We start from the raw sequence: 71,931 nt of genomic DNA on the forward strand, positions 1-71,931 counted from the left end.
TATATATATATATAAAGAAACTACTATTCATTCAATTTGAATTTTTATTTTTTATTTTTTTATTTTTTTTATTTTTATTTTAATATAGTTTAAAACTTCAACTGTACTCCATAATTTGAATGGGTAATTTTTTTTATATTTTTGTTTTTTATTATAGATAATTATAAGATATTTATATTTATATTTATTAAATCAAATAGAGTAACTAATTAATTCAAAATTTAAAATTCAAAATATTTTTTAGTTAGAAAAGTAGTTTATTTTGTCTTAATAATGCTATTTGGCTTTTTATAATTATGCCACTTGGCTTAATGAGATTGCTTTTTCTTCTACTTTTAATTATAGATAGATGCTCAGAATTATTTTATTATTTAAAATTATCAATAATATTCTTGAGTATTATTTTGATAGTTTATTCTATTTCTTAAGTTAATTTACAGTATAATTAGCCTCACACTATCTCTATTTTCCTCTCTTTGTATATTATTGTGCATTTTATGATATTGTAAATTGCTTTTTTCAGATCGTATTTTACTATAACTCAAAGAGTGATATATTTTATTCTAAATTTTAAGGACTAATACTTCAAGTATCTGCATGATTAGTAGATCTAATTCAGCCGCTCCTTCAATTTTCTATCAAGCTCTAACTTTTTTCTATCCCATTCGCTACTTCAATGTACCAATTCTTTGACCTTTAATTCCCACTTCTTTCTTAACCGTATATAATTATTTTACTTTTCTATCTCTCTCTCTCTCTCTCTCTCTCTCTCTCTCTTATATATATATATATTAGGAAGAAACCACTATTCATTCAATTTGAATTTTTAGTTTTTTATTTTAAAATAGTTTTAAAACTTCAGCTTGAAAGTACTCCATAATTTGAATGGGCAATTTTTTTTATATTTTTGTTTTTTATTATAGATAATTATAAGATATTTATATTTATTAAATCAAATAGAGTAACCAATTAATTCAAAATTTAAAATTCAAAATATTTTTTAATTAGAAAGGTAGTTTATTTTGTCTTAACAATGCTATTTAATTTTTTGTAGTTATGCCACTTGACTTAATGAGATTGCCTTTTCTTCTACTTTTAATTATAGATAGAAGATAAGGTGATTGTTGGAAGTATGTGTTCAGAAAGATGCATAGACTGGTTTTAAAGACTTTTATGGTATTATAAGTACTTTTTAGTTTTCATACACGAATATACACAATCAGAACAAACATAGTGGTGCTAAATTCCGCAAGGACAAAAATTACTCTATCAAAGACATCAATGTTTTATCCACAAAAGTCTATTTTTCCTAAAACTTACATCATTCCAACTACAGCCTCAAGGTTTTTATGTATTGTGTGTGTGTGTGTGACGTTATACCTTAGTACGTATACCTATTTCACCTGTTAATCAATTTTTCGTCTCAGTACACAAAAATAAGTAGGCTCAAATAGTTTATTTTCTAGGATTATAGGTTAACAACAGTCTAATCATATTGTATGAGCAATATGAGAAACGAGGGAAGAATTATAATAAAGCTAGCTGGCCCATCAATGGATAAACCATTGTTTGAAAGTAATTACGTGTCTAAGCCACATAATATAATTAAAACAATTTCCACAAGTGAGTTTAGGTGACCAAAATTACTACGATAATAACAAGAATCACAAGTAAGCAGTTAAAAATTTGCTAAAACGCCCCTTCTGCTCCATATTCTACTTTGACACGCAATTGTAATTAAAATTTGCGTAAATTTTTTGACTATGACAATTGATTGAACGACTTTGAAATCTAGTAAGTACCATTAGAATATATAATTCCTAAGAATTTATCTATCAACATCCGAAATTAATTTAAAAAGGGAAAATAAAAATTCAGCGGCTTTCTTTGGAAGGGTCAAACTCGAAGGGAGACTTTTCGGGTTGAGAACTCTGATCATCCGCATCATCCGGGTCACGAGAAGGGTCAGATTTGTTCAAAGCGGCGCGAGCTTTCTCGAGCCATGGCTTGAATGCGAACTCTATGGCTAGCCAGCCAAAAGCTAGGGCACTGACTACCACTGCTGTTGATTTCAACGAACTTGTCTTCGCCATTGTTGATAGACTATATAGAAAAGGATTTGATTGCTTTTTCTGAGGTTTACAGACGAGGGTTTTAGGTCGTTATTCTCGAGAATAGTTATAAGGAGAGAGTAATCTTGGTTGCGTGGGCTTTAAGACAAGGAGGGTGGCTTACGGCCTAAGAAAAGAAAATTGGGCTCCATTAATTAGAGCCTCCAACTCCTATTCTGTCTCGTCCGATGTAAATCTTTAATCTGTACCACCTTACTGTGGGGGGGGGGGGGGGGTTATGGATATTCTCCTTCTAAGAGATATTACCGGATTACATTAATGCTTAATGCTTAACTTAAAACACTAATTTGTAGTAGAAATCCGCTAGTTGAACCGATCGTATAGTTTCACAATAACAGAACTATGTGAGTTAAAGTTTCATTCTTCCTTTTTTCGTTCCATAATTATGTATTTCTAAGGTTTTAAATTTGCTAAAAAAAATTGTATATTTATGAACAATGCATGGTACCACCCAGTAGCTGCATCCACTGAGAGCAAAATCTCACAAATTGTATCACAATGATAATGACAACAGTATAGATAAAATTATTCTTAGAGTATTTCTGCTTTCACCCAGTAGCTGCGCTTTGATCTTACATCTTATAACCCTTCTATGGACTAGCAGCATCCTTTTCAAGGAATTATCTATGACATTGACATAACATCAATTAACAATCTTTCCCCTTTAATACACACGCTAACAGAGGTTTGACAGCAGCACCTGATTAAAATGATAAATGATTCAAAGCTTAAACCTAGTTGAAAAAATGGACGCGAAGCTAAGATGGTTGAGTGACTCGACCAGGGGGGATCAAGACTGAATGCAGTAGAAAGAGCTACAAGTAACTACCACAGTTGCATTAGAATAACGCCTCTAAGTCTCATGTTAAGCGCTCAGAGACTACTACTTGCATGAGATCAATATACTTGCGCTGAAAACCTAATAGTAAATATCTTCATCCGTACAAACATGTTTACATAGACAACATCACAAAAAATTAGAAGAGCTAGAATGCATTTAGCGGCCTCGACCACGCCCACGTCCACGCCCGCGCCCACGTCCACGCCCCAAAGGTTTTCCTGAGGGAGGAGATTGGTAATTAAAAAGTCAGCGAAGGTATGTAACAACAAAGAAGAATGTCATGGAGCCAGAAAAGATGATAAAGGCTTTTAAATGCAGAATAAGATTATAATTATACCGGCAGTTGGCTTCTTAGGCTTGACCCTAGGTGTTTCTTCCACCAGCAGCGTCTCAAGATTCAAGCTGTCAGGGAGGATATAATAGCGGATGTTGTTACCCCTCACACTCAGGTGATCCAATGTCACTGGATTCTTTCCTTTTAGCGTAATTTTGACAGCTTTCAAGTGTGTGTTCATGCTGACATCCACACCTGTAAAATTCAAAAGTACCTTCAGCACCTCACTCTCAGCCATAACAAATCCGAAGATGTACTAATCGAATTGCCCAAGTAGCCACTGCTCTTAGCTAATAAGGCACGATATGCTTAGAAACAGTTTGTATACGCATATCAGACCTAGCAATATTCATCAACAGTCGTACACGACAAAGAAAGGTAAAGTGATCCACATACTGAGCAAGAGCAGAAAGCACAAAGGTCTTCTAGTACACCTTAAGAAAGCAACACAAACAGTTCGTAGCCTGCAGCAGAGAGTTCTCTACTATAGATATAGCCCTTGTCCCCCAAGTGTTGGTATTACCTCATGGTTCAGGTTCTCCTCTTCCTCCTCTGTAAATTGCATTCTATTCAAAGTAAATCCTGATTGAGAAAAAGAACTGTGTAGCCTATTCACATTGTTCCCATAGAGATTATGCAACCAAAGCAATCTGGATGTTACATAAAAAGTGACAGGGTAAATTCTTATAGTAGATGAGAAGCTGACTCAAGAAACTGCAACTTTCCACCTAGGATCTAGAGACGGCCAAGGAACCACATTTGGCTGGAGCTTACTTTCCTAAGTTAGAATAAGTGGAAGAGAACCGAACTCAAAGAACAAGATGACGTAACAAATTTCAACGACTAAATGAATCACACTACGCTACTAGAGTATTATTACAATTAGTTAGTCATTCAGACTTATAAAGACCCTCTTGTTCCTATTTAGTCTCCTTCAAACGATAAAACAGATAATTTCATTGAGGATAAAACTAGAAATGTGGAATTATTGCCTATCTTCCTTCTCCTATCATCCTATCAAAAGTTTAGATGGAAGAGGAAAAGAACCCTATATTCCCACATCCTGCTCCGAGTTACAAACTAACCTTCTGCTCCTTTCTCAATTCTCTGTATATTGTCCAAAAAAGACAGTGGTTTCGTTCCCAAGCTATTTCTTTCCCTCCAAATTCGATCAACTCTCCATCTTGAAACTGCTTCCCCCAACATTAGTGGAAACACCTAAAACAAGATATTACAGACAATCCTTATCCTCCTCGCTCTCTTTGCACATATACACCAATCACCATAAGTCTCCTCCTATTCTGCAAACATCAGCTTTAATAATTGCAGTCTGTGCTGCACATTAGGTGACTAGAGCAACTTTCTCTGGCCCCTTGGTGCTCTATATTGCCTTTCATGCTTCTGAATGTTGCCTACAGTCAGCTTCATACTGTAGGGGTTCATGATAAAACATCCTGATTCCTTCCAAACCACCCTATCCTTGTTTCCTTTATGCTAAATGTAAGAACACAGTCCATTATGCATTTTGAGCCTAGGTTTTGTACAACTTTAAAATTCGTCACTAGGGTCTAAAACTTGATTTTGTAGATACCTAACATCTCTCCCGTGTAGTGCCGATGTGGGATTTGCTTAAAATGTTACAAACTCTTTCCCTAAAGGCTTAGTGTCCTTGCTGAAGTTTGTCTCATCATTGCCATTGCCTAAGGTTGCACGTGGAGCACCTCTAATACAATATGTAGCAGCCCAGTCCACTAGTGCTAATATCCACCTTAGGTCTAGGCTCGTATGACTTGGTACCAAGGTCTAAGACTTGCTTTGGAAAATACTCAATACATGTGTTTTGCCGTTGTGAGATTTACTTAGGGTGTTGCATTGAAACTACATCTCGGTCCTTGGGGTTGCCAAATGCCACTTGCAATAAATCCCATAAAGGCACAACTTTAGCCTAACATAAAAAGTCAATTTAAGATTTAAAAGAAGGCACAATTTCATTTAAAAAATCCTAGACTAGACTAATCAGAGGGAAAAAGAATTTGACAAGCTGCTTTCGGGGTCAAGGAATAGAGCTTAATGCATCCGATAAAATAGTGATTCCTAGTCCAAAATTAATTCCACACTTTTCTTTTCTTCGCAAGGTTTGGTCCGTGAAAATGAGATCAGTTCGCAACTGCTAGTCAAAAAAGTGACAATGCATTTGCATAGCAAATACAACACGCTGACGGCTGACAACAGCATAAATAATACCAAATGCAACAGTGAAGAGTACTCTTTTAATATCACAACCTGCATACACGGAACAACTAGTAAGAAAAACTTTCATATCCGCTTATTAAGCTCACAGACTGACAGACTTCAGCTCATGGTCGTCTTCCAACCAAGCTTGGTAAACATCGGATTCCAGAAGGGGCACCCAGTACATGACATTACCATACTATAGATTACTTAATGCCAATTTGATGTACCTATCTAAACTTCATCTTCCAGGAGCCAAGTTCATGACAGGAGTATTATTGAATGCAATTTCTAAGTGACTGAGCCTAACACTTTAAGCTTGAGATTAGGAAAGAACTCAATGTTTGGAAAAGGTCAAGATTACTATTGGTCGACGCGTAACACATATTATTTATAATAAAATCATTCCACATCCAAGCACTTAGGTACAGAAGATACTGACATATCAAGAAAGGTATAAAAGATATTGCTGATTATCTTGAACGTGCTGTTTTTAATGATCGGATGAACTTGCACCAGTTTAATTCTGGTCCTCAGAAGATTCAGATTCATAGAATATTCTAGGGGAACAAGAAACTTGTGCACATCTAGAGCAATAAGGTGAAGATTACAGTACTCTGTATTCCACATGGAAAATAAGAAGTATTTATAACCCAACGTTTTACCTTCCAATATTGCATGTTGAATCATCTCATACTCATTCATGGGTAAGCACAGAACATCAATTCAACTCAAACCACTTAAGCATCACTTCATTCACATGTGTAGAATAAACATTATTTTCAGTGGTGTGCATATATTAATTCAACTGAAATCACTAGAAATTCCAAGAAGCGTTACTATGTACAGATCGTATAAAAGAAAAAGAAATATTATTACCTAGACACCTATTGGGCACCTCCGTAAATAAATACTACAATTAGCAATTGTATCTGAAAAGCCAATCGTATATGTCAGCTGCTAACATTGTCAAGTAACTAACGTATGGAAAGCATCAAATAAAACCCTAGTAACGAAATGAAAACCGTACAATAACTAAAACTTGAAAAAACGATGTCATTTAAGCTCAGTGGAGAGACTGAGAGGGATAAAAAAAAGAGATACCTGTAATAGTTCCATGAACAACGGTGCCGTTCTTGAGCTCAATGGAGACCGTCTCATTATTCAACTTCATTAGGAATCTGCACAGACATAAGTAAATTTAAATCCATAACTAAATTTGACGGAAAAATTAACTCCGTAGAACAAAATTCGAAGATTGAAATGTACCTCACTAGCTTCATTGTCGTCGACGAAGATGTACAGACGCTTAGGGTTTTACAGAAGCAGAGAGAAAATTGCTTTCTTTCCAATTGTGGGTTTTAGGGCACGTATATATCTGCAGGGGTTAAGCTTCGACACAATAAATACCGCTCTTCCCTATCTCAACGACGTCGTCCTCATTTTCCATGGGCTGTTATGCACTGCAAGGCCCAAATAGAGTTTTCCAAGGACGATTTCACAAATAGCCATTTAAAAGGAAAAATAACACAATATTTTAAATCCCAAAAATAATAGATGACAAAATATGTAGTTTTATATATATATATATATATATATATATATATATATATATGTGTGTGTGTGTGTGTGTGTGTGTGTGTGTGTGTGTGTGTGTATGTGTGTGTGTATATACATACACAAAATCAGTGTATATTTTTTTTATACTTGGGTTAAGTATTTTTGGTTGATCGATTAAATGTGTAACTTATAAGCAAATTCTGAAACTAATTGAAAATTAGCCATTTTATAATTAGTTGAACAAAAATATTCTTAAACTAAACCTTCTTCTTCTACGCTATAGCAATGACCGGGATGAGCTCGGAAATCTTTTCTTTTTTCTCCAATTTCAAGTTTTGACCATCTCAAATAAACTCCAAATTTCGTTCTTCAATTCAGTTAATAAAAAGCAATAATAGAATCTAAAACACAAAGAAGATACAAAGTACGTGGAGTAACAATGAATTTCATAAAATTATAGGCAACAAAATATATGTCACGATCATTGAACTTTGAGTTTAGGTGTAATCTACAAGTACCAACTTGACGGAAAGCTAAAGAGAAAGCGATATGTGAAATGAACCCATAAAGCATAGATACTAGTCTGAAAATCAACGTTTAGCGCATAAGAAAAAATATGAGTTAAAATGCTGAAATTTGAACTACATCCAGTTCAAACTCCAGGGAAAAATGTCAGAATTCACGAAAAAAATGCTAGAGTTCAGAAAAATATTGGAGTTTGAACTAATATAATTTTATGTCAAACTCCGAAAAAATCCTATTGGAATTTAAAAAAAGCGTTTGAGTTTGAACTAATATAATTTTATATCAAACTCCGAAAAAACTGTTGGAATTAAAATAAAATATTGGAGTTTGAACTAATATTAATATTTCAACCTCCAACATAACATTTTCATATTTTGATTGAGTTTTTTTCAAATTTTATTTCCGCATTGAAAATAATATTTTTATCTACTTTATAGATGTTGGCTATTTTTTCAATTACTAGGCCGAAATGTGGCCAAATTGTGCTATTTTTATAGATGCTAGATTTGTCCAGTATATTGTAGCTTCTACCTGTTTTTTCAGCTCAACCGAGCTCGTAAATCTCAAGGGATCCAATACAAATCTATAGAGATCGTCATAAACCAAAATCAATAAAGAATTTATAACATGAGAGTGGCTCTTCTAATGTGGAAAAAAAAGAGCCTTGAAATAAGAAAACTTGTGTTTGCGGTCCAAGGCAAAAAATAATAATAATCAATATTAACCATATTTACGAAATGCTATCAATATTGTCTCTTATTTTTTTCCTATTACAAAGTGACTAAGCTTCCTTCTTTGCTTCTCTTCTCTGTTTCTCGGCTAATTATTATGTAAACTACGACCAAATTGCTATGGCGATGGTCCTTTTCTAGATCAAGGATACCTCAATCAATCCCTCTATCTCTCTAATCTCATTTCTTCATATAATATACCAATTCATTGTGTTGGTTTTAGTACAAAAACTAGCCAAGTTAAGGATGAATCCACAATTGTAATTTAGCAGTTGCTACTATTTACGTTCACTTCCTATAATTCTCAACCTCGCCTTCTTATATGGCCCCTCCTAATTGTTCTAATAATTGTTCTAAAATAATGTAAACACTTATATGCTTATAGCATATGTTCTGAATGCATCTTTAACATTGTATGAGCACATTAGTATAGTTACACGATGTTTTCCTCAAATGTCTTGAAAGAGCGACGTAAGACTAAGCAATCGATATTTGTGCGGTTACTATCCGCCAATTAAAGTCCCCTCTGTACGCTAGATGGGACTGTTAGTGTCGTACGGGAAAACCGATGTCAAGAGTAATTGAGAGAACATAAAAGAGAATAAGAATGAAAGAAAGCTTGATTGCATTAATGAAAGTTATATAGAAAGACAACGTGGGGTCGAGGGGAAGAGACACAAATACAGAGAATTATTTGTTTGCTTGAAAGTTTGACTACTTCAATGCTTAAAAAATAAATCAAAATTACAATACTTGACATAAATAAGCTAGAGAATCATAATGAAAATACAGAAAGTAAAACTATTATATATTAACAATAAAAAGGACTTAGATTCTTACAAGGTAAAAGCATGTCAGTTTGCAACAACCTTGTCTTTAGCATCAGGGTCTGTGTGCGCACGCTGGCCGCAGGGCATGGGTCGATTGCGCTGACAATGGGCGCGCGCTAGGGAGCAGCCTCCCGGGGGGCGCTGTTGGCATCTGCCTACGGCTGGGCGCTGGCGAGGGCTATTGATGGGGGCGACATAGGCACATGCATGCTTGTCATTTGGCGTAAACCAAGGCCACAGGAACGTCCATGGTGCTAGGCATTGGGAGGCTCGTCAGGATGTCATGGGCACGTCCAAGGGGTCATGGACATGGCTGGAAAGCCGCTTATGACATTCTCCCCTACCTGAGTTGGCGACTCCTCGGTGCCTTACTTGCAACATAATCATCAATCAGGATCTTGTAGGCTTTGGGGTTTGTTCCACTCTCCCAAGTATTCTCCTATGTATCACAACCCTCCCATTTTACAAATAATTGTTAGTGATCTTTCCTTGAAGCATAAATCACTCGATCATCGAGAATAACTTCTGCACGTTTTTTTCCGATGAATTGGGGCCTCGAATATTGGGTATTGTGAGTTGGCTCTACGAAGAATCCTCTATATCTTCGTGAAAAGGTTTTAGAAGGCTGACATGGAAGATTGGATGAATCTTCCACTAGGCTGGGGTATCAACCCAATATGCAACTTTCCTAGTGTGATTCTCAATAGACAAGGGCCCAATGTACTTTTGCAATAAGCGAGGATCATGGACCCCTACAAACAAATATCATTTTGTGATTGTCACCATGACTTTGTCCCCCAATTGGTATTAAATAAGCGGCGATTTTGGTCAGCACACTTTTCATCCGCTTTTGGGCTTTCACAAGATAGCTCCGCGCTATCTCTAAATTTTGCTTTTATTCTTTCGAGAAGATAGAGGCTCGAGGAGATTTTGACATGTTTGGGGCATGCATAGTGTGTGGAGAAACGGTTAATGTCGGATAATAATTTCAAAAGTGCTTATGCTTATACTATAGTTCTTTTGTGAATTGAAACATAATTGAGCAGCATCCAGAAGATTAACCTAATTCTTCTGCAATCCGGTAACAAAATGGCGAAGATATTCCTCCAGCATGCCATCTAACCACTCCTTCTGGATATCAGACTGCGAATGGAAACTTGAATTGTGGCTCAACTTAGACCCTAGGCATTTAAAGAGCAGAGTTCAAAAGTTTCTACTGAAGCGAGAGTCGCTATCACTAACGATGTCTTTAGGCAGGCCCCAATATTTGACAACATGAGCGAAGAAGAGTTGAGTTGTATCTTCTATTGATATATATTTTGGGGATGCTTTAAATGTTTCGTATTTAAAAATCGATCTACCACAACCGAGATAGTTGTAAGATCTCCAACCTTGGTCAATCCGGTGATGAAATCCAATGACACGCTTTCCCAAGGTCTCTTTGGAACATGCAATGGCTCCAAAAGTCTTGTTTGTGTCAAGCGGTGAGACTTGTCTTTCTGGAATACTAGGCAAGTCTTCACATACTAAGGAACATCATCTGACGTTTTAGGCCAATAACAAGCACGACGCAATAACGCCATGGTACGTTCTTCACCTGGGTGGCCGACCCACAAAGTATCATGGCATTCCATCAGAAGAGTCATTTGCAGATCTGCTTCTTTAGGAACATAAAGTCGGTTCCCTTTCACCTTCAAAAACTCATATTCCATGTAGAACTAGCGAGTCTTACCATGTCCTACCAGTTCGACCAAATACTGTGCAGAGGGATCCTTGGTGAAAAGATCCTGTATCTGATATTTTATAGTGGTGGCCACTTCGCTCCCCCTTAAGATGGCGAGTAGGCATATCAATGTTAGGTTAACCCTCCGACTAAGCGCATCAACAACTTGGTTAGTCTTCCCACTCCAGTATTCCAAGTTGAAGTGGAATTTTGCTAGGAATTCCCGACACCTCGCATGTTGGCCATTCGGTTTTGGCTAGGTCATGAAATGACTAACAGGCATGTTGTATGTATTGACCACGCACGGGGTTCCCATCAGATAGTTCCTTTAAATGTGTAAGTAGTGGACGATAACCAATAATTTTTTTCGTGGGCGACGTAGAATCATTCTATATCCATCAACTTTCGGCTCTCGTACGCAACTGGATGCCCCTCTTGTAGCAAGACTCCGCCCAGAGCATAGTCAGACGCATCCGTTTGTACTTCGATCGGCTTGGCCAAATCAGGAAGAGCCAAGATGAGGCTACTAGACACAGTCGCTTTCAATGTGTTAAAGGCTTCCACCCATTTGGGACCACAATCCTAAGGCGTGAATTTATTTAGGAGTTATGTCAACGACACTGCAATGAGAGAGTAATTTTTCATAAATCACCGATAAAAGTTGCACAGGCCAAGAAACACTTTCAAGGTATGGATATCCTTAGGCGATGGCCAATATGTGACATCTTGAATCTTCTGTTGGTCCATCTTGATACGCCATTCCTCGATGACATGTCCTAGGAAGTCGATATGCTTTTGGGCGAAGGAGAACTTAGATAGCTTCACATATAATTCGTGCTCCCGCAATCGAGCTAGGACCTTCCGCATGTGCTCCAAGCGTTCCTCCAATATTTTATGATATACCATAATGTCATCCAAGTAGACCACTACAAATTCATCCATGTACTCTCTGAAGACTTGGTACATCAGAGTGCAAAATGTGGTAGGAGCATTGGTCAAGTCAAATAGCATGACCAGGAAGTCGTACTACCCATATCTTGTCACATATGTCGTCTTGTGTTCATCTCCCTCAGCAATCCAGACTTACTAGTAACTTATCTTCATTTCTATTTTGGTGAACGTTGTAGCACCACCCAATCTATTGAACAGGTCTGCCATTAGCGGGATATGGTACTTGTTCTTTAAGATGATCTTGTTTAGGGCCTGATAATCCACACAAAGTCGTAGGGCGCCATCATGTTTCTTTTGGAACAACACAAGGAACCTATAAGGGGACTTGGAGGGCACAATGATCCTCGTGTCCAGTATTTCCGTCAACTGTCTCCGAAGCTCGGTGAGTTCGAGTTGTGACATTTTGTAAGGCGCTAGAGCGCGTGGCTTCGCACCCGACACCAACACAATCTCACAGTCCATAGTTCGCATAGGCGGGAGCCGCTTTGGCATATCCCATGGTATGATGTCTTCAAACTCCTTTAGTTGCTCCTTCAAGGGTGCATGAATGGGACCCAAAAAACGTTCAATATCTTGAATACATAGGGTAGCCAGAAACGTAAGTTCATGTCTTTTGACTCCCTTCTTCAACTGTAGGGCCGAGATGTTCCCCGCGGCTATCTTTATGGTTGTGCATGGGATAATGCAGGGCTTGGCCCTGTTTGCTCCCATCATCAGTATCATGTTTGCATAAGGTAAAGAAATGGTATTGGTTTACCTCATGAATTCCAATCCAACTATCAGTTCAAAGTCATATATGATCACCACACTCAAGTTAAATTTTCCTTCATATAGACCCAGTTTCACCGACACTCCTTTTTCTATTCCGCACACTGGCCGAGGCGGTGAGTTGATAGCCTTGACATGACTTCTACCCTTTCCTATGACTAGAACAAGATTCTCTACCCGAGCTAAGGCTAGGTAATTGTGAGTAGCGCTTGTGTCTATTATCGCCCGAATGGGCTTGCCATTAACTTTCATTTCGACGAACATTAGGGTCTTCTCTTGGTTAAGAGGAGGCTCCTCATCCAACTTCATTTTCTTTTTCTTGGTGGTTGGTCATGTGTCCTTCTTTTTACATATGCCAGCACTGGTTCCCGCTAAGGCCTTAGAAATATAACAAACAAGTGCATTGAAGGCACCCATTGATTCTATCTGGTCAACATCGTCATTGTCGTCATCATCGTCATTTGTCCCATCATCAAATATTTGATGGGTATTCATTTGTGCCTCTGGGAATTCATTGTTCCAATACGGTCTGCCACAATAACGACATCCCGAAGAGGGATTCCTCTCCCGATCATTATTATAAGAAGCAATACTATTGCTGCTTGAGGAATGAGTCTTAGATTTGGTTGCACTTCGATATCCTCCACTTATGCTAGGGGCACCATTGCTAGGCCAGCCCCATTTGTATCCCCCTCGGACATATGGTTGGGGCTTATAATTCCGAGCTATCACTTGGTAGTCCCCAAGGCATTTCGCTGCTTAAATCGCCTTGGGTAAAGTATCTACCCTTTGTCTTGCAGCTCTATACGGGCTTAAGGTTTCAAACCTTCCAGGAATGTGAAGAGTTTGTCTTTTGTCTGCCATATCCAGTGTGTTCAACATAAGTGCGGAGAATTCGCGTATGTAAGCTCGGACTGACTTAGACCGGCGGAGCTCCCAGAACTTTCTTCGTGCATTGTACTCAACATTTTCAGGGAAGAACTATAAGTGTATGGCTATCTTCAGGTCTCCCCATGTCTCGAGTGTATCTTCACCATCTATGATGGCTTCGTATTTTACCCGCCACTAGAGTTTAGCGTCACCTTGAAGATACATGGCAACAATTGCTACCTTATTTGCTTCTTCTAGCTGCCCCACGACATCGAAGTACTGTTCGATGTCAAATATGAAGTTCTCCACTTATTTGGCATTCCGAGCCATATTGTAGGGCTTCAATTCAGGGATTTTGAGCTTTTGTGGCATGAGGGCGAGGTTTACAACACCATGATATGGTTTCCGCCTCCTCGGTGTAGGCCTTGTAATGCAACATTGACAATATTGAGATGACCAGCCAAATTGTCTATGGTTTATTACATGACAGTTAACTTGTCTACCTCTTGCGCCATTTATGCTAAATCCTCGGTCTTCTCATGTTAGAGCCCATCGGATTTACTAAAAAATTTGGCTGCCTCTGTGGCTGTCGTTTGCCAATCTTCTTTAGAGTCGCAACTGATGTTTGCAATGTCTCCTTCGGCTTGTCGCATCCTACGGTCCAAATCGTCCAACTTTTGCACTATGATGGTTCTTAGATCAGGAACCATACGTGCGATGGGTCGTAATACGTTAACCATATATTCAAGGACTGCAATGCGGTCCCCATGATTCACCATGGTCAGAAATGATGGCAATGGCAATGTGTTCCCTCGTCCGATGTCGAGCCTAGGCTATGATATCAATTGTTATGCGATGCCTTCCTGATATGTCTTGGAAGGGCGACGTAAGGCTAAGAAACCGATATCCGTACGGTTACTATATGCCAACTGGGGTCCCATCTGTACGTTAGATGAGACTGTTAATGCCATGCGGGAAAACTGATGTCAAGAGCAATCGAGAGAACATAAAAGAGAATGAGAATGAAAGAAATCTTGATTGCATTAATGAAAGCTATTACATAAAGACAACACATTGCCGAGGGGGAGAGACACCAATATAGAGAATTGTATGCTTACTGAAAGTTTGACTACTTGTTCACCCTTAATAATGCTTAAAAGAATAATCAAAGTTACAGGACTTGATATAAATAAGCTAGAGAATCATAATGGAAATACAGGAAGTAAAGAAACTCTATATATACAATAAAAGGACTTAGATTCCTACAAGGTAAAAACAGGTCCGTTGGAAGCAACCTTGTATTTAACATCAGGGTCTGCACGCGTGCCGCTGGCCGCAGGGCATGGGTCGATTGCACTAACAACGCGCGCGCTTTAGGGTGCAGCTTGCCGAGGGGAATTGTTGGCATTTGACTACGGCTGGGCATTGGCGAGGGCTATAGATGGGGTGACATAGGCACAATCGCTCTTTTTACTTGGCGCAACCAAGACCACATGACCGTCCATGTAGCTAGTCGTTGGGAGGCTCGCTAGGATGCCATGGGGCGCATCCAAGGGGTCATGGGCATGGCTAGAAAGCCGCTCGTGACAGTACATTTATAATGAAGTTTTCCAACATAATAAATAGTTTGTTAATAAAATAATGTTCATAAGCGGAAAATTAGAAAATAAAAAGTTAAAACTAAAAATGCAAAATACTCCGAGACCACAATTTGTCCTTAAGGAATTTAATCCCATTACTGTTGCCTAAGGTATATAGATTAGTTCTTTCTAGGATATAATGAAAAACTATTATGTAATAGCGGCAATGCATATTACATAATTTCGACGAACTCAAATGGCGGAGCAAATCACACAATGCATACTCCATTTGATTTTACAAATATGTAGAAACTTATTGAAAATTTGGTAGTAAAAAATCTATAATAATGTCTTTGTATTTATAAGCAATAAATAGATGAGACGAAGAAATGCAGTTTAAAAGGTACATCTTCCATTTTCTATTCATGCCCTTTAAAAAATACTCAACAGAGTTGTTGTAATTTACAATTCCATGATGGCTTCCACTTTCGATACTTGGTGGTGTCTACAAAAAATATCGAAGCATATTGTTGTCACGTTATTTTTATTTTTACTATTGAAAATTATTGAACCTCGCTTAAGCTTGAGTTTAAAAATTCGGGTTTCCGATACTGTAATTTATTTCGAATGAGTATTGTTGACATGCATTAAGTATATTTTAAGGAGTTTGAATCTTAATTTTGGGACGATTTGATAGAGATTTATGGTAGTTTGAATTGAAGTTTGAGTCAAATTCAAAGTAAATGAGGACCATGGAAGAAGTATGTATCCCCATGTGTATTCCTCGAGTGTCCCTTGTGTTTTTTTATATATCCCATGTATATTTGTGAAAATTCAGGTACACATATGTATGAAATATTTTCAAATATGAATTTTGACTCGCCTATTTGAAAGAAGTACTTTTTTCCTAAGTATTATATATTATTAGTAACTTTTTATTGGAAATTTTTTATTAAATGGCATTTTTTGGCTAAGTGATGGTACCTTCCTGATGGAGAGCGGTGAACATAAGAATAGCACTAACGAAAAAGTAGCACGATTTTGGCCAATACAATGATAAAATGGAATAGTAACAAGTGTTGAAGATAAATCCCAATGCAAAAAGTGACATACGAATGATAACAATTCATCAAATACTAGATGGATAGGCCCTTGCAAGCACGGGCCCAACATTTTATATATGAATGTCAAGATTCAAGCACAAGGAAAAATTATATATACTGAGACTGAAGTTGATACCAACATAGTTGATTGTATACAACCGCATAGTATATATGTGACCCAAGTAAAAAATAATATTGTATTAAAAAATATCTCTTTCTCCCTGGATTTAAACTTTAAGGGATCGTTTAGTTGATGAAATTAGGGATAATAATTTTTGAATTTGATGCGAGATTATTTTATTTCGTGTTTAGTTCAATTTTTGAATCTAAAATTAGCAATTTCTAGATTAATTGATACTACAATTATTCTATTATTCTATCTCACATTGAGAGTAGGATAGTAATCATGAAATTACTAATTTTGGATAAAATACTAAAATGGCAAATATGTCATTTTCCAATGCTCTTACCCAAAGTCCTTTATAAAATCCAAAGATAAAATTAGAACTAAAAATTTATTTCAACTTATCCTGTATACACTAATTATACATCTTTGTAGGTTCAAACAAGATCCAATTATTTTAACATTGACAAATACGTTATCTTATAACGATCCACATTAATCATTTATATGAACTTGCTTTATTCTTTCATGTTTAATTAGTTACTCAAAGCTTTGTTTTAAAAAATATTAATATTGTTTTACAATTATAAGACTCGACATAAAGGAAAAAAAGGGCAGTAAACCAAGGTCATAAGTTACTCCCAATACAAATTCAACGCCTTTTCTCCTGCAGACAATTTTATATCCCTTTCCCTCCCTTTGCAACAAAAACCAGTAAGGTCTGCAGTTGTCCTTGACGGCGGCGCATAGCCGGAGACTTTGGCATATGCTCCGTGAAAGGCGTTGATGGAAGTAGTAGAAGGAGAACAATTGAAGAAAAGGAAGCAATTTGGCGAATATTCAATGCACGTCTCTTCCTCTTCTACGCATAATAATTGGCGATCTCGCTATTATAAACCTCGCAAGTTTTTCGACCGTTATAGCCTACCTTCAGGTACTTGTTCTTAACTTTACTTGACGGTACTAATTAACATCTTAGATTTACGTTCATCTCACGTTTACCTTCGGAAAATTTTGTCAATTTTGTGTTAGTTACTATTTTAAGCACTCAGTGAACCCTCATTCCGATGACTAATTACCAGGTTTAATTATTACGATTAGGTTACTTAAAAACTACTGGAAATAGTGTGTTAGTGTAAATAACTAGAAAAGAAAGTAAATTTACATGTTACAGCTGGTTAAACTAAAGAGACTCGCCATACTGGACGAGCATAATTAGATATTGAAAATTGTCGTTTTATATACTCTGTCCTGTGCAACAAGGTTAACAACTTAAGCTCTATTTTGCTATAACTGATAAATTAAGATGCTCAATTCGGATGAACTCCCGATGCTTATGTTCTCTGCTTTTGATTCAAGTGCTGAAGACATATCCGTTCAGTTTATTTCTGATCACAATTAGTTTGTGTGTTAACCCTCAACTTAAAATTTGCAACTCTAAGTAAACTGTTACTGGTAGTTAGCTATGTACCTCTGAAAGTTTTTGACAGTATAGGTTTTTCTTTTCAATTATTGATGAAAATTTATCATGAAAGGAAGAAAGATCTACACGTGGTATTCATTGATCTAGAGAAAGTATATGATAGAGTAACAAGGTCCTGTGATGGGTGATGGAGAAGAAAGTAATTCATATTAAATACATATGCCATAAAGGACATATATGAAGGAGCTGTCACTAGCATGAGAACAATAGTAGGAGATACAGAGGAGTTTCTTATAACAGTAGATCTAAACCAGGGATTAGCATTGGGCTTCTATTTTGTTTGCCTTGTTATGGATGAATTAACCAACATAACACAAAACGAGGTCGATGATGTATATTTTTTGCTGATGATATTGTGCTAATTGACGAAATTAGCAGTGGTGTCAACCAAAAGCCTGAACTATGGAGAAACACTTTAGAGAATAAAGGTTATAAGTAGAAGTAAGACTGCATACATGCACAACAAGTTTCGTCAGCATGATACAATATTGTCAAAGGCGAAAAGCTCCGGAAAATGCTCCAGCTCTATCGGGCTTTAAGCGCAAAGCTCACTTTAAGTGTGGGCTTTAGTATATAAAGGCGCAATGAAGAAAAAAGATAAAAATACATATGTAGTTTAAGAATAAATAAATTCATTCATGATGTTTTCCTTAACAAGTAATACACGTTTTTGCCGATTATGTTGGTTGTTTAGTACCTCGATTCAAGATAGAAAACATGGGTAATGAGTGCCCACACCTTAGTGCCTTGCCTACAGGTGAAGCGCAACTTAAGTGAGGTGAAGCGCCCTCCTCTAGCTTTTCTGAGCTTCAGTTTTTAAGCGGTCTTAAATGAGCCTTTAATAACAATGCCATGATAAGAATTGAGGTGAGACTAAAGGGATTGCAAAAATACAAACAATTTAGATATCTAGGCTCGTTGTTTCAAGAGAAATGAATAAAAAGTGAGATGTTACTCATAGTATTAAAACCAGATGGTTGAATTGGAAAAGTGCTATCGGGGTGTTATGTGATAGAAGGATGCCTAGCAAAGTGAAAGACAAGTTCTAAAGAATACTCTAAGACCGACAATGTTATATGGTAGTGAATGTTGGGTCACGGAAGTCCAATATCTCCATAAGACGAGTGTGCAGAGATACAAATGCTAAGATGGATGTGCGGTTATACAAGATTAGATAGGATTAAAAATGACCACATCCACCAGAAGATGCAAGTAGCACGCATTGAAGATAAAATGAGAGTTCGCTAGAGAATGTTTGGTCATTTCCCGTATCAACCTGCAAATGCACCGATTAGTAGGTGTGAAACTGTGATGAATGAAGGTGTTAAAATGAGGGCAGATAGACCTAAAATCACATGGAAGGAAATTGTCTTGAAAGACTACAAATACTTGGAATCAATATAGACTTAGCTAAAGATATGACACAATGAAAGAATATGATTCATGTAAGTGATATCTACTAGTTGGCAATAGGTTTTAGTCGTGTTAAAGAACTTCTATTATTATTGTTATTATTACTAATATTTTTATATATATATATCTATCTACCTATCTATCTTATTTTCACTTTTATTTTATTTGGTATGGTGATGATATGAGTTGAGCTTAAATAGAGAAGGGAGAATTTATGTAGCCGATCCCAATTTGTTTGGGACTAAGGCTTAGTTGTTGTTATTATTGTTGTAACATGTATTTTTTTTATAGTATTATTTAACTGATTATAGTAGGTTATTTACCTTAGAATGGAGTGGGTATTTTAATGGATAAGGAACTTAGAGAGTCTGTGGTTGAGGTTAGGCGGGTGAATGATAGATTAATGACTATTAAGTTAGTGGTTGGAGAGTGCACCCTAAATGTCGTTAGCGCTTACGCTCCGCAAACAAGCTTGGATGAGGAGGTTAAAAGGCACTTGTGGGAGGGGTTGGATGAGATTGTGCGTAGTATTCCGCCTGCTGAGAGGTTATTTATAGGAGGGGATTTCAATGGTCATATTGGGTCGACTGTTGGTAGCTATGGCGAAGTGCATGGCGGCTTCGACTTTGGGGATAGGAACGGAGGAGGAACTTCGCTGTTGGATTTCGCTAAGGCATTTGAGCTAGTAATTGTGAACTCTAGTTTTCCGAAGATGGATGAGCATTTGGTTACTTTTCAAAGTACGGTGGCGAAGACTCAAATTGATTATCTCTTCCTCAGGAGGTGCGATAGAGGGTTGTGCAAGGATTGGTAAGGTTATCCCGGGTGAGACCCTCACGTCGCAGAATAGGCTCTTGGTGATGGACGTCGGTATCATGATAAAGAGGAAGAATAGGTATGTTCAAGGACGATCGAGGATCAGGTGGGGAGCCTTGACTAAGAATAAAGCTCAGGAGTTGGAGGGGAGGTTATCGGTTATGGGAGCCTGGATGAGTAGTGGGCACGCGAGCGCTACTATGTGGACGACGACGATCAACTGTGTATGGGAGGTGGCGAGAGAGGTGTTAAGGGTCTCGAAGGGTTTCTCTGGCGGACACAAAGGCCACTAGTGGTGGAATGAAGTGGTCCAAGGCAAAGTGGAAGTGAAGAAGGCGGCGGACCTGAAGTTAGTAGAGAGCACAGGCGAGGAGGAGAGGAGAACGAACAGAGAGATGTATAAGGTAGCGAGGAAGGAGGCAAAGGTGGCGGTCATGGAGGCTAAGACTGCAACGTTTCGTCGTCCGTACGAGGATCTGGGGGACAAAGGCGGGGATAAGAAGTTATTTCGGCTGGCTAAGGCGAGAGAGAGGAAGGCTCGTGATCTGGATCAAGTGAGGTGGATCAAAGACGAGGACGGTAGAGTATTGATGGGGGAGGTTCAGATTAAGCGGAGATGACATACTTACTTTCATAGACTTCTGAATGAAGAGATGGATCGGGATATTGTGCTAGGTGATTTGGGGCACTCGGAGAGTCATCGAGACTTTAGGTATTGTGGACGCATTAAGGTTGAAGAGGTTGTGGGGGCTATGCGTAAGATGAGTAGGGGCAGAACAACCGGGCCTGACGAAATTCCGGTAGAATTTTGGAGGTGCGTGGGTAGAGCAGGCTTGGAGTGGCTGATTGGGATGTTTAATGTTATTTTCCGGACGAAGAGGTTGCCAGATGAGTGGAGGTGGAGTACGGTGGTACCGTTGTACAAGAACAAAGGTGATATCCAGAGTTGTAACAATTATAGGGGTATCAATGTACTAAGTCATACCATGAAAGTTTGGGAGAGGGTGGTGGAAGTGAGGGTGAGTAGGACTGGAGGACGGTGTCTATATCCGACAACTAACTCGGGTTCATGCCGGGTCGTTCAACCACGGAAACTATCCACCTTATTAGGAGGTTGATGGAACAATACAGGGATAGGGAGAAGGATCTGCACATGATGTTTATTGACCCGGAGAAAGCGTATGACAAGGTCCCTAGGAGGTTCTCTTAAGATGCCTGGAGGCAAAAGCTGTGCCAATAGCTTACATTATAGCGATCAAGGAAATGTATGAGGGAGCTAAGACTCGGGTTAGGACAGTGGGAGACGACTCAGAGCATTTTCCGGTTGTTATGGGGTTACATCAAGGATCGACGCTCAACCCGTTCTTATTTGCCCTGGTGATGGACGCACTGACACGACAACATGGGCGAAACCAGGAATTTCTCCAAGGGTGTTCAAACTTGAAATAAGTAAAAAAAAATTTCCAGCAAAGGGTGTTCAATATATGTTATATACCTCTAAAATTTAATATTTTACCTATATATATAATGTAATTTTCCGACGAAGGGTGGTCAATTGACCACTCTTACAAGACTGTAGCTTCGCCCATGCACGACATATTCAAGGGGAGGTGCCATGGTGTATTTTATTCGCTGATGACATAGTTCTGATTGATGAGACGCGAGACGGTGTTAACGAGAGTTTGGAGGTTTGGAGACAGGCCCTTGAGTCTAAGTGTTTCAAGCTGAGCAGGACTAAGATAGAATACCTGGAGCGCAAGTTCATCCCCGAGTCGAGGGAAGCGGGCATGTACGTGAGACTTGGATCACAGGTCATCCCCAAGAGAGAGGCAATTTCAAGTACCTTGGGTCGGTTATCCAGGAGGACGGGGAGATCGATGACGTCACACACCGTATAAGGGTGGGATGGATGAAATGAAGGTTAGTATCTGGAGTCCTGTGTGACAAGAAAGTGCCACCGATACTCAAAGGTAAGTTTTATAGAGCGCTGGTTAGACCGGCCATGTTGTATGGGGTAGAGTGTTGGCCGGTTAAGAATTCACATATATAGAAGATGAAAGTAGCAGAAATGAGGATGTTGAGGTGGATGTGCGGGCACACTAGTATGGATTAGATTAGGAATGAAGATATTCGGGAGAAGGTGGACGTGAATCCTATTGATGACAAGATGCGGAAAGCGAGACTAAGATGGTTCGGGTATGTGCGGAGGAGAAGCCCTGATGCCCCGGTAAGAAGGTGTGAGCGGTTGGTTTTGGCGGTACGAGAAGAGGTAGAGGGCGACCTAAGAAGTATTGGGGAGAGGTGATCAGGCAGGACATGGCATGACTTCAGATTTCCGAGGACATGGCCCTTGATAGGAAGGTGTGGAGGTCGAGCATTAGGACTGTAGGTCAGGAGGTAGTTGAGCATTTTTCTATTTCGTACTTGGTGTGAGGCTAGTCTGATAGGGTGTCTTAGACGGCTAGTGGTTAATGTTGTGTTCACATTATTCTTCCGTTTTTCATAGCACCGGGCCTTATTTACTAGTTATTGTTATTGCGTTTCATCTATTTTCTGGTTCTTATGATGCTGTTATTATTTCTATGATTTCTGTTGATGGTACTGATATATTGTCTCTTTTCGTCTTTTTTGTTTTCTTGAGCTGAGAGTCTATCGGAAACAACCGCTCTACTCCATCGGGGTAGGGGTAGGATTTGCGTATACACTACCCTCCTCAAACCCCTCACCACCCCTCATCCGTGGGATTTTACTGGGTTGTTGTTGTTGTAGTAGGTTATTTACCTTCTTTCTAGGTTTTACGGTATTCATAGTTGTAACTAACATGATAATTCAAAAGATAGTTCCGTTAGCGTGTAAAAATTAAACACCTATCTGATAATTTTGTCCCTTTTTCCTTCCATTGTCATTTTATTTTTGGTCTTAAGCCCTGAAGGGGTGTACTAGGTTCTTCAATTTCATCTTCAGTCATCTGATTGTTTCCACAAGCATGCATGTCCAAGATGTTGTTATTGTGTAATAAGCTGGATGTCCTGATGTTCATAAGCTCTCATCTTGTTTTGTTCCATGAATTGTTGCATTTACTAAGTTTTTACTTTTAAAAGAGAAACATATTTTCCATTCACATAAGCCTCTCTTTAACGTTAAGAGTGTCTTTTTACAGGTTGGTTATATTGCCCTCCATATGGTGATAACATAGGTTTTATTATCCCATCAAAAGTGCCTTTAAGTGAATCATTCGACAAGAACATCCCTCTTGGAGAAAGATACACCCCAAAAGAATTAATCGACAAGCAAAGATGTTTAGGAAGAGAAGTAAGTGGTGCTGTGACCAATATTTTCTTCTGGTTATCACATTTACTATTTGCTTAATCTCTTCCTCCCCACCCTTGCCACTTAAAATTAAGGTTAACTTGGTGATTATTATCTTGATACTATCCGTGCTGATTTAATTGATATATAATTGATATCTTTCTGCACCAATTTCTCTCCTTAATTGCCATCTGAAGAACCATTGCATTGTAGCTCTCTTTTCCGTCACTCCTATCTTGTACATTCTCCCAACATTGTTGTTTCTTGTTTTAGTCATGCTTTATTTAGTGGGCTTTTGTGTCTTGGTTAATTCCTGAGAAATTCCACCTGATTTTATTTTGATCTGCTTTGAGAAGTAAGTAAGTGTATGTCTGTATGTTTAATGTGTATACCTTCTCTTTATTTGTTTTTTGTTTTTTGGGGGCAGGAGTAGAGGGAGCTTACTATTTCCTATACGGATTGGCTGTAGTCTCATTTGACTTATCTATTGAAGTTAAGTAATTATCCAAATTCTTTATTAAACAGAATTATACGAAGAAAACAAGAAAAATCTTTTCATCATTAAACATCCTTTTTATCAAAAAGTAAAACCTTTGGCTGGATCCAGTAATTTTTAAGGTCAAGTCTTGTGAGTTTTAAGTCCTGTGAGTTTTTATACTAGTATCATAAAAGGAGTTGGTTGTCGTATAAGAAAAGAGTAAAAGAAAGAAATTGAAAGAAAGTTATCTGCACGTATGAGGACCTGTGCTCTCATATACAACCAAAAGATTTGGTATCTAATGTCTCTGAGTATATAGGACAAGTAGATATGTGTTCAGTGTCGTCATTTAGAGAGAGATGTGGCTCAAAGATGGTGGCTGCTGAGACTCCTGCTTATTTAATAGTAGTTCTGGCAGTGAAGTACTGAAGCTAGAATATTAAGTGTTTGTGTGTGAGTTGATACCTTGTAGAAGTCTTACCTAAGATATGCATCTACATCAGATTTTATTTGTGTCATTGTCTGTTAATCTTGCTTACAGCTAATCTTCCTACTAGTTGGATTTTTAGCGTCTGTTCAATATATATATATATATATAAAACATATTATCCATGTCTTGCATTATATTTCATCTTATCTTTAGCCCAATAGCCATCATCCATGTCTTGCATTACTAACAATCAATTGCAGATAGGACTGGTGGTTGATTTAACAAACACTGACCGTTACTATCCAGAATCAGATTGGACCAGTCATGATATTAGACATGTTAAGGTAAATATGGGCAGTTTTATATATCTTTGATCTCATGGCTAACTGGCCAGTGATATGCTATGTTCGGTTTATCCAGATTCGATGCCCGGGACAGGACTCTGTACCTGATGCTGAATCTGTAGATAGATTTGTTTCTGAGGTAATTCTTCTTCTGCTGTCGCGTGCATGTCAGCTATCTTTTCATCATACTCTGCATATCTGGGAAGGGCGCCTATGGCAGTGTGATAATTACTTTTCACTTTGCTGAGTGTCTCATCTTCAGAACTTATATTTGATTGCAGATCGTGCAATTTACATGTCAAGAATCTCAAGCAAGCAAGTATGCTGTTGTCCACTGCACTCACGGTCACAACCGAACAGGATATATGATTGTACATTTTCTCGTACGTAATCAGTCAGTTAGTGTTAGTGAGGTTAGTGATCTATTCTTTTTTTTTTTTTTTATTGTTTTATTCTTCTTAGTATTCCAACATAATTTAGAATATATGTCTGTCTTATCTTCAGGCAATAGCAATATTTTCCCGAGCACGCCCTCCTGGAATTTACAGACAGAAGTATGTTGAAGCATTATATGACTTTTATTTGCAATCGAAGCCTGAACCTCTCGTTTGTCCCCAAACTCCAGAATGGAAGAGAGATGCTGATCAAGATAATGATGCTGTTGCTTCTTCTTCTGTAAGTAGCTCTTTTGAGATTATTTGGCGAACAATTGCCACTTTGATATATCAGAAAATTCTCACAGGTTCAACCCTGGAGCAATTAGTGCACTATTATTGAATTGGTGAAAGATCATGCATGAAGCAATTATTAGTTACTATGAGGAGCACTCTGATTATAGATGTGAATATTGTACTTAGATGCGTACCCCATCACAATCACACTGTATGAAGTTAATCACTGTGTGAAGTTACAAAGTCACATTGTTGGCCAGTGTGGCATATCAAACTCCACGAACCAATGAAGTTGGTTGTTTGAGTTTTTACTTGAGCCGTCTTTTCTAGTGCTGCAGGTTAACTAGGGAAGTGCCACATTTATTTTGCATTCACTTGCAGAGATTTGATTCACTTTTCATATTATACTACCGTTCTATAAGTTTGCTGATTACCAAAAGAACTGATTCCTTCGAATATTGCGGATTTTCTTTAAAGACAACAAGAAGTTGTTGACAGCAAGCTAGCATCACTATTTATCTTCACTCTATTTCTGCCAAGTCTAAAAGGAGCATGAACTGTATGCTTCCCAACATTTAGGATAGGGCTGTGAGAAATATAACACAAAAGGAAGAACTGAAGATTGTAGTTCTTGTTTATTCTCCCAAGCTATTGGGTGTTTAAATAGTAAATACACCTATTCTAAACTGGGAAAGAAATTAAGACAACTTACTTACAAGTAAATATCTTCCTAATTGGTTCTAACTAATATACACTATATTCTCAACAAAGGCTGTGTCATAATGGCACAAGTATCTCCACTGCTTAATTTGCTTAGGCAGATTATGGAGTAAAACTTTAATTTTGGATTTGGTGGAAACCTAAAAGTTGCGATAAATTGTTGTAAAGCTGATGCTTCTTGAAAACAATCATGTCTTTGGTTTTGTGGCAACTTTTGTTGCTTCCTTGAAGAAAAATTGCTCTAGTAAGGATAATATCATTGACCTTGTAATGATGATTGTATGACTTGGATTGGTTTTCTCATTGTTCTGCTGATAGTACTCTTCTAGTTTGATCTGGTTAGCTATATATAAGCTGCCTATTGAACAGCACGCTATTTGCTCATCAATCAGGATTCATGTATGTACCTATTGTCTTCTTCCCTTTTTGTTCCTCATCTTTATTCAACATGCCAGAACCTCGTTATTGCAGGGGAATCTTACAAAAGCAGGAGCTATGTCAGATGCAGATTTTGGGGGCGAACCTATCCCATTTGCAGAGGTTCAGAGGATGAAGAACTTCTGCTATCAAGTGCTTAATTTGCATGTACAGGCTCCAGTTATGCAAAAGTTTTATCATTTTTCACATCACAACATGTGTATTTTACTTTCTTTTACTGTATCTTATATGAATTGGAGATCTCTTGTTTACTCATACTCATGGAAGATTTGCTTGCAAGTAGCATTGTTTTTAATTTTGAATATTCTTCCAGATACTTACCCAAGTCCCAGATGAAACAAATTACGTATAGTTCCTGAATGATAGTCATGTTCTTGCTTTGCACGTACAAGTATTTTTCTGTTTGCTTTAGGTGCTTGCTATGTGCTTGATATAATATTTATTATTATTTCTTTTGATTTCTTTTGGTACATAACTAAATCTTTTGGTCCTTAGGCAAGGAGTAATACCCGAAGTCCAGGATCACACTCGGTCTCTCTCAACAGGTTGAACTATAAATTCTTCTTTTTGGATATATCTTTACACAGGCACTAATTTGGCAAAAAACTCTCTTATACCCGACTTCTACAATATTTAGGCAATATTTTACACCAGCTTGAATGACCAAACATTGTATTCCAAAAAGATGCACGTGGTGCCAAAGATCTGAGTCTTCCATTGGCCGGAAGAGTGATCTTTAGCTGTTCTGTGTACGCTTAGGATTGGCAAGTAATTTCAGTTGCATGCGAGTTTCTCAAAAAATGTGCATGCTTTATATAATATTGAAGCATAGATCAGGGATTTTACTAATTGCACTTGGAAAGGGATATTTTGAGCATGGTTATGATGCTAATTAAGAATTATTTTTCATGTTTGGTTCTTTGTTCTCATAATTTATTTAAGATTTTAAGTGGCAAATGGTGGGTGTTGTAGTATTATAGTTTTGTCCTTTGGACATGATTAACATTTATTTCTTGTTAAGAAATTAATTTTCTTTTATGTATGAAGTATATTATTAGATTTCCAGGTTACTGGAAGCATACTTTTAGATATGTGTCAATGTATCTTGATTTCATTTTCTGGAACTTTGATGCTTTGCGTCAAATTGTAGGGACAAATTGCATCTTTTGAGCCAGCAACTCTACCATGTCACCTGGAGTGCTGAGGGGCCACGATACATGATGCTAATAGATAGAGAGGGTTGTTATTTGATTGATACACAGTTCTATTTCAGGAAGGTTCAGTTGCGGTTTCCTTGCAAATATATCTATCAGGTACTTCATCCATTAACGACCTCTTGTGCTTCATTGTGAGGGATACTGGTTCTGCAGCTTTACGATTTCGAGTCTTTTTCTGCTGTAGAAGATTCACGAATTTCCTGTCTGTTAGGGTAGAGCTGACGTTACTCATCGCTACACGTTACTTGATGGTGAAATGGTTACTGAGACTGAGCCAGAGACACAAGTGAAGAGGACTATTTACCTCATTTATGATATGATAGCAATTGATGAATCCTCTGTTTCAGAGGTATGTCTTCGTGTACATATTTATCGGCCAAAATGACTTGGACGAATCTTTTGCGATCTATGTTCTGCATATCTCTTATCGTACAAGTATGAGAGATGCAAATATGCATAGTACTGTGGCGACAATCAACTTCTCCAAAAGAGTGTAGAATATACTCCCTTTGCTTCAATATATGTGACGTAGTTTGACTCATCATGGAGTTTAAGAAAAAAAGAAAACTTTTGAAACTTGTGGTCTTAAACATGCCATAATATTTGTGTGGCTATAAGACATTTGAAACTTGTGGTCATAAACATTCCATAACATTTGTGTGATTATAAAAGTTTCTCATTAAGGGTAAGTGGGTTAAATAGAAAGTTTAAAGTTAAATTGTTTCCAAATACAGAAATGTGTCTTTCTTTTTGGAACATACTAATAAGAAAAGTCACATAAATTGGAACGAGGGAGTAGTTGCTTCTTAGGTTGTAATTTATCTGTTTTGAGAATGTCATAAGGACGATTAATCCTCAGACTTCTGCAGTCAATCATGTGTTCGAGAATACCGGTTCACTGGAGTAGTTTTTTGGTATTAGACATGTGGACTATTCTTTCACGGGCATTTTCATCTTTCTCTTCCATTATGTGACAGATTTGCTTTCTGTGGCAAGCACTGTATCGTTTTCTTTCAACAGTCAGCATTTTGGCATATAGTAAATTTTTAATTTGGTTGGGGTTTCATGAAAAGTTACTTATTTTATGACTTGTGCATCCAAATACTTTTGCAGCTACCTTTCCACCATAGGTTAATGCTAATTGAAGACGAGGTGATCCGACCCCGAAACTTCGAACGTGAATTCTTATTCACATGTGTAAATCCATACTACCAATATGACATGGAACCATTTGAAGTATGTATGATCTCAATAAAGGCTCTACATGTTAGTTTATGATCCCTTCTGTCCTGATGATTGTTTTGCACATGCCAGGTGAGGAGGAAGGATTTCTATTTGATGTCTGCAGCTTCTAAGCTGATCAAAGATATAACGCCAAGTCTTCCACATTCAACTGATGGTCTTATCTTTCAGGTGCTATGGGAGCTACTCGTATCTGCTTTAACATTAACAAGCAATTTTTCATATCAAGATCATTGAGATACAATTTAAATTATGATGTTCAGTACACCTACAAGAGCTTAAGGAAATTCTGGCCCAACCTTTATTAGTAGTGTCCTTAGTTTACCAAGCTTCTTTGTATCTCATTTAGATACCAATACATTTAAACTTGTGCTAGTGAAGTCTGCAATTTCATTCATCCTGGAATGGGGACAGTGAGAGACATAGGGACATAGATCAAGCTCGTCATTTGGCCTGGGAAGATCTGCTTACCTGCAGCATTTTGTTCCTTCAGCTAATTTGATCAAATTTAATGAATTGAATAGAGTTAATAACATTGTAGATCAAGCAATTTCATTAACAGAGATATAGCTCATTAGAACTGCTCTCTCTCTCTCTCTCTCTATATATATATACAAACGTGTGTGTGTCAATTCAGATAGGGATGCTATTTAAAATAAATTTTCAAGGACAGAAGCTGGAATACTTTTATGCAAAGAAGTTGAATTTGGATTACATGAAAATACTAAGGTAGCAAAGAAAAGAAGAGGAAAAAGAGAGACCCGGTTGTGGTCTTTAATGAAATAATGAATGGAGAAATTGAAAGAGAATCAACATCTAAAGAAAGAATAGGAACATGATAGGATCCAGAGCTAAAGAAAAAGGACCAGAAGTAAAAGCAACACGAACATTCACACTATAATAGAGAAAATAAACAGAATATATGATAAAAGAAAAGAAAGAAGAATAAACCTGAAGATGGAAAGCAAAATAAGCTTGGAACTTAGATTCAGTATCTTAATCCTAAAGTAAATATACTCTGAAATTTTTAAAACAATTTATTCAGACCTAGCTTTTCCATTTAGACTAAAAAGAACATTTCTGGTAACAAAGTTCTGAATTGGTATCTGCTTCCTAATACCAAAAAGACACCTAAAAGTACCAGACTTTGCACTACTGAACCTTTCGATACTCTATCATTGCATGTTTACAATTTTCAGTTCATCTTACTGAAAAAGTGAAAGAAAATGAAATTTTGAAGAGAAATTGGATGAAATGATTTCATCTGCAAATGCACCTAAGTGATGCACTCTCGTAGATCTGACTTGAGAGAACTTGTCCACCCCAATTGAGTGTAATTACCTTCACTTACATGCTTGTTGTGCACTCTTGATGTGTCTGCATGCGTGTTTTGTCTTTTAACGTATAGCTGCCGGGACCAGCAAGTCACTTTGTTATGGTTGGTACATTCTGAAGCTAATTTCTGCTTTAGATAGCAAATTGCTTGTATCTGGCTCCTGATAATTTATAATACAGGCCTGGAATGCAACTTATGTGCCTTGTGAACATGATGGGCGCCTGAAATGGAAATATCCCGGAAAGAATACTGTTGATTTTCTCTTTGAGGTGGTTATAATTTCTTTCATCGTTAGCTCTCAAACTGCAGTTTAATTTGTAGTGTTTATATGCTGAGCTTTTTCCTGTGTATACATTAACAGTAGTAGATAACATCACATAGTAGTGGCTCTGATCACTTTACTACTAGGATAATCTGATTAACAAGTTGGCATTGGTAGGTGGGAGTCGACGGTAGCAATTTGCTTTATCTGCAAGAACACGGAAACAAGAAACTAATTGAAGGTTGCAGAGTCATGTTTAAAGGTTTGATGATCACTTCTTTTTCTCCTTTCTTTGAGCTCATATTCCCTTCTAGGAGTTTCCAGTGGCAAAAAGATCTCTCCTTTCCTTCCCTTTGTTTGCAAGGCTCGTCTGTGCCAGCTGGCACTGAGAATTTGAAGATCTATCCCTTGAATTCTATTAGGAAATGTTAGCAATTTCCTTTGCTTTTGTTCTGCAAAAAATAAGGTGTTGATAATATGACTTCCTCCTCAAGTTTTCTTAACCAAGTTTGGTCTGGTTGGTACTTTCTCCTGCAGATGGGTCTGACTTGTCTCTGTACTCGGGTAGGATAATAGAGTGTTCCTGGAACGCTCATGAAAATGCTTGGATCTTTGTGCGGATCCAAACAGACAAATCAAACCCAGATCATATTAGTGTCTACGAGGAGGTTTGTCTTATAGCAACATCATCCTTCGTTTTAACATCATTTACAACTATTTTTGACCGATGAAACATCTAATGGACAGGCAAAGCACAGCATAGAGGGCAATCTTACAGAGGGTATCTTGTTAGATGAGATTGATAAAGTAGCAGGTTTACCTATATACACTGACTGGGTAAAACGACACAGTGGATCTTCTTTTAGAAATGTATGGAGAAGGCATTGAGGGATTTTCTGCTGTTCTTTTCTTTTTCACCATTGAGGGATTGAGGTGAGAGGTGAGAGGCGGCGGAGGTTTTAGTCACAATTAAAAATGGCTGCAGGTTTTTTGCAATTACCATTCATCATTCAGGTGGATTCTTTTTCTCATTTACTGATTTTCCAAGTTCAAAGAGTGATCATTTAGGGCGTATCTGGGTTATGGTGGAGGCAAGAGCTGGGCATACAAATTTTCATTTGCTCAGTCCATCAGAGCATCAGAGCGCTGGGGAATGTAAAGACAATATCAAATTAGAGGTCTAGGTGATGTTTGGAAAATTTCCTCGGAAAGTTAGTGTAAAATAGTATCATCTTTTCCTTTTAAACTTATCACTCGAAGTGGAAGCTTGATTGTCTATGCAGGAGCTGTGATCTTGAAATGAAATATACCTGTTGTTTTCTTTGCACACCATATGATTAGCCTAAGCTTATTCATATGTGGGGGTCGGGATCCTACGTAGGGGTGTCAAATGAGTGGGTTGGGCTAAATTTGGACAAGTCATAAAAGTTACTTGAACTGAAATGAGTTGGATCAAGATGGGCCGAACAATAGTTTGTATCCCAAAACGTACGTTGTAGACTTCTCAATGTTTTTGGAATATGATGGACTTTCTGTTTGACTGACAAGTTGCCTCGCTTTGCCGGTAGCTCATTTCAAATTCTTTTTATCCCAATTTTGCAGTCAACCTAACACAAACACAAAAGAAAAAATAAATCCATACCATTACTATATAACTGGAATCATGGAACAAAGAAAATATCAAATATTAATAAATACAGGTCAAGAAGAAAATTATATCACAAGAGAATTAGTAACAGAAACTGAAATAATAACTACTGAACAACTATGCCCTGAATTACCCAAGGAATTAATAATAAATGAAGAAATAACAGAAAAAGAAATAATTATTGGAGGAGTACCTTTGATAGTTAATATTTTATCCCATATTTGTATTTTTATATTCTTGGCTCTGTAGTTAATCATACTACCTTAGAAACACCCCTTTCCATCCTTTTATCTTAGTCCGCACTCTATCCTTAATAAAAGCAAACATTAATTTTTTTCTTAGATCTTTCTATTACTGCAGGTAATCCGAGTTCCATATCATTTCCTTGGCTTTGTCCCAATATTAAAAAACTATCATCTTTCTCACTCTCTACGGTATTCTTACTAAAATAAATGGCAGATTTTTCTACATTAATTACTTGACCAGAATATTATGCATATAACCTCAATATATCTACACTAGTACTAGCATTTTGAGTATCAGCTGAACATAAGATTAAAGAATTATCCGCAAAAAGTAAATGGAATACACTAGGTCTATTTTTAAGAGAGTGATAAATCTTAAGCACAAATCAAAAATAAATATGGTGATAACAGGTCACCCTGCCTTAATCTCCTTGTTGCCCATCTAGTTGCTTCACCATTAATGTTAAATCTGTAACTTGTTGAAGTAATACACTTCATTATCCAACCCACAAATATGTTAGCAAATCTCATTCTTAAAATCATTTCCTTAACAAAAATCTTAAAATTTCTATAACAATGGTTTGTACAATTATGTGAAAAATATAAAGAAGAAACAAAAATGGAAAAAATATTAATAAAAAACTTAAGATGTTGTAAAAATAAAACAGCGCCACAATTTGGATGTACAGATAAATATTATAATAAAAAATGGAAAACAAAGAAATATAATAAATACAAGTCAAAATATAAAAATAAAAAACCAAGAAAAAGATATTATGTAAAAAATTATCAGAATAAAAGACCATTTAGACCAAAAAAGAAATTAACAGAATGTACTTGTTATAACTGTGGAAAATTAGGACATATAGCTAAAGACTGTAAAGCACCTAGAAACTTAAAGAAAAAACAAATAACTGAAATCATAATTGATGATGAAGAATATATGCAAATGGAATATATAGACTATGAACTAGATAGTGAAGATAGTGTATATGAAATATCAGATATAGAAGATGAAATAGGAGATGAAATAACTAAAGAAGATGATGAAACCTAATGACTGAAAAAGAAATAAAAATAATAACACGAGAAGAATATAAAGATGAAGAATCCTCAGAACAAAAGATTATATTTGATAATAGTATATTTGAACAAATAAAAGGAAAAGAATTAGACCTCAGTGTCGAAAAAATATTTGAAGTACCTACAATAAAAAATTGGTTCAAAAGACAAAAAGAAGAATACTACGTAGTTAGCCAAAAAGAACATATAATTGACTGTAAATATACAAAAGGAAAAGCCAAAATACCAATAATAAACAAAATAATAATAAATAAAGAAATACAAGATATAAAGGCAAAAAATCCAATTAAATATGTACACCTAGGAGGAACTGAAATATTAATAAAAGCATATTTTAGAGAAGGAATAGATACCCCTATAAAATATATTTAGCAGATGATAGAATAATCCAACCTATAGAAAAAAGCATAATAAGTGCAATAAAAGGAAATCTTATATACCAAAAATTTAAATTCATAATAAGTGCCAATTATTCAATAGCAATAAACGATAGGAATATAGATAAATCATTAGTATTATACTGAAAAATGTCAGGAATAGAATTAACACCTGGAAGTAAGATATTTACAGCTAGATGTAAAAACTTATACGTTTTAACAACAAAACATAAAATAGCAGCAAAAAATAAAATTAATAAAATAAAAATAGAAAATCCATTTGAAAGAATAGTTACAGTTATTGATAATAATGAATATAGTTATAAAGAAATTGACATGGAAGAAGACTTAGAAATAGTAAAAGAAAGATTAAGTACATCAAGTATACCGAACCAATTAACTTATGAAACACCAACATCATCAAGGATAAGTACATCAAGAAGGGAATATATAATCCCAAAAAACTTAATAAGAAACACAAAAGAAAAAATAAATCCATACCATTACTATATAACTGGAATCATGGAACAAAGAAAATATCAAATATTAATAAATACAGGTCAAGAAGAAAATTATATCACAAGAGAATTAGTAACAGAAACTGAAATAATAACTACTGAACAACTATGCCCTGAATTACCCAAGGAATTAATAATAAATGAAGAAATAACAGAAAAAGAAATAATTATTGGAGGAATACCTTTGATAATACAATTTAAAATATATCAAGAAAACGAAAACGAAAATATTACATTAGGAATAAAATGGTTAGAAAAAGTAAAACCATACAATCTAGGAGATAAACAATTAACCATAACATACAAAGATAAGAAAATAATAATAAAAAGAACAGAAGAATGAAAATATATATACTCGCAAAAATCATAGTAGAAGGATATTATAATAGATACTATACACCAATGATAGATACAGGAGCAGAAGCTAACATATGTAAATATAATTGTTTACCAACAGATAAATGGGAAAAATTAAAAACACCTATGGTAGTAACAGGATTTAATAATGAAGGTAGTATGATTAACTACAGAGCCAAGAATATAAAAATACAAATATGGGATAAAATATTAACTATAGAAAAAATATATAACTTTGAATTCACTACAAAAGATATATTACTAGGAATGCCATTTTTAGATAAACTATACCCACATATAATAACAAGGACACACTGGTGGTTTACCACACCATGTAAAAACAAAGTAGGAGCAAAAAGAGTAAATAATAAACAAAGAAAAAATACAGAATGGATAAAAGGAAGTGAAAAAATCACACAAAAACTAGAAAATATAAGTAAAAATACAACTACTCAATTAGAAATTATTATATTTACAATAGACAAAGTAAAAATAATCCAGAATGAATTAAAAAAATTATATAATGATAACCCTCTAAAAGGTTGGAATAAACATAAAACAAAAATAAAAATAGAATTAATAGAAGAAAACAGCATAATAACACAAAAACCTTTAAAATATAACTTTGATGACTTAGCAGAACTCAAAATGCATATAAAAGAATTATTAGATAACAATTACATACAAGAAAGTAATAGTAAACATACAAGTCCAGCATTTATAGTAAATAAACATAGTGAACAAAAAAGAGGAAAAAGTAGAATGGTTATAGATTACCGAAACTTAAATGCAAAAACTAAAACATATAATTACCCAATACCTAATAAGATATTAAAAATAAGACAAATCCAAGGATATAATTACTTCAGTAAATTTGATTGTAAATCAGGATTTTACCATCTAAAACTAGAAGATGAATCTAAAAAACTAACAGCATTTACAGTACCACAAGGATTTTATGAATGGAATGTTTTACCATTTGGATATAAAAATGCACCAGGAAGATACCAACATTTTATGGACAATTATTTTAACCAACTAGAAAATTGTATAGTATATATAGATGATATACTACTATATTCAAGAACACAAGATGAACATATAAGATTATTAGAAAAATTCATACATATTGTAGAAAACTCTGGCATAAGCTTAAGCAAAACCAAAGCAGAAATTATGAAGAATCAGATAGAATTTTTAGGTATACAAATAGATAAAAATGAAATAAAAATGCAAACATATATAGTACAAAAAATAATCAATCTTGATGAAAACATAGATACAAAAAAAAAATTACAATCATTTTTAGGACTAGTAAACCAAGTAAGAGAATATATACCTAAATTAGCAGAAAACCTAAAACCTCTACAGAAAAAACTAAAAAAGGATGTAGAATATGGATTTGATGAAAAAGATAAGGAACAAATAAGAAAGATCAAAATATTGTGTAAAAAACTACCAAAACTATACTTCCCAGATGAAAATAAGAAATTTACTTATATTGTAGAAACAGATTCGAGTAATCATAGTTATGGAGGAGTTCTTAAATATAAATATGATAAAGAAAAAATAGAACATCATTGCAGATATTATTCAGGATCTTATACTGAACCACAAGAAAGATGGGAAATAAATAGAAAAGAATTATTTGCATTATATAAATGTTTATTAGCATTTGAACCATATATAGTCTATAACAGATTTATTGTAAGAACAGATAACACCCAAGTTAAATGGTGGATAACCAGAAAAGTACAAGATTCAGTTACAACAAAAGAAATACGCAGACTGGTATTAAATATATTAAATTTTACATTTACAATTGAAATAATCACTACTAACAAGAATGTTGTTGCAGATTACTTATCAAGACAAAGCTACCCAAACTGAACCAGATAATACAATGAAAAATATACTCTTAGCTATGACTACACTTTGTAAAAAAGTGGAAAGCATAGAAGAAGAGATACATATATTAAAGAAAACAGCTAGTGGTCAGCAGCATGACTTGAAAAATGCGGAGATAAGACGATCGAAAGTCTCTAAAATTCCAGAGCTAGAAGGTGACGTTGAGAAACACCTAAAAACTCATAACAGTTTGTTAAATGCAGTTGCAGGAAGTAGCACAGCTAGCAGTTTATCTGCAAAGAAGAAGGAAGAAATTAAACCTAGATATACAAATACAAATATGAACAATCTATTTTCAAAACCATTCATACAGAAAAATATCCAAAATACCCAGAAAGAAATATTCCTACCACCACAGATAAACACCTACAAAGAAAGCCTAAACCAAGCCAAAAAGACATACAACCATATAACCCGTACATATATAGACAACATATATAAAATACAAAACTTCCTAAACAAAAATCCAAGATCCCAAACTACCCAAAATCCAGATGAAGATTATATTACTCATTATCTAACAGGATATAATAAACTAATAGCATTACCAAATACAAATGCAAAACTAGTAGCCACTTGCTACAATTACGGATTACTAGATACAGTATATACACAGACAGGACAAGAAATAGCTACCATACCAGAAGTATACAGAGCATTTATGCAGTACAAAAGAATAACCAAAGGAACACTATTCTATATACGATTCTATTCAGCTACAGCAGAGATACTATATGAAGAAATAAAACCCATCATACAAGTTATCAAGATCGGACTTACAAGGGAAATGCTAGTACCGGAAAAAATAGAAGAACAAGAAGAGATAGAAAAAATAAATATTCCAGACTTTTATGCAAATAAAAGGATTATCGGAATATCCACTATACTAAATGAACTAGCAAACAACTACCTAAACCAGAATGCTATTTGGAGTTATTATTCAAGAGAACAGACAATGATATATTCAAACTGCAGAGAAATACGAGAACCAGATATGGAAGAATTAAGACAATGGGTCTTAAGTCTTTTGAAGCCAGAACAATCTACAACCACAAGAGCTATAAGGACAAATTTTATTTCTCCAGAATTATTAACAAGATATTGCAAGTTAATCAGTCACAAATATCCAGATCACATATGCTCAAAATGCAAAGGAGAAGATAATATTGTTCCAGACGTACAACTGGAATAAACAAGAAGAAGATTACTGAAGAAGAAGACGACAAGCTAGACAAAGAAATATGGCAGACAAAATAATATGAAAGAGATATTAGATTCCTTTCTTTTCTTTATGTTATTTTATTTTTTGTAAAAGTCGTAAAGTAAATAGTAATAGTAAGAGTCAGTTTTCATGAACAGTAAAGGTCGTTCATGAATAGTAAGAGTCAATAGTCAGTTTTCATGAACAGTAAAGGTCGTTCATGAATAATAAGAGTCAAGAGTCAGATTCATGAACAGTAAAGGACGTTCATGAATAGTAAAAGTCATTTTGTAATATTATAAATAAGTCTTTCGATTATGAAATAAAATAGGCTACATCTTCAGGCCAAGGGCTTCTCTCTCCTCTCTCTTCTCTTCTCACAAGAAATACTTACAGATAAAATACTTAAACAAATATTACAAACAGAAGAAACTCTCAGAATTGAAGAAATAGATAATAATATAGATGACCAAGAGTCAGAATCAAGCGAAATAAGTGAAACATATACAGAACTTTTAGAAAGTATAGAAAAAACAAAAAATGTAGAAGTAAATACAGGAGATGTAAATATGGATGAAAAACCTAGTACATCAGGTGTAAAAAATCCAAAAGGATTATACCCAAATTATTATACAGCTAATTATGAACAACATGATAGATATAATACACTATGGGATAGTAGATTAAATAAAAAATGGACACCAAAACCAATATCAGAACAATATAACTTTTTAGATTTAGATTGCGTAGCAGACATAAATAAAACAATCCAACTATGGATAGGATATGTATCTAAACAATTGGTAGATAATAAAATAGGAATGACAGAAACACCAGGATATATAGAAAGAACACTCATAGGAACGGTAAAATTATGGTTACAAAATTTAACTAGAGAAAGTGTAGATACCTTAAGAAGCAATAAAAAATTTAATGGTGAAATAGCAACAACAAATATAGAAATATTATACAAATATGAAATAGCTATAAGAAACGAATTTAGTAGCATGACAACAGAAATTGAAGGTGACGTGTACCCTTTCTGATAATGATGGCATCCTTCACAAAATCGTTCATGTCCTCGCCTTACCTTACCTACCTAATTTCACTTTGATTTGAATATGGCTTGGTGTTAGGACAACTATGCCTTCCGCATTCATGTAAGGTCCGAAGAAGGACATTACTCAAAGACTTGAGATGCTGTTTGATAATATGGTCATCACCATTTCACGTCTTTCTCTTAATCGCACAAAAATAAGTATACGGTGTAAATTTTTTAATGCTAACTAGTTTAATTTCCTCAATCATATTCACACAGGATCTGTTTGGAAGTGTAAACCCGACACATAATATTAACTCCCATATTGTGCCAACTCTCAACAGCATTCTTAGTAGACAAGCAACTTAAATGCTCCAAGTGATCCAGGGTTTTGTTCGTAAATATTGTCAATTTTGTTGATGTCAAACACCTAATTTGTCCAGAGATACAGCTATAAATGGTATTCTGATAAACATAAAAAACATCTGTCCTTATCCAATTTTATACAAACAACAAAAAGTAAATGTCTGTATATATCTGCTGTCTGCATCACTGCCACAGAAGATTTAGCGTCGTTAGTTTAGCTCATCATTGTCCAGTTGCTAAAACTCAGCCTATGTTCTCCAACAAAAGTCATTACTTGTACAGTTGTACTCCAACACTCTCATCAAATGCCGGGCTGGATTTACCAGGTCCAACTGCCTAAATCCTTGCCGTTTGTAGCAGTTAATGATTTGAAATCTCTCCCTCCGTCTATTTTATGTGATGTTGTTTAACTTACTACATAGTTTAAGAAGAAAAGAAAGATATTTAAAAATTATAATTCAAACAAGATATAAATATTTGTATGACTATAATTTTTTTTATTAAAGATAAATAAAAATTTAAAATCAAATTATTTTTAAACATTATTTTTTTTGGAATGACAGAAAGAAAACGTACATCACATAAACTGACACAAAAGGTGTATATGTATTCGAAAAATTACTAAAATTTTAATAAATTTTAAAATTATAGTAGACAGTTAACGTTAAAAACCTCAAATGTTAGAACTTTAAATACTGAATTTTCCTTTGATCTGGTGCTCACTTTGCCCTCCCCCCCCAAAAAAATGTTAGAATGCCAACTTCTTCACAGAAAAATGCTTCCCAATAAACTCATCAGCGTCACCCTTTTCTTCTTTGCTTCTTCTCTCCTCATTTCTACTTCCTTTTCAGCCGTTTTAGCACCCATTACCAAAGACCATGCAACTCGTCTCTACTCACTCTCAGTTTACCTCAAAACCCCTCCAAACCTCACAAATCTCCTTCTTGATTTGGGCGCTTCTTTCAGTTGGGTTGATTGTTCCAGTAATAACTACATTTCCTCTACTTACCGAACCCTCTACTGTGATTCCCCTTTGTGCTCTGCTCTTGGCTCACGCGCTTGTGCCAAGTGTTTTCACTCTCCTAGCCCTGATTGTTCTAATAATCCCTGTACGCTCTCTCCTTTAAATTCTGTAACACACAAATCGTCGACCGGAAAGGCTATTGTTGACTCGCTTGCGTTGCCGGTCACTGACGGTCGGAATCCGGGTCAGCTCAGGAGTTTTTCTGAGTTCTTGTTATCTTGCTCTAAGTCGTCTTTGTTGAAAGGCCTTACGAAAGGTGTAACCGGTTTGGCCGGTTTAGGCCGGTCCAGATTCTCACTCACCGCACAGGTTAGACTGTATCCAATGTCTCCTGTTTTTTAACTTTAATATTTCATTTTATTCTTAAAGTACGTCTTATAATGAATACTACAATGCATATCAGGTATGTACGTACTAAAAGTTTTTTTCTTAACCTCTATGTATTTATTTTAGGTTATTTTGTAAGGAATATTTCAGTCTTATAATAGATTACTATGTCAATAAAAAATATACGTGACAGAAAAACTAATTTTCTTATAAAATAGGACTAGACGGGTTTAATTGGAGCAACTTGGACAATGATAATTCATATAATATGTTTAGGATTGAGATATAGTTGTTGTTATGTAAAAAAATTCAGATAATATCTAAATATATTTAACTATAATAAGTTGTAATTCTATATTAATTTGTGCAACTTATTAACTATAATAAGTTGTAAAAAGTTTTTTTTTAGGAAATTAACGTGAATATGCACAGGAGATATAGATGAATTTATCTTCATATTCCATATGGATTGATTTAAAATCTTGAAATCATCTTTACAGGTTAGCACTGCCTTTTCATCTTCACGCACTTTTGCGCTATGTCTATCCGGTTCGCCTTCGGCTCCTGGAGTGGCTTTCTTCGGTACACCTGGACCGTATTACTTTCTGCCTGAAATTGACCTCTCAAAAACCCTCCGGTTCACCCCACTTCTTTTGAACCCGGTTCAGAGTGACTATTTCATTAATTTGACTTCCATAAAAGTCAACGGTGTTACTGTACAACTGAACCGGAAGATCCTAGCCGTTGATGAACATGGTTTCGGTGGGACCAAGCTGAGCACCGTAACTCCATACACCTTACTACATAGTAGCATCTACAAAGCGTTAACCGAGACATTTGTAAATCAATCAACTAAGCTCAACCTCACAGTAACAAATCCTGTGGAACCATTTAAGGTTTGTTATAATGCAGATGAGGTAATGGAGACTAGGGTGGGACCAGCCGTGCCGACCGTTGATCTCGTGATGCACGGTGATGATGTGTTTTGGAGGATATTCGGATCAAATTCAATGGTTAGGATATTTCGAGATGGTGTTAATGTTTGGTGTTTAGGATTTTTAGATGGTGGGGTTAAGACTAAGACATCTATTATAATCGGGGGACATCAAATGGAGGACAATCTATTGCAATTTGATTTGAGACAACAGAGATTAGGGTTTAGTTCATCAGTTTTGGTATACAACACCACATGTTCCAATTTCAACTTTACAACTGCTAGTAACTTGAGTTGAAATTAACCTAAAGCAAGACAATATACCCTGGTTTTGTTTTTAATTACATAGTTTGAATTTACTTATGAAATGTTGTAAGATATGCAGTCTTTGCTACTATTAATTTCAAGCATTTTATTCTGATATCTGAAATTGTTGTTTTTCAACACACTGGAACTTACAAAAAGAGAAGAATACTCTAAAATTCAGAGTGAAATACATAGGAAAAACCAATATAGAATACACGTACTTGCACCACTTTATTAAATTTATGATAGTATCCGTCCGATGAATAAAAATCATGGATTTCCACTCGTACATTAAACTAGAAGAGAACCTTCCATGACAGCAGCAACTTTCCCTCTCAGAAATACCCTCTGATTCTCCTCGTCTAGATGCACGTTAATAACGCCACCTCTAGGTGAGGCCTGAACCACAAAACAATAGTCAAATAGGGGAAAGAGAACAACTGTGGTTAGTATAAGTACCAGATTGCACAAACACATGAATAAGAATTTCAGCTTGTGCTTTTTCGTGCCCACTAGAGTAGAGGCGGATCTAGGATTTAAACTTATTTAGCTGGATTTTTAACACATATACAGAGCCTAAGCCAAAGTTACTGGGTTCAGATAAACCCGTAACTTCTTCATTGGCTCCGCCCCTGCACCGGAGGGGATGGGGGAAGTTGGTAGAAAAGAGGAAATACCGATAAAGCAACAAAGTCACATTTGCCAAGCTTTTTATGCCAATAAGGAGTCAAAGCACAATGAGCACTTCCACAAACAGGATCCTGAAAAGTTTTGTTTGAAAAAACAAAAATATGAACAGGTGAGATATCTAAGAAGCATGAGCTATACCAACATACAGATCTGTAGTTGTCGAGGGTATGATAAATAATATCAACAGTATATATTGGCTTAATTCTATAGGTTGTGCAAATTCAGCACTACCCTTTTCATTGACTATGATCTGATCTGATTGTACACAATACTATTACTGTATACCAAGTTCTGGCAGTTACCTCATTGATTCCGAACTTTGGCCAGAAGCAGCGACTATAGAAATCAAAGTCAGAACCCTTTGGAGCAGGTCCAGTTATTACTATTCCTCTGCCAGGGAAATTCATTATTTGAGCAAACTGAGGTTGGCATTCCGCCACTGCCTCTCCTGACGGGAGCAATATCTGCAAAAACTAAATTTTCTTCATATCCCTAGGAAGGGATAATTTTAATTAAACTTTGCCTACGATGCCTTGTCCTAGGATTGAAAGCAATTTCCTTCATGTTTGTACCTTTGTAAAGGAGACTTGCATGAATTTTTATCTTTATGCACTAGTGGAAATATAAAAGGTAAATAATACGTACAACATAATAGCCCTGAGATGTCTCATTGATCTCAACCACAGATGCACCATTCAAGCTTTTAGAAATTGCAGCAATATCAGCAGAATTCGTCTCGGCTACTTGGACAACAGGAAAATCCAATTCAATTGAGTAACCTGTTGGCCAATCGTCCTGAGAATTTGAAGCTTTGGCTTCTGCTACTCTTTTGGCAGCTAAAATTCCTGACTTTGTTGAAAACTCAATCGTATCAGTTTTAACAAAGCCATAGGCAAATAGAAAGTGTGCAGCTGCTAGCGTTGCATGTCCACATATATCTACCTGCAAAGCACAAATGAAATTCCCTGCTAAAAAGTGAATTACTTGCACTCGATCAGAAGGAAATATAAGCAGGGAACAGATACTGAGTTTAGCTTTTTCAAAACAGATACTACTGCTCTTTTATTCATTTCAATAAACACTTTCAAACTTATGGATTTCCATTTTTCCAATAACAAATTATCAGAAAGATGAGCTCCAAACATCAATAAGTAAAAGGGCTTTGCATATTGTATTGCCTCAAATTTTCAGGAAGAAGTCCAAATTTGTTTGCTAATTAATAACTTTAGACAAATTGATCAAGTAGAAAGGATCGGAGGGTAATTCATACTGCCTTCCTAGTGTTAAATAAGACAGCGGAATAAATTTAAAGCTAAGGAGAATTGAGTAACAGTTGTTTTGAAATTGAAAGAGAGCAAGATAGGCTGACCTCAGTAACTGGAGTGAACCAACGAAGGCCAAATGTGGGGTTAGCTACATTAGATAGGGTAAGTGGAGTGAGATAACAAGTTTCAGAGATATTGAACTCAGCAGCAACAGACTGTAACCATTTGTCATCTTTTTCTTCTTCTAATAAGCAAACGGCTGCTGGGTTCCCTTTGAATGCTGCGTCAGTGAAGGCATCCACCTGTGAGTTCAACAACCATTTCAAACAATTAATGAAAATACCATTCAACAAACATAAATGAACTTACTTACCACACAGTATTTCACGGGTTTCATGGCCATTGTACTAAACAAACAAGGAAGAAATTGGTGGCCTGGTATAAGCACGAGATATTGAGGTTTTTATAGGGAGTAGTTAATAAAGCAGTCGCAGTGTCACTTAAGTCAATGGATGGCTCTTGGCGATCAAACTGTATTTGCCAACCTTTCTTCAATGACTATACATAGTGAATCTTAGCTGGCGACTGCGACTATCTTTGGTTCTATATCAATAACTTGGATTATTTGATCTCATTTTGACACTACTTTTTCAAGTTTTATTTTTAGTCATTAGTAGTAGTTGTTGCGGAGTCCTACTCACTTGCCAAAATAAAAATAGCTTAAAACAAGACAAACAAATAACTACTTATATTTTTCAACTACGAATGACGTTATTCGGGACAACGTGAGAGTGGCCCCAAAAGAAGATAAAATGCGGGAAGACTTAGATGGCTCGAGCATAAAAAGTGGTGAAAAGCAGATGTCCCAGTGAGGAGGTGTGAGAAGTTGGCCTTGGTGGGATCGAGGAGAGGTAGAGGCAGACCTAAGAAGTATTTGAACGAGGTGATTAGGTAGGACATGATGCTGATTCAGCTTACCGAGAACATAACCCTTGATATATATAGAGGGTGTGAAGATCGAACATTAGGGTGGAAGGTTAATAAGTAGTCGGAGTGTTTTTTCTTTTCTTATGTTAATAGCAAATATAGAGAACTTGTAGTGATAGAAAAGTTTATTTTTTTAATAATATTTAGACGAATTTCATTGGAGCGAACGACCTGAACAACAATAATTCATATATATAACTTGTTTAGAATGGACACACTTGATTGTTATTATAGTAGAATCAGATAATATCAAAATATATCTTACTATAATAAGATATGTTTTTATATTACTATTATCTAGTCACGTACATTGCACGTGTATTCCATGTGAATTAATACTAATTTTTATTAATTTCATATATTACTAAAACGTGTGTCTGTCAGCCGTATAAAAAAAAATTTAACGGGAAAAAAGTGGAAGCTCAAAATTATGAAGTGACCTTATTTTTGTGACCTCGTAGTTAAACTCGAAATGATTGAATATCATCTGAATATGCGATAAAGAATTATATTTAGTTAAGTAGGTATAATTTATAGTTATATTAATTTTGATGTTACGAGTACAAATAAGATAAACTTCAAAATAAGATTGATATTGATGGTTTTCATGCCTTGAGCAATAAAACGGAAAAAGAATCATTCTTAAAGCGCAATACAAAAGGCTTCGTGATGTCATGCTATAATTCCATATATTTTGACGTTATTTATCCTGTTTGCTTGTTGTTTGGATGCTAATTTGTGGGACAATTGAGCTTAATAGAGTATTTTACATGTAGGAATGCTTGGACATGACGTGGAGAAAAGTTGCACGAAATGGTAGTTCAAAGCTACAAAATGGAGAAATAAAAGAAGACGTGCAAGACAATGAAAAGTCATGGCCATAGACAGTGCAAGGCTTTGTCCAGGGCACTGTCATTGGCGCCTCTGACAGTGCCTTGCGGGAAAATATTGGCTCCTCTGACAATGCCTCACAGAGTAATGTTGGTGCCTTTGAAAATGCCCTGCGCCGACGATGTTTATCCGAGCACTTTTATTTCTTCATTATGTTTGGACGTGTAGACCTCAGCCCTACCTTATAAATACCTCCTAAACTTAGTTTTTAGGGGAGAGATTGATTGGAGAGGCAAGAAAGCTATAGGAACACTTGGAAGCAATGAATCACAAAGAGTTTTCTCTTCCGTTTTCCCTTAATCTGTATTTTAATGCTTTCAATTATTATCATGATTGTTAGTATATTTATGAGTAGCTAAACTTTCTCATCTAGGGTTTGATGGAACCTATTGAACGATGAATTCTTGTTACGTTTTAATATAATTTTGCCTTGTGAATATCCCTACTTGTTCAATTACGTGTTTATTGCTGTTGATTGAATGCCCATCAATTGATTGTACCTATTTATTATGTATTGCTTGAGAAAGAGTGCATATTTAGGTTTTTGTCGAACAACATCACTCCCAAGGTATATGAGAGATCAATACAGCGGGTTTAAAAGTAGGATTAGAGATAATAAAGTTTTGACGTGATCATAGTAAGCGGTGAAAAAGTGTGAGCTAGCGTAATTCGAGAGAATATGACAAGTAAATTATTGTAGTTTCTCGAGAGAGAATTACGATAAGTCGAGTGCTCATGATCAGTAGAGAATACTTAGGCGAAATTGTAGGAGACGTGGCGGGAAGGATTCCGACAGTTGGGAAAACCATAACTCTAGGCTTTTCCAATCTTGTCTCCAACCCTTAGTATCCCTAGTCGTTAATCTACAACTTTAATTTGTTAGTTAATTAGTTAGACATAAAAATCTTAATATTTATAACTTAAGTAATTGTTCGAGCTTGTTTTCTTAGTGATATCGAACAATTATAGTGAAACCTTAGTTCGACTCCGAACTTTTAGACCGAATTATATTTTCAGCAATCGCTTATCCTTGTTAGGACTAGAGTTGGACGTTATCACTTCGTTTTGGCTTAGATGGATTTTAGTTCATATGTAATACAAGTACACATAGGGTAAACCAAATAAAAATTTAAAAAAATTGAGTAGCTGTTACTAAACCTATCTAATCTGCAAACTTCACGGGAGATTTGGCACTCTAGAAGAATATTTGGGGTTTCTTGATGGCCTTTTTGCCTACAGTCTTATTTGCAACAAATTGGTTGATGTTTTGAAGAAGAATACTATGTGCGATCGTCACATCGACAAGGAGCCTCCGAAGCATTGCCTTATTCCTCACAACCAATTAGATGCCTTGGTAAGATTCAATTCTTGGTATTATGAGTAGGGAAGAGGTATAAAATTTAAAAAATTGAATTCCGAACCGAACCGAATCAAATTAATTCGGTATTTCTGTCGTACCCACGATTCTCCTAAAATACTCCTAGAAAGAAATATATAAGTAATCATCTTCTAAAAATATATCTTAACTAAGAAAATCAAAGTGCTCATTAACATATTTTATATACAATCCTGTGTTATATATTGGGTGAAAAGGAGAAAGAATAATATATCAAAAAAATTAAGCCCAATATTAAACAAAAGTTATTTATAAAGTACGTAAATCAATTTACCTTTACGTAGATCAATTTACTCAAACAAAAATCTTAACTCTCGAATCCAATAATCTCAATTAATATGTGCATGTGGCAAGAATGAAGAGAAATAGGGTACTCTTACTTTGGTGGCCTACTATTCAAGACCTGCGGTCCTATGAGTTGAAACATTAGCCATATTAATTGGACATTTAAACTTTTCTTAAATATTGTAGACCTATGGTGCTTCGTAATTAGTGCTCATTAAACTACATAAATGATATATTGACCCCAATGTCTCTTCATTTGCTCTCGGGCTTAGTGTTTGACTCAAAATTTAGATCTAGGTTTAAACAATTAGATTTTCTAATAAAATAGAGTTAATCTTAGCCAATATTAATATCCTAAAAATAGATTAACCGATTTTGTAGTGGGATGTCACGGATATTATTTGAGTAGCAATAAATAGCGATAATAATGCTATATTCAATGATCCAAGAACAAAGAAGGTAGCATTAAATGGCAGTAAATAATAATAAATGGTATTTATGTAAATAAATGCATATGAATCACCCGAAAAGGGTGAGATTCTTTGATATTCCTTCTGACAAGGATATATGATGATAAGCCTTTGAATATTCGGATCCTCCTTGGATCGTGGGAGAAAAGATAGATAAAGATCTGAAGAAAAGGTGTATTTTGTATGTTAATGATAAAGTAAGAATCTTTAGAGAATGTCAATGTATTGTCTTTTACAATGAGTGTCCAATCTCCTCTTTACCTATATATCATTCTATTTATAAGGGTACATGGGCCACAAACCCTAAATAGTACAACAGAGGAAGTATATTCGCTGGAATATTCTCTAGAGGGCCTTATTTCTAAAAATAGCCGTTACTGCTTCTCTGATGAGAATGCTCGTCCTTCTCTTCGTCCTCTGTTGAGTCATCTCGACCTCATGACATCGATCTAGATTAACTGAATCGATAGCACATAGAGACCTGTGAAGGCTTTCTTAATATCGACTAGGCCCATGTATAATTGTGATAATTTTTAGCTCATACAGTTAGACCCTCCGCTTGTTGAGGTCGTCCTCGTGGGTGAGTTCAATGAGCGGATATCAACGGTCGTGGTCCTCGCAGCAAACATGCGACGTGGCTTTCCGTGGACTACATATTTCAAACTCCCAATTTTCCTGGGTGACTTGCTGGAACCGTCTGATCCAAGAAAAGAAGTGACGTCATGACGTCACTCGTCATGATGATGCATGTTCCCAAAGTGTCGCCTCGATTCACGTACGACTTTTGATTGGCTCTGCCACTTCGATTCTTGTGTCAATCATGATGAACCGTTTCGGGTTCGGTGCCTTTATCTCTATAAATATGGCTTATTTTACTAGAACCCAAACTTTACAAACTTTGGATTCTCTTTCGAATTTCCCTCCCTTGCTTCGTACCATTTTTTCATATATCTAGTTTCACTTTCTTCACTTTCTTCATACGCCGTAACCATGTCTAACACTCCTTCTGCTATGAATGAGGATAACAACCCCATCCTTTTGGCTGTCGTATTTCCTGTTCATGAGGAAGATGTCGTCGCCACCGCTGAGGATGAAGCTCTTCCTTCAGTGGAGGAGATCAACCTCGTAACCCCGATGCTAGATCCGATTTTTAATGGCCGCCGGATGTGATGACCGGAAAATTTCAATCATCGATGACGTCTAGGCGCTTGGCTGAATTCAAAGCCAAGTTTGGACTTCCCAACCTGTAGAATTAATCCCCGTTGGTGAGGACGAAGTGCACGTTCACCGTCCTGGTTTTGAAGGTTGCGGGTGCCAGCATATTATGCATACAGTATACATGTCAGTAGCTCCAAAGACAGATTAGGAATAATGGGTCGGTTCGGTTAGTTTTTGGTTAATTTGAATAGGCCTTTCATTCACAAAGCAAATAAGTTCGATTTTAGTTCAAATTTTTAACGCTTAATTTAAACATATTCTAAATAAAAATGCAAAAGAAAAATAACATTTCATGAAAGAGCGCCTCAAATATAAATATTTGCTTAAATAGTAGCTTAACTATACTATATATTCTTTGTTTGACTAGATTAATTTACTTGTATTGTTCTTTATTTATTTTTCCATCTTAATTATTGAGTTATATGATAATTATTTTCAAAGAAAAATCTTCAACATTCAACCTATGATATTCGACTCAAAACGACTATTAATCAAGCCATTTAATTTCTTTTTTCAAAACCCAATAGAAGATATTGCTCAAATTATATTCCAATATATAAATTAATATTGTTTCATTAAAAATAAAGAAATTGTATGCTAATTAAAATCAATTCATATTACCTATAGAAAATAATTGTTCATAAAGTAAGGTATAATGATAGAAACAAAATGAGGATTGAAAGTTAAAAAAATGAAGAAGAGAGACTTAGCAAGTAATAACAGGAAGAAAATGAGGGAAAGAATCGAAAAAGAAGAAAAAGAGGTGAGGCCCTAGGGCTCAACTGAAAATAAAGAAAATCTTAATAAGTAGAAAAAAGGAAAAATCAAAGGAGCTGCTCCAACAGGGAATCAAACTTGCATCCATGAGGCCAAGGAAAGCCTTCAAAGGGAAGGCTGAACCAATGGTACCCGCTCCCACTTTATGACTTCTGGGTGCCACTCTATCCATATATGCGTTTCTTCACAGAGATATTATGTACATAGTAAGAATTTTAGCGAAGCGAGCAGGTGGCATTGCACCCCTACCTCATAAGGTAGATCCGCCCCTGCTGGTTATTGTGCTCTCTATGCCTACCCGTTCTCCATCTGCTACTCGTTTTCCCTCCTCCCACTGGTGGAGAAGTTTTTCCGCCATTACAATGTTTGCTTTGCTCAGCTCGCTCCCTATGTTTACAAGGTCATCAATATGCTATCAAAGTTTGCCGAACTTGCCAGGGTCGAGGTCATGATGCGATATTTGGTGCATCTGTTCGCGCCTAGCTTCTATAGAGGGATGATGTTGAACCTTTGACATCGTCGGGGAAAATGTTTGGCGGTGAAGATGGATGATAAAGGTAGTTAGAAGTTCTGGCTTGGCTACTTCTTTGTCAAGACTAAGGTCGTTGTGGCTAATGTTAATGGTTTCCCTGAGTCCTGGAACCATACACGTAAGTGTTCGTGTTTTTTGCTTTTACTCTTTTAAGTACTTTGTTCATTCCAAGTTGGTCGAGTAATCCTTCTTCTCCTACAACCACTAGTCGTCCTCCTCCTTTGGTAGCACGTCTTTCTTACTGGGTTAAGCAGGTTCTCCCCTACACCGTGAGGATTCGTGACTGGTCGAGCTTCTTTCAGAAGTTCAAGCCGGCCCTCCCCTCGATAGGTAATCTCATTCTTCTGGTCGTTATCATATTCATACTGGCTTGTGCCGTTGCACTCAGTTCTTACACTTTTTTCTAGGTTCAGTCAGGGGAACTGCAAGAAGGAACAGGGCTTCCGTGCCCTCGTTCAGGAGGAGAAGGGTCGCTATGCCTTCCGCCTCCGCCCCCGTCTCAGTTGCTGCACCCGTTCCTCCCTCGTTTTCACTCACCGATGAAGATAACGAGGTTTCTCCACATGATAGGACCTAAGGCCCCGCAAAAGAAAGGTTGTGGATGTAGAAGGGGGAGTTCCCTTGGCCGTCGATTCAGCAGAGGACGAGTTCACGATTCAGGAGACGACAATGATACACAACGGGGATGATGTTGGAGCAACCTCTGAGGCCCCACAACTAGAAGAGGCTAATGAGGGCGTGCTTTCGCATCCCAAGGAGGAGAAGGTTGTGGAGGGGACGCCTGGTGACAACTCCGTGCTTGTAGGGCACGAGGATGCCTCTTATTCCAGGTCATCAGTGAATGCTTCTCCGGCCGATGAGGATAAAGGCAAGAACATTGTTGATGAGGATGATGAGTCGGGTTCCGACATGGACCATGATGATCTTAGGATAATTGATGAGGAGCTCACTTAGATCGAGGTGAGGATGGAGGGGGGCTTAAGGACCATCACGATTCCAATGGATCAAGATTTGCTGAGAAATACCGAGGAGGTGGTTCCCACTCTCGGTCCTCTTTGTTCCAACGCCGAGCGCGTGACTCTCAAGAATTTTACCGATAGTACTTTGTCGAAGAACATTGCCGGCCTCACTATCAAGGTAAGTGTGGTTGTCCTTTGTATTTTTTTCCTTTGCCTTAACTTGTTTATAAGTTTTAACTTTCACCTTTCTTTGATTTGCAAACTGCCATTCTGGAAATTAAGAGTGCTCTGAGGGAGAAGAGACGGAAAGAAATTTATGTGAAGTTGAAGGGTAAGTACGAGGAGTAGCGTGGGAAGTACCAGGACGTTCGGAGGTGGCTTCGCGAGGAGGGAGACGTGCCAGCCTTGAGATAAGAGCTGAAAAAGAAAGATGAGGAGCTGATGGCGGCCGTGGAGAGATTTAGCGTTCTCGAGGGAGCGTTGAGGAGAAAGAAAGAGGAGCTCGAACTGAATAAGGGCATGGAGGCCTAATGCAGCGACTTTCAAAATCAGCTGGTTTAACTACGAAGCCAGTTGGACGGATGCCAGCTCGAGATTGACACTCTCATAGGGGAAGTCACCGAGAAGCAGCAGATGGTCGAGGAGGCGGAGTCCTCTCGATAGGAGGCTCGAAAGGAGACAACGGTTTTGGAGTTGGCGAACAGGGCTCTTTGTTCCGAGTTGGACAATATTTTATCTGCGACCGAAGCTAAGGAGGCCAGGCTCGAGGAGAGAATTGGGGAGTTGGGTAAGGAGAACTTCGAGTTGCATGATCGAGTTGCAGTTCTTGAGGCCGAGAATGCCCAACTGCTTGTACAACCCTCTACGTTTAGTGCCTCTGAGTATCCTAATATTCCTCGAGAGCAGCACGGGGAGTGGATCCACGCTGAAGCTCAGCTAGACGTGAGGCCCGACTCGCCTGTGACTATGATCCCACCACGCATCAGCCTGATTTTGAGGAGGGTAAGGAAGAGGGTGTGGACCGGCTTGCGGATAATGCTTGGTATGACTCTGCTTACAGTCGAGACGATGATGCAGAGGACGTCGGAGGCCGGGGTGGTGATGGCCACTAGTTTTTGTTTAACTTCTTATATATTTTTGTTGGCGTCTTCAAGCGCCTTTGTAAAGACTCTGTATCTAAATATCAAAGTTGGTTCTTGTTTTATACGTACCTTTCTTATATTTGTTTTTGTTCTTGTTTTTTTTACTTCTGTACTCGTGTGTTTTGCTTCTGTACTTCCTTTCTTCGTTGTTATCTTCTAAGTTGCGATAGCCATGGTGTTGAGTGGCCATGGGCCGTATCGGCCTTTGATCGAGTCAGTTGAATATACTTTTAAGTTAAATCGTGGCCGAGGGCCGATAGGTATTGTTTGAGATGGTTGAATCATACCTTTAAGTGAGTCGTGATCGAGGGCCGATAAGTGTTGTTTGAGCTGGTCAAACGTACCTTTAAGTTCGTCTTGGCCAAGAGCTGGTCGAACGTACTTTTAAGTTTGTCGTGGCCTAGGGCTGATAGGTGTTGTTCGAGCTGGTCGAACATACCTTTAAGTTAGAGTTGTAGCCGTGGTTTAAATAAGAGTCATTCAAGCCGTTTGAACGTAGCTTTGATTAGGTAGTGGCCGTGGGCCAATAAGAGTTGTTTGAGCTGGTCGAACTTTCCTTTTACTAGTTCATGGCCGAGGGTCGATAGATGTTGTTCGAGCTTGGTCGAACATACCTTTTATTAAGTTTGGGCCGAGGGCCACTATGTGTTGTTCGAGCTAGTCGAACGTACCCTTTGGAGATCAGTTTCGATTAGACGTACATATTTATTATTTCAACATCTCTATTTCAATTACATCATTTCGCCCTTGGGCAACTATTGGAGAAAATTTACAATTTTGGGTGTTGGCTGGTGTCCCAGTCCCAGTATATCTAGTCCCTTCATTATTCACTTGGAGATTCTTGAGGAGTCGGGCAATGAAAAAGATTAGTCCTCTCGTGCACTCCAACTTGAAATATCCCACTCGTCGCCTCGTTAAAAACCTCCTTGAGAAAATCCTATTGGGACAAAACTCAAGTGAGGGAAAAAAGAGTACGACTTACGGGATATTTCCTGTTTTTTAGAAGTTGAAGTATTTGAGATGGATGATATTCCAATTGTTTGGTAAGAGCTTCCCTTCCATAGTTTCCAATTGGAACGAACCCTTGTTTGCTTTGCCTATGATTTTGTATGGTCTGTCCCAGTTAGTTCCCAACTTGCCCTCTCATGGGTCCCTATTTGCTTGGGTCTTGGCTTTGAGCACATAGTCCCCGACCTTGAGCAGTCGGATATTTGACTTTTTGTTGTAGTAGCGCTCTGCTTGCTATTTTTGTGCGACCATCCTTATGTAAGCCATGTCTCGTCGCTCCTCGACCTCGTCGAGGTCTTGTCTCCTGTTCTCATCATTATCGGTGCCGCTTTCATGGGAGTACCTCAGGCTGGGTTCTTCGACTGGTATTATTGCCTCCATTCCATAGACCAGAGAATAAAATGTCTCTCCTGTGCTCGTCTTCGGAGTTGTCCTGTGCGCCCATAATACTTCTGAGAGTATTTCTGGCCACAGTCACTTGGCATCTTCAAATATTTTCTTCATTATGTTTAAGATAGATTTGTTGGAGGATTCTGCTTGCCCGTTGCCGGCTGGGTGATAAGGAGTTGAAAGTTTCCTTTAATATGTCCTTTTTCGAAGAACTCAGCGGTTTTTCTCCCGTGAACTGGGCCCCGTTATCATAGCTTACCTATTTAGGCAGGCCGAATCAGAAGATAATGTTTTTCCATTTGAAGGCGATTACCTATTGCTCACAAACTTGGGCGAATGCTCCTGCTTCCATCTACTTAGATAAATAGTCAGTTAAAACTAAAAGGAATTTTACATTACCTCATCCTAATGGAAGCGGTCCCACGATGTCCATTCCATTTAATGAAAGGCCGCGGAGAAGTGATACGGTGGAGGTTCTCGTGTGCTTGGTAAATTATCGGGGCGTATTTTTGACATTACTTGCATTTTTTCACAAATTCTAGAGCATCATTTTTCATGGTGGGACAATAATACTCGGGCCGTATGAGGCACCTGATAAGTGCTCGGTCACCGGAGTGATTGCCACAATGACCTTCGTGGACTTCCTCGAGGATGCGTTGGGTTTGGTTCAGGCCTAAGCATTTCACCAAGGGGCGTACGTTCTCTTATGCAAGTCATTGTGAAGGAGACTGTACTTGGCAACCTACATCCTCAGCTTTTTGGCTTTCTTTTTGTCGTTTGGGAGGGTGCCGTCCTGTAAATAGTTTATAATACAATTGCTCCAGTCCCACATTAAATCTATAGATTTTACCTCGATGTCGTCCAATGCTGAGTTGAAGAGATGAACTACAACACTCTTATCCCTAGGAGTTATACTTTTGGTGGCGGCGACTAAGTTGGCGAGCCATCTACTTCGACGTTCTGATTTCGTGGAATTTGGTCAAGTTGGCATTCGTCGAAATTGGGTAGTAATATGAAGATTTCGGTTTGATACTTCTGTAACCTATGCTCTTTGATTTGAAAATGTCCTAGTAACTTGGTTGACTACAAGTTGAAAATCACAATAAAGCTTCAATCGCTTCGCCCCGTACTTGAGTGCTAGTTTTAATCCTGCAATTACGGCCTCATACTCGGCCTCGTTGTTAGTCATATTTGGGCATCTTATGGAATGGTGAATTATCTCGTTGGTGGGAACCTCGAGCATAAGTCCCAGTCTGGACCCGCATGCATTGGACACGTCATTGGCGCGTAGGACCCAAAGATCATGTTTCTGAAAAGAAGATTGAGTGGCTTCCTTTTTTAGCTTCAGGCATTACTTTTGCATTAAAGTTTGCGACGAAGTCGGCGAGTACTTGCGACTTTATCAGGGCTGATACGTGATACCGTGCTCACTTAACTCAATGGACCATCTGGCTAGCCTCTCCGACAGCCCAGGTTTATGTAATATGCTTCTTAAAGGAAAAATGGTGATGACCGATATAGGGTGGCATTGAAAATAGAGTCTAAGCTTTCGTGAAGCTACGACCAGGGTCAAGGCTAGTTTCTAGAGGTGGGGGTACCTTATCTCAGTGTTGACAAGTGTTTTACTGATATAATAAATTGGAGATTACGTACCTTTGTCTTCTCGAACCAAGACTGCACTTACTGCTACTTCCGAGATAGAAAGGTAAATGAGAAGGCGCTCCCCGGTATCGGGGTTTGAGAGCAAGGGTGGTGATGACAAGTACGCCTTCAGTTCTCGTACTGCTTGTACACACTCGGGCATCCACTTGAGGCCTTGAGTACGTTGAAAAACCTGTGACACCTGTCGGACGACCACGAGATGAATCTGGATAGGGCGGCAATTCAATCGATAAGTTCTAGACTTGTTTCTTAGTTGTAAATTTTTCTGGTATCCCGTCGATAGCCTTAATTTGATCTGGGTTGACCTCAATCCCTCGTTGTGATACCAAAAAGCCTAAAAATTTTCCTAAGGCTACACCAAACGTGCATTTCTCGGGGTTTAGTTTCATTCCTTACTTTCTTAGTATATCGAAAGCTTCCTTGAGGTGGTCGATATGATCCTCTGCCTTCACGGACTTGACCAACATGTCGTCGATATACACCTCCATAGTTTTGATGAGTTGGTCTTTGAATATTTTTGTGACCAACCTTTTATAGGTAGACCCTGCATTCTTCAATCCAAATGGAATGACTCTATAACAATACGTTCCCCTGTGGGTGATGAACATAGTTTTCTCTTGGTCTTATTCCTCCATGAGTATTTGGTGTTAACCTGAGTAAGCGTCCAAAAAACTTAACAGCTCGTGTCCTGCCGTTGCGTCAATGAGTTGGTTGATGTGTGGTAGAGGGAATGAATCTTTTGGGTATGCTTTGTTTAGGTCTGTGAAGTCTACACACATCCCCCCTTTCCCATTTTTCTTTTGACCATCACTATATTGGCAATCCATTTGGGGTACTTCGCCTCCCTAATGGAGCTGTTTGCCAATAACTTCTCTATTTCCTCGTGGATAGGCTCATTGATGGTGGGGTTGAACTTTCGTCGGATCTGCCTTATCGGGGGGTAGAAGGGGTCAACATTTAGTTTATGTGTGGTGATTTCTTTGGGGATGCCTAGCATATCTGCATGACTGAAGGCAAACAAATCTGCGTTTGTAATTAAGAATTGACTAAATTTACCTGGTTCTCGGAGTTTGCAGCCGATATAGGCCTTTTTGTTGCGGTCATTATGATCTAGCTGGACGGGGTCGAAGTCTTCTATGGTTGATTATGTGGCTTCGATCATCTCTAGGTCCATAATAACTTCTTTGGTTTCGACTTGTGGTAACCTCGACCCTGCTGATTGCTATGCCTCTTTTTCCTTATCTTTCTTTTGTTGAGTTGTCGTGCTGTCCATGGCGATTCGGTAACATTCCCTAGACGTACGTTGTTCCCCTTGTATGCTGAATATTCCCCAAGGTGTTGGTAATTTTATAACTTGGTATAAGCTGGAGGGGACGACTCTCATAGGGTGTATCCATGGTCGTCCCACGATGGCGTTGTATGTTGTGTCCTGGTCCATGATATGAAATGTCATCTCTAGAGTCACTCCGTTGGCAAGAACGGGGAGTGTGATTTCTCCCGAAGTCCATTCAACTGCATTTTTAAAACTGGTTAGTGTAATGCAACACGACACTATCTTATCCTCGAGTTTCATCTGTGCGAGAACTCGGGGATGGATGATGCACGCTCCACATCCGTCATCTACCATAATTTTCTTAATACCAATATCTAAAATTTGTAAAGTAATGACAAATGTATCGTTATGAGAAATACTCAAACCGTTAGCATCTGAATCATCGATGATGATACTTTCTTCGAGTCCGTCATACCGTTCGTGGGTGATCGATCTTTTGAGCTTGTGAGTGGTTGTGAATTTAATGCCGTTGATAGAGGCATCGCCACTACCGCCAATAATCATATTGATAGTGCGAGCTGGTGAAGGTGGTTTGGTCGGCCTGGACATTCTCGACCCCTTGCTAAGGTGCTCCTGCCTTTGTTGCTGAGTAGTTCTTTGAGGTGCCCTTGTTGCAGTAAGTTTTCCACCTCTAGTCTTAGGGCGATGCAATCTTCTGTATTGTGTCCATGTTCTTGGTGGAACTCGCAGAGGGCGTTTGGTTTCCTTGTGGTTGGGTCCGACCTTATCTTCATCGGCCATTTGACCTTTGCTTCGAGATTCTCGAGAGCGTAGACCACTTCTATAGGTGACACACCAAAATTATGAGCAAATAACAAGGGGGTATACCTCGATCGTTCATGTGAGTTCCTGATCTCGGCCTAGACGGGCCGTCTTCATAACGGAAAGAGGGAACGGGTATCCTGACATAGGGCTGGTGTCGTTCCTTGCTGGCCGTGGTGCTGGGTGGTCTCTCCTCGTATTGACCCTGCGTTCTTTCCTGGGCTCAAATTGTACCGAGTTGAGTCGTCGAGTTGGTCCATTGAGGCCGTCATCATCTGCTCTGACCTCGGTACACTAGGCATTATGGATTTCATCCCAAGTGGTCGGTGGATACTTCATTAACCGACTCAGTAGCTTTCTGGTTGCCTTCGAACCCTCTATGCTCAACCCATTCTGAAAAGTTGCAATGGCCATCCCTTCGAAAACATTTGGTAAGGTCATCCTCACCATGTTGAATCGATCGAGGAAGTCCCTCAATCCCTATCCTGGGGATTGCTTAATGGCGAAGACGGCGTTTACTCTAGTTTTAGCTTTCTTGGCCCCGACATGCGTTGTCACAAACTTGTCGGCCATCTCTTCGAACATTTCTATGGAACGAGCTAGTAATTGTGAATACCATGTTAAGCTCCTCTAGTGAGGGTTTCACCAATTTTTTTCAGCAAGATGGAGGACACTTGCATTTTTGTGAGGTCGTTGCCTTTCACAGTGGTAAAGTAGTGAGTCACATGATCTTCGAGGTCGGTCATCCCGTTGTAGATTCTGAGACACAGGGGAATCTTGAAGGTCTTTGGTATGGCATGTGGAGCTGCTTCCTCGCTATACGGCTGTTCTACAAACCTGTTGGCGTCCCTTTTTGGCAACAATTTGGGGGCGCCTAGTATTTTGTCTACCTATTCCTAGTGCTCCCTCATTTGTTCTTTGAGTGCCATATTCTCATTTTCCATTTCTTCCATTCTTTTTAGTACGGCGGCAGGGGCACTATCACCTGCATTGTTAGTAATCTTGTGAGTGTTACCTGGGTTTGGAGGGTTTAGTTGGTTATCTTGGCCATTTCTGTGCCGTACTGTGTGGGCTCTTATGGTTTTTACAGTCATGCTTGGGGCTTGTTTGTTGATCACACTGACTAGAGTATCAGTTATCCATGCTTCGAGGAACTTTTTCATAGCGGGTGGTGCCCCTTCTTCCGTGGATGTAGAGGCTCTTTTCCTATTTGGTTTTGTTGCACTGCAGAAAGGGGCATGCGACCTCTCTCGTTTGGGTGAGGCCGTGGGTGTCACTTCCTCGCCTTGGGTGTCATAGCCTTCGTTGATGGCGTTCATGAGGTTAAGAGGAATATTATATGTTGCCCTCGTTTCGTTTCCTTGGTTACCTGTCATGGAAATTTTTGTACGCACAGAGAGGAGAGATAAACTTTGTGGTTTGTTAGATTAACAAGTCAGGTGAGTTATAGATCTAATGGAAACTAAAAGATTGGCTGAGAAAATCCCCACAGACGATGCCAAACTGTTTGACTCAAAATTTAGATCTAGGTTTAAACAATAAGATTTTCTAATAAAATAGAGATAATCTTACCTAATATTAATATCCAAAAGATAGATTAACTGATTTTGTAGTGGGATGCCACATATATTATTTGAGTAGCAATAAATAGCGACAATAATGCTATATTCAATGATCCAAGAACAAAGAAGGTAACATTAAATGGCAGTAAATAATAATAAATGGTATTTATGTAAATAAATGCATATGAAGCACCCGAAAAGGGTGAGATTTTTTGATATTCCTTCTGACAAGGATAGATGATGATAAGCCTTTGAATATTCGGATCCTCCTTGGATCGTGGGAGAAAAGATAGATAAAGATCTAAAGAAAAGATGTATTTTGTATGTCAATGATAAAGTAAGAATCTTTAGAGAATGTCAATATATTTTCTTTTACAATGAGTGTCCAATCCCCTCTTTAACTACATATCATTCTATTTATAAGGGTACATGGGCCACAAAACCCTAAATAGTACAGCCGGGAAAGAATATTCAGTGAAATATTCTCTGGAGGGTCTTATTTCTAAAACTAGCCGTTATTGCTTCTCTGATGAGAATGCTCATCCTCGTCTTCGTTCTCTGTTAAGCCATCTCGATCTCGTGACGTCGACCTAGATTAATTGAATCGATAGCATATGGCGACCTGCAAAGGCTTTCTTAATGTCGACTAGACCCACATTTAATTGTGATAAATTTTAGCCCATACACTTAGCTTATTTGAATTTGTGTAACTGCTCAAGTGTACTTATTTCTAGAACAGTATGATATGACAGTTAAAATATTCAATTGCTTTTAGTATATATTGAACTATAAAATGCAATTGTTCAAGTTCTCCATATTTCTTATAGCAGCGAATAGAATGTTAGTTAATGTATTGGCTTATGAAATAATTTTTTTCTCTAAGGGTATTATAATCACTAAGTATTTAATGGGTAATTTGGTAGTTCAAGTTTGACTTTAGAGGTTCCCACTTTTAGTACAATATGATATGATGATATGCTGTTGGTTTCTTGTAACTTATTATAATGTGTAATTATTTTTTTTGAAAGTTAATTTTAGAGACCTCCCCTTACGTTTCTTTCCGTCACACTGACCTCCCTCGTGGTTTACGATATTATATTTATCTCCCTTATTTTGATTTTTTTGTAACAATTCTTTTAATCTATTTATTTTAATATAAAATATTATGATGGGACTTAATTTCCCATCATAATATTTTATATTAAAACTAAATAAATTAAAAAAATTATTACAAAAAATTAAAATAAAGGAGGTGCTCGTAATATTGTAAATCACGAGGGTGTGATGGAGCGAAATGTGAGGGAAGGTTTATGAAATTATCCCTTTTTATAAAACAAATTCATCTTTACATGTTAGCGATGCCTTTTCATCTGCACACACTTTTGCTCTATGTCCCGTTAAAATTTTCTAATGATTTAAGATTTTAAAGTGCGCCAACTGTATTTGGTAATAATATATTCGAGTATTAAAGAAGACCTATGGGATAGGATCACATCATTTTGAAATGAAAATATATGTTTAAGGTGTGTTGGAACATACTAAAGAGTTTTGTGAATGACAAGAATTTGTGTGGAACAAGTTGGATACATTAAGTGGAAAAGATGTCTCAATTCGCATAAAATCTTACTTTAAATGCATGCTGCTACCAAACTATAAAGACTTAGGAGGTGATCTACCTATCAAATTAAAGCGCTTTGAGTCTAGTTTCCAACGCATCAAACCGTTTGTCATTTCGATGTTTCTATAAAACGTTATAGGCGTTTTACTGAAAACTATCCTGTCAGAAAAATGGGCCGCGTTTTGGGCGCCCAGGAGGGTGCCAGGCTCGAATCAAAATGCCAAAGTCAAAAGTAAAATGTTTGGGGCGTTTTGGGTGGTTTTGGGCGCGAACCATGACACCAAAGGCGTGAAATTTAAATAAAAGGGACATGGAGTGAGAAAAAAGCCTCATTCTTTGAAGACTAAACCTCCCCTCTCATGCTCAAGTCATCCAAGAGTTCTCATACTACCTAAGGTAAGTTTTTAAGTGTGTTGTTATAATGATTCCACTTCTCAATCACTAGCTACAACAAGGTTTTGATTGGATTTTATAGGATTTCTTCAAAATCTCAAGAACACCCCAAAAGTTGACTTTCAAGATTTGGTCTACAAGAGGTAATCTTTCACCCTTAAACCTACATGCATGGATTGTTAGTGAATAAATGAGCAAGGAATAAGTACTAGCACTTATGAGATGATGATTGGAAGCCATAAATACTTAAACTAGATTATTGGGTGTGGTAAAAATTTTGTAACGAGTTAATTAGTAAAATTTGATAGATGTGAGTTCATTGATGATTATAATGATGCTAAGAAGGTAGTTAGTGGATAAAGAATGTTGTAGTATCTCTTGTTGGTGGTAAGGAGGTATTGTTGGATGAAGAAACACCATTACTAGAGGTAGTTGAATTCTATGCACTCTAGGTGTTTGATAAAATGCCAAAATGATCAAAAACCTGGAAATATTTACTAATATTGGTCCAATTGGATTAGTTGATGTAGATTGAAGTTGTAAGAGTAGTGAGTGGTTTTAATAACACTAAAGAGCTCCATCAAGGCATGTTGGCTATACTTTCTCTCTTAGAATCGAATTCCATACTGTTCCCGTAAGTTCAAGTATGGTTGGCTCAAGATTTCTAATTTATATATTCCGGGTTATCTCCTATAAACTTGACTATTCCGAATGAGCCTTATGTCGAAAGATATATGTTCAAAGTATGATTTGCATATTAAAATATTATGACTTTGAGTCGTGTTTTAAGTGAAAGCTAGTATACTAATTGGGTGAGAAAAACTCGATGTGCTTAAGACTCTAAATTGTTCAAATGTGTACCTAAAGTCTTAAGTGAAAATATCTTGTTGTTGATAATCTATAAAGATGCTTGAAAATGAAATAAGTGAATTGGGGATATAAAGTATCGCCAACGTGCCAAGAATTTAAGTTATGACCGTGGCTAGTAGTGCAAATGAAATTAGAGGATGCGATAAAGAATATGAAATGAGCCTCGACTCATTTTTTTAAAAATAATTTCGAAAATAGAATTGCCCAAAAGATTTTGTACTCAATTCATGCCCATAAGTGGCTGCTTTAACTAATGCTTTGCTTTATAAATATATCTAGTGTGATTCGAGTTCTTACATACTCAGGTGTTGAAATTGTACATTGTCATTTCTGGAGAAAAGTATTGCAAGGATAAATGGTGTATTGACTCTTTATGATTTTGATGTGTGTTTCTATTACTGGTTGGTGTGTCCCATTCTTTGGGAAGAAACCTTTTGTGTTTAAAGTTCCCATTACAAATGGATTTGAAGTATATGATTTCTGAAATATTCTGTATGTTGATATTTGATGGTGGTCCTTGAAAATAAAAGAGATGGAAGTGTGGAACACGAAATACGACCACCGTGACAAGAATAAAGAATCTTGTGAATGGCCAAATGAGCCAAGGAAATATTGTTGTTGTGAGTGACTGGAAATACTAATGAGAATTTATACAATGTGAAAGAGGTTGAGGTGAGTACAATTATATTTATGTTACCTTTGTGTGAAAATCAAATAATAAAAAATATTTTTGGAAGTATCATTAGCAAAACTAAGGAAGGGTGGGTCATAAGGCCCACACCTGAAACTACACGTGCCGGTGTAGGGATGAATTGTTATTATTCCCCTTATTTGAGATGAAATTGAAATATTGGTGAAATTGTGATTATTCCTCTTAATTGGGATAAAACTGGTAATAGCTGTGAATTGAAAAAGTCAACCCACACGACATATGTGGGAAGGCGACCGAACTGATCGGGTGGAGATCGGACGCCATGTTGCGCACATGGTGGTACTACTCTTGGTAACAACTTTCTTTCGCATCACATGTCAAACCACATTGTTCGTGGGGAGATGGCCTAGCCGATCGGGCGTGATCGGACTCCGTGCTAACAAAGACGGTGGTATATCGGTGCTAGTGATTTCCCATCCAAAAATATATATTATTTTTGTATTTTGAAAATTGTTTTGTTTCAACTGGGCATTTGGATATAGTTGATTGTGACTTGTTGTTTCTATGGCTTTCCTTTTCTTATATGGTCATTCTATTTTGAAAGAGGACTTTTAGCTTTACATACTAGTACTCTTCGACAGTACTAATGTCCCTTTTGCCGGGGGCACTGCATATTTAATGGATGCAGGTGGTTCCATAACATGCATCATTGATCTGTGATAGCGCTACACTCTCTTCAGCTGACTTGGTGAGCCCCCTTTATTTCGGGGTCATGTATCTTTTGTTTCTCATGTACTGTGTTTTGAGGTATAATTGGGGCCTTGTTGCCGGTATTTCCATATTACTCTTCAGTTGTACTTAAAGGCTCCGTAGACAGGTTGTGGCTGGTGTTTGATGTTGGGAATTGAATTAGAACTGTTGGTATTTGGCAACATATTTTTTATTAAATATATAAACTCGTACTATTTTGGAAATATTGAATGATGATGTTAATGGGAATGAAATGAAAATGGTTAATGAAATATTTTCAGTATTTGATTAACGGAGTACATCTCCTCTTTATTCAGGGATGAATTTGGGTAGAATGAAATCTAACAGGCTTGCTCAGCCGGGTTTACTCGGTTGAGCGCCGGTCGCGCTCCCCGAGTTTGGGGCGTGACAAACATGGTATCAGAGCCATGTTTTAAAGTGTCCTAGGATGTCTCGGAGCCATGTCTAGTAGAGTCCTTCTTATCGGTGTATTGTTGACCACATCTATAATGAGGAGGCTACTTGGGAATTTAGGAATTTCACCCTTCTTTGGTACTCCAGTTCGTGCGATAGAGCTTAAGATAGGAAGCTAATTTCCTCGTTGTGTCTCATTCTCCATATGAGTAACCCACGGGTTCGAGGCAGCGAGGATGTATTGAAAGAGCCAGTTGCTAGGGGAAGTGTCGTTGTTCCTATTAATGTTACCGTGCCACCAGAATATGTGGTGAGAGCACCTAAGAAATGAAAGAGGATTATTGGCATCAATGAGCTAGAATGTTTGATATGAAAGAAGAGCCACTCAGGTTTATGTTAGATGATTCTCGAAACATCTTATGGTTGTGGAAAGAGGGGGCACAAGAAGAACAAATGCCCTTAGGTTGGATACACCCATACCTGATATGTGGGCGGGAATATTTTGCGTCATGGTGTGAATATGCTCAAAAGCGTGTTAGGGGTGGTAGATTTGGGCAATTCCAAAAGTCCACACAACGAGCTGTTGCAGAGATTGTTAATCCCATCACGGGGTCCTGGATGAAGGATAAGGGGAATGCTTATGATTTATGCAAAAAAGGTAAATATCAGGTTGGTGGGGCGAGTCAGTTTAATAAACCTCATCCTCGTTGTGTGCAGTGTAGGAGATGTCATTCAGGGGCATGTCACTATGGTACCAATGTATGTTACGGATGTGGAGTTGAGGGGCATCAATTAAGGCACTGCCCTGTCAATCTAAAGTCATCAAGTAAGTCACTCCTTAGTACATCATTATGAACATGCATAATTTTTTCTTGTTGTATATGTACATCCATATTGAAGAGCCTTCATAAACACGGTCTTAACAAGACGCTAAATCATAAAATATTGCATGTACTTACTTTCTAAATGAGACACATTATTCATGAAGCCACTCTATCACAAATTCTCTTATTTACAACCTCTTGAGGAATTGAGTTCTATAATGATTTCCTTGGAATGAGTTATAACCCTAGGTTAATACTTCCATTTGATTCCCTAAATTCTCAATAAGGGACTATACCTGAAGAATTTCTTACAAAACCTTTTGATTCAAATGTATAATATCTGTTCACTTATGCTTATGAATGCACCGTCATAAAGCTTACCTATGTGGTATCAAATCCAATGTCTAGCGGCCTAGTGTTGAGATCCTTCTTGAGACACTCTTTTTCTCTCCGGTGTATGTGGATCCTATGGTTTGAACAATCACTTCACTCCTTTGTGAACATTATCATGAATCCTTTTCACTGTCTAGTAATATGAAAAAAGCATATCTCAACACTGATCATATGTGTACCTGTCAATTGAAAAAGGGTCACTTGTCCGCATAAAGTTTCTGGGGAATTTGAGATTTTCACAAATTCATCACAGGAATATCTTTTTGTTCGCCCATCTCAGTATGACTTTCATGTACACCTAGATCATGCCTTAGTGAGTAACACACTTTGTCCCTAATATTGTAGTTTCCCATTAAGTGGCCTGGTATTGCAGCTTGAGAGTTGTTATGGTAGAAATATGTCTAGCTCATAACAAAGTATTCATTCTCTCTAACCAATACATGATTTCACCCCAATATTAAGATGTTCTAGTTACATGGTTTCATTTGTGTGTGATTGAAAGTTAAGCAGCCTTACCGCGACTTTTCCCTTCCCAACCTCAGGTGGATGTTTAAATTCTAGCACATATCATGAGCATATTGATTGGAAAGACAAGTTTGTTGTATCTCCAGTCCTCTCATATAGGATCAACTATTGTTAAGGGTTAAGCTGTCAGAATGATAATAATTTCACAATTGTTCAACTTCTCTTTTCAACCTTGTAGGCTTTGGCAGAGATTCCTTGTGTCAGCTAATGTTGAGGGCATAATACAACTTCATGTATTTTTGAAATCTCTATCATAATCATGGTATAAGAATCTTCTCATTTTGAGTTAAACTGAGTTTCCCTACACTCCAGGAGATGATTGGTGTCACGTACTTGGATATTTCTCTTTGAGGCCTACTATTGCCGAACAAGGCACATATGGAATGAAACAATTGTTGCTATAATTTTCATGACTCATAGTCTTTCAAGAATGACTAACGCTAATGTTTTTATCCTCCCGACCATGCCTCCCATATGTCACATATCTAAAATGACTTATTTCTTTTAAATCTCACAATCATGAACATGGTCCCTACATTATCAATGCCTACTAGGAAACTCTATGCCTCATTTGTCGAATCAATGATGCCATCACAATAATTAACCATGTAAGCACTATTGGTAGTAACCTTCATGCCTCTTAGTATATAATTTCATGAAATACCCTTCTCGGCACGTTGATGGATTCTTGAATAATTCCAGCTAAATCTCGAACCTCGTTGTTCCTATTTATAGCAAACCTATGGGGGTTGAAGGTTCAAACATGTCAAAGAAGAAGCATCATCCCATGATAAAATATATTGGATAGGAAGTTTTATGGTCGTATTAAAGCTAGCACATCTTAGAATAATTGATGAAGGTTGTCAAAGGTTTAGTTTGGGTGTTCGCAGTAGAGATTTAGAGTTGAAGAAAGTAGTTGGAGACCCGAAACTCATTTTTTTGGTTGAGACTATTGAGGTTATTGAGGAATTGACTTATGAAGAGATTTCAATTTCCATTATTGATCGGCAAGTCCAAAAGTTGATAAATAAAGAAATTTCCTCCGTGAAAGTGTTATGGCGAAACTAGCAGGTTGAAGAGGCAATCTGGGAGGCCGAGGAAGAAATGAAGAGGAAGTACCCTTATTTGTTTGAATATCTATGTAACCGTTCTATGAAATTGCTCTATATGAATTACATATCATTTGTATAACTTATGCTAAGGGTGTTCCTTTTTTGGTAATATATTGCTTATGAGGCCATGATTGGTGTTGTTTCTATGTTATATTGCGTCATCGAATTATGTATATGTAGTTAGGATTAGTTTCTGGGATTCTCTGACAGGTGGATAGACCCAGTTATAGGGGAGACTATGCCGAAATTTCTGGAAATTTGGGGAGTTAGACAAATTTTGGAGCTTTTGGTGTGTGGATAAAGATTTAAGTCACATTAGGTGCCTATGGAGGACTCTAACCCTCATTCGAGGACGAATGATCCTAAGCGGAGGAGAATGTAAGGCCCCGTTAAAATTTTCTAATGATTTAAGATTTTAAAGTGCGCTAACTGTATTTGGAAATAACATATTCGAGTATTAAAGGAGACCTATGGGATATGATCACATCATTTTGAAATGAAAATATATGTTTAAGGTGTGTTGGAACATACTAAGGAGTTTTGTGAATGGCAAGAATTTGTGTGGAATAAGTTGGATACATTAAGTGGAAAAGATGTCTCAATTCGCACAAGATCCTACTTCAAACACATGATGCTACCAAAACATAAAGACTTAGGAGGTGATCTACCTATAAAATTAAATCCCTTCAAGTCTAGTTTCCAACGCATCAAGCCGTTTGTCATTAAGATGTTCCTATAAAATGTTATAGGCATTTTACTGAAGACTATTCTGTCAGAAAAATGGGCCGCATTTTGGGCGCTCAGGAGGGCGCAAGCGCGAATCAAAACGCCAAAGTTAGAAGTAAAATGTTTGGGGTGTTTTAGGTGGCACTGGGCGCGGACCGTGACGCCAAAGGCGTGAAATTGAAATAAAAAGGACGTGGAGTGAGAAAATAGCCTCATTCTTTGAAGACTAAACCTCCCCTCTCATCCTCAAGTCATCCAAGAGTTCTCATACTACCTAAGGTGATGTTTTAAGTGTGTTGTTATGATAATTTCACTTCTAAATCACTAGTTACAATAAGGTTTTGATTGGATTCCATAGGATTTCTTCAAAATCTTAAGAACACCCCAAAAGTTGACTTTCAAGATTTGGTCTACAAGAGGTAATCTTTCACCCTTAAACCTACATGCATGGATTGTTAGTGAATAAATGAGCAAGTAATAAGTACTAGCGCTTATGAGATGATGATTGGAAGCCATAAATACTTAAGCTAGATTATTGGGTGTTGTAGAGATTTTGTAATGAGTTAATTAGTAAAATTTGGTAGATGTGAGTTCAATGATGATTATAATGGTTCTAAGAAGGTAGTTAGTGGACAAAGGATGTTGTAGTATCTCTTGTTGGCGGTAAAGAGGTATTGTTGGATGAAGAAACACCATTACTAGAGGTAGTTGAATGCTATGCACTCTAGCTGTTTGATAAAATGCCAAAATGACCAAAAACCTGGAAATATTTACTAATATTGGTCCATTTGAATTATGTTGATGTAGATTGAAGTTGTAAGAGTACTTGGTGGTTTTAATATCACTAAAGAGCTCCATCTGTCACGCCCAGAACCTGGGGGCGAGACCGACACTCGGTACCTTTATCAACCGAGTACCAACGTAACGTATCTTTCTTATTACATCATCATATACACGTGACATACGGGCCTAATAGGCCAACATGGTCATTTATAAACTCAAAACATAGGCCGACAAGGCCGTACAATCTTTCACGTACACGACATATGTCTACAAGCCTCTAAGAGTACATAAATGTCATAAAGATCAGAACATGACCCCGTCATACAAATCAGTACATGTCCTAATCATACTGACCACATAAGAAACTCCGGAGCAAATGGATCGCACCAACACCTTCCGCTGAGCTGATAGCCTACTTAGACGACTCTCGACCTGTCTATCAGGACTTGCAGGCATGAAACATAGCCTCCCCAGGCAAAAGGGATGTCAGTACGAATAATGTACCGAGTATGTAAGGCACATAAATAAGTACATAACAGACATGGAAGAATTATAGAGTAAATGACTCAACCTGTAAGTCTGGATAACTCTGTAAATCATGAAATAATTATAGTGTCATGCATATGCGTATGAATGTCATGTCGGGCATAGGTACATGTTTCATAACATCATCAGGTCTCTGAGGGCATCCCATTATATCATCTCGGCCACTGTGGGAAAAATCATCAACGTATACCAGCTGATCAGGTGGTGGTGCGTATATAACGCTGTAACCTTTTCCCATATCCCATATACATATATATACATGTATATAATGCCATCTGGTCATGGGTCAATGTACATGTATAAATGCATGAAATGCATAAGAAATACGTTAATAAGATTTCTTGGAATGTCATAAAAATAATATGCATATCGGATAAACTTTATCAAATACGTATTTTTCTAAGACCCATGAACAAAAGATATAATAATAATTAAGAGATAACAATATTTTTTTCATATGGAAAAACCATTGTGTTAGTGTTGCTCAAATATTTCATTGATAAGAGAATCAATAATAGAATATAAGCGAAGAAAGACGATACATGATGGTACATTCAACCTTTTATCTACAGCTTTAAAGGCTTTTACAATCATATACACTTGCATACAGTCTAGCTTACTGGACTCTTTCCATTTCAATGATAGATTGCTCAATTATGGCTTATATTTATATTTTATCTCTCTTTGCTCCTTGTGCTGTGACTAATTACTAATTCACATGGGGAATCAAGAATATAGACACCCCTAGTATTTCTATAAATAGAGTCATTTATGGAAGTTATGTATTTGCTCGTTTCGCTTGTGTCGTATAGATCATGCCAAAAATAAAGAAGGTATAGCCTTAACATACCTGGAGTAGGGAAAAATTCGTATGATATCTTTGGAAAAGGTTGCACCGTACTCCTTTAGAACCGCAAAAAATTACGTTGCTAAGGTGCTAATAATTCTCGCTGGAATTGATTTGGTCGCAAGAAATTTTGTTGGAAGCTTTTCGGATTGAGTTTTAGCGTCTAGTTTAGAGAATGTTTTGAACTTGATTTAGGAAGAAGGTATACGATTCTTACTTAATTGTTTAATGTCCAAGTGAAAACCAAACTTGAATGTCTTGTAAGTAGACTTATGACTAAGGCCTATTACACGCAAGTAGATTGTAATGAGTCTTATTTTAGATGGACACCTAAGACAATATGACTAAGAGTCATATGTCTTAGTAGTGGCTGCTGCCACTTGGGGGATAATTCATTAATTAATTAGGTAATGTCCCATTACCCGATAATTAACCAATTACCCACATAATTAAAAATTATCTCAAATTACTTAAAATTCTACTTATTTTTAATACACTTAATACATTCTACTATCATGGTCATATGGTACCTTACATGGTACTAGTCCATCAATATCGGGTATTATCGCTCGGCCCGTATTTTATCCCAATATGTCAAACTTGGACGAAAATTTATTTTCTTTGATTCGCTTACCCTTTCACCTTCACGAATTTACTCATCACTTGTTTGAAATAGCATAATCCTTATAATCTCCAAATAATCTTTTCCTTGGACTGATGTCAATTAACTTACATCAAATTCAACGTACAATACTACATGGTGCAACATCGTCGTAATTTAATATTGTGAAGCGTAACATCATCGTAATGTCGTACTGCAAGGCGTAACATCATCGTAATATAATACTGCGGGACGTAATATCATTCCCCCCTTTGGAACATTCGTCCTCGAATGTTGACTGATTCTCTTATTATTTTCATAACTTATAGCTCTTGTGAATAACTTAATACTCTCCTTGCCATTTAGGCAGTTGTTTTGTGAATAAATCCAAAGGCCAGTGCATTCCCCCCTTTAGGCCTCTTTCCTACGCCATGACTTATGATCGAATTCCTTCCAATCTCGTAACTGTTGCTACATTCTATCATACAGCCTCTACGGTACTGACCTTGTAAGTGTGCCTATGTGACTCTCCTCTCCTTTTTCCTCCAGCTTTTAACCAATCTCTAGGCCTTACTTTGTAAACATATACAAGGCTTAATAGGATGCCTCTCTGGGCATCTATAGGTGTACTAAAGTTTTTCGCTCGGTACTTTGTAGAACTTGCGAATATGGCTATATCTTATTTCATAGACCTGGTTATCCATTCGTATGACTTTACTGCATCTACGTAGGTCATACTATACCATAATTCTTACTTCGATTTATCGTTAATGAGGTCTGCAACCAACTCCAGGTTACTCTCGTTGCTTATCCTTAAGACTGATGGTCTAATATCATCTCATATTGTTGAACTTTTATCCATCCATTGTTAATTCGCTTCAATATTAATCTACAATATACCACTGATAACTTAAAACTTCTTACGTCATACCTTGCCACTAGAGCTTACGTTGCATCGAGGAATATTTGAAGTGATTTTCCTGATCCACTTAGGGGTGATATTGTACTTCAATGACCGTATTTTATAGCATCCCAATGCGATTCATTTACGTGGGTATTTTAATCTTGTACACTCCATGGAATCCTCTTCAAATCATTACTCAATCGAAGGCCTAAACGTCATCATTTATCCAACACAATTACACCTTCATTGTACTATCAGGGCAGTATTCCATCTCTTTTAAATGCTACTGGTCTTAGACTCATTTGAGTTCATTCAGGCTATACTGAGCTTTCTATAATTTAGAGAAACCATCAGCTCTTCATGTTTTCATGAGTTTAATCCCGAGGACTTATCTATTCTCGTCACCTTCTCACTCGCCCTTTCTTATCCTTACTCCTGTCTTCCTACAACCTTGTCACTCTATCATACTTTTAGCTTGCGACCCATACATATCCATTTATATTACTCGCAGCCTTCCTTTAACTTCTTTGTACCATAGACTTCCTTGTTTTATTCTGGAATATCAAGCGAGATATCACCTCGTCTCTAACTCTTCTTTATTATCTTAAATAGACCTCTCAGTACCTAGAAATCATAGGTTGGAAGATATGCCACTGGCGACGCTGCTATCATTCCTGGATACTGAATCCCAGTGCTTCTAGTCTTTTACCTAAAGTATGGACCACTCACATCCTTCTACACTTGAGTATTTCGTACGTTGGTCACCTTTACCTTACTTATTTTAAAATATCACCTAACATTCTTCTATCTCTTTCATAACCTCCCTCCCAAATAGGTATAAATCACAT

The 71,931-nt window shown here is 37.2% G+C and overlaps 6 protein-coding genes across 7 annotated transcripts; 3 read left to right on the top strand and 3 right to left on the bottom strand.

Moving 5' to 3' along the window:
• Positions 1-2,948: 2,948 nt before the first annotated feature.
• LOC107820528 (small nuclear ribonucleoprotein SmD1b) lies at positions 2,949-6,920 on the bottom strand. Its single transcript, XM_016646831.2, has 4 exons — positions 6,809-6,920; positions 6,644-6,720; positions 3,311-3,502; positions 2,949-3,191 (listed from the first exon to the last, which is right to left on the bottom strand). The coding sequence occupies exons 1-4, from the start codon at positions 6,820-6,822 to the stop codon at positions 3,130-3,132; spliced, it is 345 nt and encodes a 114-aa protein (XP_016502317.1). The 5' UTR covers positions 6,823-6,920; the 3' UTR covers positions 2,949-3,129.
• Positions 6,921-16,822: 9,902 nt separating this feature from the next.
• On the top strand, positions 16,823-31,795 carry LOC107820538 (uncharacterized). 2 transcript variants are annotated; one of them, XM_016646840.2, is made up of 16 exons: positions 16,823-17,238; positions 23,177-23,328; positions 24,494-24,577; positions 24,654-24,716; positions 24,859-24,990; positions 25,082-25,252; positions 26,440-26,565; positions 26,902-26,951; positions 27,557-27,719; positions 27,835-27,972; positions 28,737-28,859; positions 28,938-29,036; positions 30,381-30,470; positions 30,641-30,725; positions 31,001-31,131; positions 31,211-31,795. In XM_016646840.2, the coding sequence occupies exons 1-16, from the start codon at positions 17,091-17,093 to the stop codon at positions 31,349-31,351; spliced, it is 1,896 nt and encodes a 631-aa protein (XP_016502326.2). In that variant the 5' UTR covers positions 16,823-17,090; the 3' UTR covers positions 31,352-31,795. The 2 variants fall into 2 exon arrangements, with proteins under 2 accessions (XP_016502326.2, XP_016502333.2); XM_016646847.2 differs by having other exon boundaries at positions 26,440-26,553.
• A 4,820-nt stretch (positions 31,796-36,615) lies between these two features.
• LOC142173507 (uncharacterized) lies at positions 36,616-38,996 on the top strand. The gene is made up of 2 exons (XM_075239112.1): positions 36,616-37,614; positions 38,937-38,996. Exons 1-2 carry the CDS (start codon positions 36,616-36,618, stop codon positions 38,994-38,996), a joined length of 1,059 nt encoding a protein of 352 aa, XP_075095213.1.
• Positions 38,997-39,866: 870 nt separating this feature from the next.
• On the top strand, positions 39,867-41,884 carry LOC107784428 (putative aspartic proteinase GIP1). Its single transcript, XM_016605560.2, has 2 exons — positions 39,867-40,538; positions 41,057-41,884. Exons 1-2 carry the CDS (start codon positions 39,951-39,953, stop codon positions 41,786-41,788), a joined length of 1,320 nt encoding a protein of 439 aa, XP_016461046.1. The 5' UTR covers positions 39,867-39,950; the 3' UTR covers positions 41,789-41,884.
• Positions 41,885-41,900: 16 nt separating this feature from the next.
• On the bottom strand, positions 41,901-44,282 carry LOC107784429 (uncharacterized). Its single transcript, XM_016605561.2, has 6 exons — positions 44,125-44,282; positions 43,856-44,053; positions 43,132-43,428; positions 42,789-42,950; positions 42,474-42,557; positions 41,901-42,195 (listed from the first exon to the last, which is right to left on the bottom strand). Exons 1-6 carry the CDS (start codon positions 44,152-44,154, stop codon positions 42,088-42,090), a joined length of 879 nt encoding a protein of 292 aa, XP_016461047.1. The 5' UTR covers positions 44,155-44,282; the 3' UTR covers positions 41,901-42,087.
• Positions 44,283-56,690: 12,408 nt separating this feature from the next.
• LOC107784427 (uncharacterized) lies at positions 56,691-57,542 on the bottom strand. Its single transcript, XM_016605559.1, has one exon. It carries the CDS (start codon positions 57,540-57,542, stop codon positions 56,691-56,693), a length of 852 nt encoding a protein of 283 aa, XP_016461045.1.
• Between the last annotated feature and the right edge of the window lie 14,389 nt (positions 57,543-71,931).

Source organism: Nicotiana tabacum, chromosome 19 (genome assembly GCF_000715075.1).
Source record: "Nicotiana tabacum cultivar K326 chromosome 19, ASM71507v2, whole genome shotgun sequence".
Taxonomy (NCBI): Eukaryota; Viridiplantae; Streptophyta; class Magnoliopsida; order Solanales; family Solanaceae; genus Nicotiana; species Nicotiana tabacum.

Excerpts from the sequence above, each read along its gene's own strand:
- LOC142173507 (XM_075239112.1), top strand. The coding sequence starts at position 36,616 with ATGACTACACTTTGTAAAAAAGTGGAAAGCATAGAAGAAGAGATACAT. Across the intron at positions 37,615-38,936 it reads TGGAAGAATTAAGACAATGG|GACAACTATGCCTTCCGCAT; the intron begins GTCTTAAGTCTT and ends GCTTGGTGTTAG.
- LOC107820538 (XM_016646840.2), top strand. The coding sequence starts at position 17,091 with ATGGAAGTAGTAGAAGGAGAACAATTGAAGAAAAGGAAGCAATTTGGC. Across the intron at positions 29,037-30,380 it reads CTGATGGTCTTATCTTTCAG|GCCTGGAATGCAACTTATGT; the intron begins GTGCTATGGGAG and ends TTTATAATACAG. Across the intron at positions 31,132-31,210 it reads ATATTAGTGTCTACGAGGAG|GCAAAGCACAGCATAGAGGG; the intron begins GTTTGTCTTATA and ends TCTAATGGACAG.
- LOC107784428 (XM_016605560.2), top strand. The coding sequence starts at position 39,951 with ATGTTAGAATGCCAACTTCTTCACAGAAAAATGCTTCCCAATAAACTC. Across the intron at positions 40,539-41,056 it reads GATTCTCACTCACCGCACAG|GTTAGCACTGCCTTTTCATC; the intron begins GTTAGACTGTAT and ends TCATCTTTACAG.
- LOC107784429 (XM_016605561.2), bottom strand. The coding sequence starts at position 44,154 with ATGGCCATGAAACCCGTGAAATACTGTGTG. Across the intron at positions 43,429-43,855 it reads GGTTCACTCCAGTTACTGAG|GTAGATATATGTGGACATGC; the intron begins GTCAGCCTATCT and ends TGTGCTTTGCAG. Across the intron at positions 42,196-42,473 it reads GTGACTTTGTTGCTTTATCG|GCCTCACCTAGAGGTGGCGT; the intron begins GTATTTCCTCTT and ends TTTGTGGTTCAG.
- LOC107784427 (XM_016605559.1), bottom strand. The coding sequence starts at position 57,542 with ATGGCCGATGAAGATAAGGTCGGACCCAACCACAAGGAAACCAAACGC.
- LOC107820528 (XM_016646831.2), bottom strand. Across the intron at positions 3,503-6,643 it reads TGTTCATGGAACTATTACAG|GTGTGGATGTCAGCATGAAC; the intron begins GTATCTCTTTTT and ends TGAATTTTACAG. Across the intron at positions 3,192-3,310 it reads GCCTAAGAAGCCAACTGCCG|GAAAACCTTTGGGGCGTGGA; the intron begins GTATAATTATAA and ends CTCCTCCCTCAG.